We start from the raw sequence: 72,089 nt of genomic DNA, 5'->3' as shown, positions 1-72,089 counted from the left end.
AAAAAATTGACAAAGTTATGGATAATTGGAATTTTTACGAAGTTTTGGATAACTGAATAAGTTTCCGGCTTAGCGTCCTCTATCTGATACGCTTAACACACCATCTCTCTCTCTTCTCTCTTAAATATGTATCTGGCTTAGCGTCACATGTCCGAAACGTGAAAACAGTTCTTACTTAATACCCCCAGAATCGCACCAAAAGCGGGGATACAAAATATATAGTTTTTATACTGCAGTGTGTCAGGGAATGAAGACAATGTTCCACGGTATGTGTAAGTCTGTAGGTAAATCCTCGTGCAACTATTAAAGACTTCTTCCCATAGCTTCACACTAGATCAACGTAGGTCAACACTTTAAATAATCTCTTTAAACAAATAATGACTTTTTTCAAAGCCATTACTGTCCAGCTCCAGTAGTTCTTCTTAGATGTTTAACAGGCTTAGCATTTTTTGTTTTACCATTCTTGAACTGCAGCAACGGTAGTAAGGTGTATAAGCAATAGTTCATCAAATTGTTTTCCCTTGGAAGATTAACTGCTGTTAGATCATTGTTGATTACAAAGGATTTACTGAAATATTTTAATCTGTAAATGGGTTTTAAAAATCGGATGAACTACATATCATTTATTCCACAGTTAATCACTGTAATACTTGAAATAAAATTATTAAGATTGTTTTCTAAGAATTCCTAACTTAAGCTTTCAAGAATGTCTTTTCTAGGGAAAGTATTCAGATCAGAAATTATTAATAGGTGGTCAATATAAATCTTACATAAAAAGTGTAAAGACACCCTTTACGGCAATTTTCAGTCATTCAAGAAACGGATTGCGTTTGAGGAAAGGGGCATTAATGTTCGAAAAGTAGATATATGACATTATTTTATATATTTCCACACGTCTTCTTTCGGCAGTTAAGTTTGTTATATCGAGCCTATAATCTGGATGACGTTTACCCTTAAGTTTTGAATTTGTAGTGTGAGACATTTTTGAATTTGTAGTGTGAGACATTTTTGAATTTGTAGTGCTAGACATTTTTGAATAAAAAGAGTAAAAGGTATGCTGTTTGGAATTGCCTTGTGAGTCATTTGTCTTTTACCTTGGGAAGTGAATAAAATTTACTCAGACACTTATAAAGTGAGTATAGGTTTGTTTTTTTAAACTTGCAATATGAGTTATTTCTGTCTTTTACCTTGTGAAGTGAATTACATTTGCCTTTACACTTATAAAGTGAGTAAAGGTTGTTTTTTTAAGCTTGCAATACGAGTTATTTCTGTCTTTTACCTTACATTTGCCTTTACACTCATAAACGTGAGTAAAGGTTTTTTAAACTTGCCGTATTCGTAACGTCTGTCCATAAAATTGATAAGCGTGGTGTGCTTGCATGGGTTACAGTAGAAAGGAAGAATACCCAGACGATTTAAAATTGTTTTCCTCGGTTGCAATTGTATTCGAATCAGACAAGGTGTTTACTTGCTACAAAAAAGAGAAAAGGAGACAAGAAAATTACACCATTCGATAAACGAGAATGCTTTGTCTTCTGCGTGTGAGTAAATTTAAGAATCGTAGAAAGACGGTGTAAAATAATCTCACGAATATAAATAAATACCTAACTCCGGTTACATTTCTCCTCAAAGCAACAAATCAGTGACAGATAATCTACAAATATGTCGTCATGGTTGCGTATATTTGCTTAAATAGGATTTTTGGGGAGAATTTATAAATCACCGAGATGTAATATCGATACAATGGCGGATGTTAACTGATGGATTTCAGAAGTCACTGATTTCAAAATGCAAAACTGTCATGCTTATAGAATTTGACGATATAAAGGTCGTGCATGTTTTGTTGAAATGAGAAAAATACGCCCCGTAGCTTTGGCTTAAAGGGTTTCGTGGTGAGCACACTCTGGGCATACACATGATAGATAATCACTATTCCAATGGATGAATACGCCTGTAGCTTTGACTTAAAGGGTTTCGTGGTGAGCACACTCTGGGCATACACTTGATAGATAATATAATCATAACGTCACTATTCCAATGGATGAATATGCCCGTATCTTTGGCTTAAAGGGTTTCGTTGTGAGCACACTGTGGGCATACACCTGATAGATAATATATAATCATAACGTCACTATTCCAAACATCACCAATGGATGAATATAGCAACTTTATTAAAATCAGACGTTAATTGCGATTTTTCTTTTAACATTGTACTCCATTCGCTGAAATTATACTTAGGGTATTTCTTTGCGGGTATTTTTTTAGTACTTCTTCGATTATTGGGACAGCCAAGAACCCATCTCATTTTTTAACAGTCATAATTTCGTCGTACTTTACTGATCGCTTTGTTAGAATGAAATATATTTAATAATCTCAACGAATGGATTTTGTAACAGCATAATTTTAATATTATCACTAATTCTTGAGCAGAAATAGAGGAGGCATAATTATTAATCAGTTATAACCCAGAACAAAGAGGAGAATTTGCACCCTTTCGAACCTATGTCGGGAAATGACTGTCATGCTAAGCCACAGATTCGCGGTGGGAATATATTAAAACTAACTTGTCAACTATTTGACAGTATAAATAATAAATACAGTTTTCTTTTAAACTTTTCGTCCAGAATAAAGAAACCCAAGTTTTAAATTCACATGTACATATTTTTGAATTATAGTTCATGTTTAGACGACGATTATATTTAGATAGTTGACAAAAAAGACGCAAAATATTTGAATCAGGAAGGATCAAATATTGTGTTAATCGCCAAAAGTCTTATACGTATCCAGAATTTCTGGGGAAAAAATAAATTTAGACATAAATGAAAACATTAACTTTTAAAATTTGCCTTTAAAAGAAATTTACTTAAAAAATGAAATACATGTATGCATAAAAACTGTACATGGTAAACAGGAAATCATTTTAATTGCTTTATTCAAAAGGGTAAGGCAAATGGTTAACTCAGTGAAATGTTCTTATTTTACTTGATATGCAAAAGCTAACGGTTAAATGAAGCCGAAACAAGTAGAAAAGGTTTACTCCTAGAACACCTGATATGTCGGCACCTATAAGCGGAATGTGCTCTCCCGAAATTAACCATATTACTTGTTCCCAAGTTAACTTATACCAAGTACCTTCGACTTCCTAATTCACATCCAAACCAAAATGCCTACGTCAGACCGAAATTGTTGAATAACGGTTGCTGCTCGTTTACCCTGCATTACAGCATATAGGGAGTCGCGATGGCCAAGGGGGCTCCTGGTTCGTTCCCGTTGTTGGCCGAGAAAGTTCCTTGGGATGGGATGAAAAAACGAGGTTTGGGTAGACGTTGGCAAGCACGTGAAATAACAGTTGGCGAAATTTCCATTAAATACAGAAAAGAGGGATGTTAAACCTTTGCAAGGTACCGTGATGTCTTTCCCGTAATTCACAAAAACCTAATGCTGCTAGTGGGCGTATTATTGTTGCCAGATTATGTTTCAGTGGCACAACATTTTTCGTTGTGCTATCAGACAAACATTTTATTTTTATGAAAAATGTTTAAATTACCCCCACCCCCTACCCAAAAAAAAAGATAGATGACAGGAGCCATATGCAGTGAACATGCACACACAAAAAAAACCCAACAAATACTACAGACTATTTGATGATCCGGGATGACGCGAATATTTAACTCTAAACAGACGTATTCTGCGCCATACTTGTACCTGATCTGAAAGTTTGAATTCGGAAAACGAAGACAGGAACAAATGTGCACTCTAACTTGTGGTTTGCTAGTTCTGAGGTCATGTTCCTTAACGGTTCAGAGGATACTGACCCCGACTCCCCCCCCCCCACACACACAAAATCACCCCAAAACAAAATAAAATAAAAAAAATAAATTCAACAAACTTTATAGGATGGTTAACCTTAACTTGTGAATAAAGTATATACTGTCAGGAGTGATAGACAATATTACAGGTGTAAATAAATAACAGGTAAATAATGCGACAGATGAGACAGTAGTTCATTGTTGATAACAATAGAAACGTTTACAAATACAAAGGTGTCATCTAGCTAGAGTCAATCTAATGGAAGTCAATTTAAATTCGAAGTGTCAAGTGATGAGATTAACAAAAATAACATTGTTCTGGGATATTGTTTCCTGAACACTACCAGTTGAACAAATTCCCTTGGTGACTGTTTACGGGGTTTTCATATATTCTCAATATTTGACTGGCCAATATCGATTTTATTTTGGAGAATGAACCTGCTTAATTTTGTGTTAAAAACCCTTAAAATGCTCCACCTTGGGGCCGAGCCACTAACTCAATATAAGGGATACGTTTTAAAACAACTTAAAACCGTCAGTCCTCATCTGGAAATGGATACCGGTCCGGTGCCCCAGACCGTACTATACGGTGTCTATTTATGAAAATAACGTGTATGTGAAATTTACCTTTCGTGATCAAGTACAGCACGTGGCTCAGGCATAGTAAAGACCTCTAAAAGAACGGCAACAGATTATCGGGTCACCCAACGATCTTAAACCGGATAAGCCGTTTTGAGCTGAAATTTTGAGATACGGTAAAAACACCATTGCTCTATATTTTGGTGCTTAAATTTTATACGTACACAGACTTTTATATCTGAGACTCTGTTAAAATCGGGATTGTCCCTTTAAATTGACCACTTGACCTGATCATACCCAAAGGGGTAGGACATAAACTGTACACAATAAAAGAAATAGTATTCCTTGCCATGGTTTAAGAAATTAGAACCAGCGGTTGCCAGAAAAGATAACGGTGATATATTCGAACGGATTTTTAAATTGGATAATAATTGTGAAGGATCACAAGCTAAAAACAACGATTTTTCGTACAATCAGGGTACCATCCGATATGCGCGAATATCGAAAGGAACCATGATCTTTGGGTTATAAACATACATTTTAAGCTTCATCAAAATCAGACGAGAATGGTGAACTTTAGAGTGCCCATCAGCTAAAAACGTGATTTTTCGTACAATATCGAAAGGAACCGAGATCTCTGGGAGCTAGACCTATATTTCAGGTTTCGTCAAATTTTGATACAAATTGTGACCTGTAGTTTGTCCACAAACAAATTGTAGACGGACGTATGGACAGGGGCGACGGCATAATACCGTATAAAAAGGCGTATAAAAAGGAGACAAAACATTAATATGCTTTCACAAATTGTTGTTGCTTTCTACGAAATCCCTGTAATTCTCTCTATTGGACTTCAACGTTGTGTACGTATTTTCTATAGCCGCCAAATCCTGTGTTCATCATGAACAACAATACAACAGTTCCGTGTATATATTTTATGTCAAAGCAGGATACATACAAGCATAGACTACATAAAAATAACATATCTCACATCATGGCTCTCCTAAGAATCAACGGGGTTTAAAGGTGTCTAAATATTCGAGCCCTGGTTTTGATCTTTTATATGCCCAGATTTATGCAATTAATTATGTGATTGGTTACTTACGCCTAATGACACCAAGAACAACCTAAATATTGACATTGGTTTTGAAAGACCTGTACAAAGTCAATGGTTTCCATTTATTTTTCTACATAATCCCCTGCGAGGTGTACACACTTTTGCCAGCAATGTTGCAAGGCCTGACTGTCGGTCAAGGGGACAGTTTCTTCAGTCACCCTCACAAAGTCGTTCACAGCTGACATAACGTCATCATTACTAGGAAAATGACGACCGGCTAGTTCCTTTTTCATGTTTGGAAACAGGTTGAAATCTGATAGGGCCTAATCTGGCCAAAAAAGTATTAGGATCTGCTTCAAAACGGCACAGATTATCATTCCTAACTGGCTGGCGGTAATGTGTGCAACTCTCTGAATGAGATGTCCACAACAATGGCAATGTTTCGAGTGGTCAATCGTTGATCAGCCATCCCCACGGGTAATGTTTTCTTGAATGGTTGCTGTTACCTCGCAGGGCGCGGGTCATCGCTAAGACCCCCTCTGCCGTCCTTAACTTCCGCAGTCAATTTCTTTACTGTAGAAAATGAATGGACATCATCCCCTATAGTTGAGACCACGTCGGCATGTTTCTCTGTTGCTGTTTGTCATTTCAGTTGCAGGTACTTGATGACTGCCCTATAGCAAGTTTTGTCCATTTCTGGTGATTTCAATGGGTAAGTTCACAAGATGGTCCGGTACGAAGACAATAATAACACTACAGATGCAGTTCTTATGTCCACGATTCATTCAATGATTGTACTTGTTGCTGACAAAAGTTTGTTTCAATTCGATTGATCTATCCTTTTCAGGTTTAGAACTTTTCTGCCAGCCCAGCAAAAAGGGATACCTTCATAGATACTGCTCAGCTTCTGTTTATCAAGCAAGACTTGGATGGGATGCAGGAGGCGTCTACCTATCCCATACATGTGTTGTTTGGCAGATGGGATCTTATACTAACATCTGGGAGCAGTCGTGGCACGTAATAACATTTTAATGTTTTTTTAATGAAGTTTTAATATTTTTCTTTTGTTATTCGAGACGCAATTGTTTTGACGGATTCTGAAGAAATCTTTAATCGGTTCGTGCTGTTCTTCCAAGAGGTTTATGACTTTTCTTATGACATGTATTAAGTTTTCGAGAATGTATAGACCACATATTTATTTAATTGGGATTTGAATTAAACAGTTTGCAAGAATCAAACACATCATGAGTACACCGGCGCCATGTTGCTTGAAATATTTAGCAGCTGTCCGCTAACGCTAAAAGTTTGTTGTCCCATACTTTTGTCGCAAACATAAAACATAAGAAAAGCGAAATTGGAACGTAATGTTAAGTATTGCAATGACAATAAACAAGCGCCTGAAAACTGGTGTATTCTGGTAGCGTTTCGTTCGCTCGGTTTTGTTCTAAAATTTCAAGACAGAATTAAAAGCTTGTCTGAGTTTCGAAACATTCAGGACCGATGACATTGAAGGTGTTGTATAGATGTTTGGACGGGGCGAACAACCGAGGTTATTTGTGTATACATTGGGTGTGAACGTAAATTCAATTCAAAGTGACCATATTAACTTTCGTTTTAAAGTGATGGACGAAATCACACATTGTTAGTATGAACATAGCAATTCGGTCTACATATTTGTATGACATAGAGGGTTGGGTGGCAGAGTGATCAGCTAATAAAATCTTACATATATGTAATAAATAAGTGTCGACGGTCTCTCATCGATTCCTGATATCTCGTACACGACAAGAAGTGGGTTTATTTCTGACAACCAACATCCTCCCCCTGCAATAAATATAATAGAAATAATGATAGTATACCATGTATTCGTCCAGAAGTTACCCAGTTTTCGTTGAATTCCACGAAAAATTATATCTGGTCCCAGTCTCTCTCTGGTCTAAAAGTAAACAGTATAACATAAGAACACCAAAATGAACCAATATTGTTGGATAGGTAGGTTATTATCTGTTCAAATAAATATTGAGTCAATCAACTAAACATGAATCTACTTTCACGTCGTTACTGAGCAAAACTACACAAAAACTGCATTTTAAAACTGTGTTTAGCAATGTGTTGTTTAAACGGGTACCCATACAACATTTTGTAGGGTTATTTTGCTAAATCAGTAGAAATACGAAATCAAATCGAGGGTAGGACATTTTGACGTGACATGGTGTTGTCTGTAGGCTGCTACGCTTTATCGCTCCCGAACAATTTGTCAACGATACAGTGTAGGTACTTTTAATATTTATAAAATGGGGGTTAACGTCTACTTGGCACAAACTAGATCATTTTGGGACTAACATGTTTCCATTTTATTTTAATGATTCGTCTTTAGCTGTGGGAGGAAACGGAGGACCCGGAGAAAACTGACCAGGTTAGACAGGCGTCTCTACTCCTTGTCACGTACAATTGGCGGGTCGAAACCACGCAACCCGACTCAATGATATACCTTAGGACCTAAAGCGTACGGGTTAAACCATTCAGCCACCCAACCCGCCTGGCACCATGGAAATTTCGCTTTCAATAATATTCAACACAATTTTATTATTCACGCACTCTGCTCATTCGTCGATATCTAGGCTACGGCAAACCAAAGCGGTGCATACAGGCTACGGAAATGACAATACCCCTGATGAAAATAGATAGACTTTGACATGCTGTGGGTTCAATATTCAACTAAAATGGGTGAAATTATAAAGATTAGTTTAAAGTCTGAACACAATTGGAGAAGACCGGAGATCGTTTTTGGCGACGTTTTATTTGTGGATCACAGTACGACACCCTGGAAGGATATTAGAATATTCACCTGTCAACAAAGGTTAAATGTGTTTTAAACAAAAAATAAAATAATCAATGAAAGCACTGTCTGACTTTAACATTTCGTCCATTAAATAAAGGTCGTTCTTGTCATTAGACCAAGAAACTAAAAAATGCAGACAATTTTATGATCAATATCGACAAATTGGGACAGAACCGTTTCCACGTGCTGCGTTTGTTGCATTGCAAATATTCACTAAAACAACATATTTTTACGCAAAACAAGTTTGTTTTTTAAGCTTAGGACAATAAAACAGATATTCATTTCAGGTACAGGAGCGACACAGGAAGTTCATTCCTCGTGCTTCCAAAAAAGAAAACAAGCAAATACAATAACAAGATTCGTTATCTTAGACGGATGTATTATACACATCACGTTTGGAATTTGTTCGTGATGCACTGCAACGAATTTTAATTATGCAGTTTCCTCATAAAGTGTGTATTTTTATTAAAATTATTAAATGTTAACACGCAGGGCAAATATTATATTGGACAACTAAAAGATATTAAAATGCTTGCTTTCACACTAATGCATTTCGGGAGATTAAACACAAACAGGAGAAAGGAGCGAATAATGAACCAGTATCCCATTGCAGAGCTCTGTGATTCCCTCAACGAGCACATAAGATGGTCATAAGAAAACAGTGTTTGTTATGGGCACTTTGGCCAATTTTTCACCAGTCTGATTAAAATTATTCGATATGTGACCGTTTATGTGTCAGACCCTCTAAACACATCTCAATTTTTCGATTACAGCCTTAATCCAGTTGATTGGCGCGTGACGTCACGGGGACTACACATCTTCTCGGGTATACACAACTTGATGTGGATTGACAGCGTGGTTCAACTAACAGGCTGGCTGTACTAAACATTACCTCAGTTAAGAAAAGAAAAAACATCACTATATACGGACCTCTCTGGTCTAGTATTGTTATAGATTATAATATTTTAGAGTAAATTTGCTAAATGTCTGACTGAGAATTGTGTTAGTCTCACAACTGTAGATACTGCTCCTTTTTCATAAATTTATCAGGTACGACGGGATATTACGGAAAGAGTAGGTTGCTTTTGTAAATTATTCAAATCCTGATTTATCAACTTATTTTACTCACTACACTTCATTATTTTAGTGTTTTCCGAGATTATATCCGGACTATCGCCCTTATTGTTAAAATTGTTTGATGCTCTAACTCGTAACGTCAACTGGCAGACTATCGCCATTGAAGAGACGACCTCTGTCAAGATCCGTCGCATTATTTCTTTATTGTAAATCATTTATTTTGTTATTTTGAGTGGAGCCTGTACCATTACAGGCCCGGGACTGTACAGCGTAGCGGACGCTTACGGCTGGGCCCCGGACCCATTCACTTGATTTGATATTTGTTTATTTTTTGCAATGTCTATATTCTATTTTGTCCGCAGGTTTATCTTGTAGATTGTGTTTTGCGTGTAGTGCGATCCTCGTGCACTTACTATTATGGTCTACGGTATAACTTTATTGAATTTTTCGGAATACGCAAACAGAAAACAAATTCCCGAGTTCTATCCCCTCCAGTATCGACATCATATCAATTATTGTTTAAAACTTAGTTTGCAGTTAGTGAATAAATAACATAAACATGCATTCCCTTTTCATTATGAAAATCTTTCAAACAAAACAAAAAATAATTCAAAAGAGGCATATACCTGTGACTTTCTCGTCTTCTACTCACATCGGTGGTGAAATTTGTTAACTTCTGTTTATTCGGATTCGATGGAAATTATTCGATAGATATCATTATCTAGCCTATTAAACACGTAAATTCAAAGTTAATATAGAGTGAATCAAATATGACATGGGAATTCAATTCACAAAGTTCGTTTTAAAACCCTTGTCCTTTTCACAACCTTATTTTGATTCTGTCGTGTGACGAAGATAACAAAACATTCGCACAACTGTGGCGGCTTGAACAAACTGAACATTCTGAATCGCCTGACAACTAAAATGTGCTAATTAATTGGTGAGATTAATGTATAATAAACAAAATATAGATTACCAAAGTATGAAAGCTAATGTACTATTCGCATTTTGATTTGTTCTAAACCAGCCAGAGGAAATGAGAATATGCCGCATGTGTTGTGGGTGTTTCGTTGCGAAAAGAGTGCAATGCGGGAGATAAATACGGATACAAAATATATTATGGGGCTACAGGAATACTTTGTCTTGACAATTCTTGTTCGAATCACAAAATCACTCCAAATATCCTTCCTCCATTTTCTAAATGACAAATAACAAATAATACAAATGTTGGTAAGATAAATTTATATTATTATTATTATTGTTCGATTTATATAGCGCTTCATTACACATGAGTGTTTCTAAGCGCATTCACAACAAAACAGTTCAAAAACATTTTTGAAATAAGTATGTTTTTAAGTTAGTCTTAAAACTCTGGATGGAAGAGGACTCTCGAAGCGTTATTGGAAGATCATTCCACATTTTAGCTGCTCTGACGGAGAAAGCATATTCACCAGAACGCTTATTATATTTGGGGATCCTCAATATGCTGCGATCACTTGAAGAACGAAGGTTGGATCGCCGGGGAGTATAGAAATCAAAGAGATCTTTTAAATAACTAGGTGCGGTGTCAGAATAAATTGATTTAAACACATTCACAAGAGCTTTAAATTGAACCCTCGCTCGAACTGGAAGCCAATGGAGTTTCTGTAACTTAGCTGATATATGATCAAATTTTCGTGTTTTATTTATGAGACATGCAGCATTGATTTTGCGCTATTTGTAGTCTGTTTAAAGCTGTTTCTGGTGCTCCTAATAGAAGAAATGAAATGGGGTTTAACGTCCTACTGTTCTGCTCCTATACTGGGCTAATGAAGACGGGCATACGCCATACAGTGTGCTATGAGGGAAATTTTTCCCGGGCAGCGGCACTATCGCCTACTCTTATATCGAATTCCAACTGCCAAGAGATCTTTTACGTGCATTCCAATGTTTACACGGGACCTCAGTTTTTCGTCTCATCCGAAGGACTAGACAGCTGTCCTTGTCAGGCCCTCCGTCCTGCATCACTGACAATGGGAAACCACGTCGGAAAAAGAATTTGCATAGTCCATGTGGGATGTTACTAATGCTCTAATATGATTATTACTTTAAACCCATTCGTTTCGTAAAAGCCGACATATATTGGCTTCATATGTCTTCCTATATTTCACACACATCTTGTTTGAATTATAAATTATTGCCATGTATAAAACAAATTCTTAAATTAAATCACTCTTTTAAGCTATGCTAAATTTGTCTCGCCCATTTCATATATAAACAAAATCCGTAGTTAATTGTTTTATTATATTAGGGGATTAAGAAATCAGTCAGGCGTTAATGAGTACACATCCCGGCTGTGTATATGGTAATTAAAGAATTAACTGTCATGGGGGAAGTGGATGTAAAACTCCAGGAACCATCGAATTAACATTTCTAATATGCATTCGGTCACTGGCATTTGAGGGGATTAAGAGTGTTTTAGATAATTGGCAAAGTCGTTTTTATGGGAGGTCTATATTCGATATAATTATTTGGTCTATATTAATTTTAATCAGATTGGTGAGAACTTGCCGTAGAGCGTATGCATGGAATTTCGTTTGGCGATTATATGTGCCCTTTAAGCGAACTCGTAATACTTTTACTGGCCCAGATGCATTTCACTACCAGATTCTTAAAGATTTACCTTTTCCAACACTCTTAATAGTATCAAATCTTTTTAGTCGGAATTTGTTTGATGGGAAACTCTCAACTTCGTGAAGCCATGCTAATTCCTATCCCCAAACCCGGTAATAAACATCCTACAAATCCTACCAATTATCATCTGGTCGCTTTAGCTGCATTTCCAAAACCATGGAAAGAATGATCAACCGAATTCTTGTTTGGTACCCTGGGTTCAACAACCTTATTGCAGACCTCTTATGTGGATTCCCGTCCCAAAGAATCACCCTTGACGGCTTGACCGTCTCGTTAAGACTCGAGACCTTTTATCAACGATGTTATTTAGCTGTTATATGTATTGATCATAACCTCGTCCCCCGAGGTCGCTTACACGTCTTCATTTCCTGGAAAATAGATCGTTTAAGGAACAATTGGGTTTCATTTTTGCAGATTCATTTCCTCAAGAAATAGGAGTTCCATAGGGCAAAATTTTATCGCCTACCCTGTTTGCCATTAAAATAACACTAGCACTGCATACATTAAACCGGGCACAAATCGCTCTTTCTAATCGTTTGGGGTGTAACTCGAATTCCTGTAACTTGGTACAAGTTTACAGAAAGCTGATTGACCGTTTGTCCTTGATTTCGCAGGACCTGTGTACTTATGTATCGATCCTGGTCTTGTGTAGTGGCTCTAGGGTGACCTGAACGAGGTCTATCATCAACATTGTGTGTTTGTTGGTACCGGTTCCACAATCTGCTGATCACAGACTGTGACACATTAAGCACGTTGGCTACTGCTCGCTGTGTAGAACGAACCCATTTGAAGCATGCCAATAGCACGTAGACGTTCATCATGTTGAAGACGTCTCATTGCAAATTAAATGTAACACACTAAAGCAAAGATACGCTAAACAGTAAATCTTATGCAAGAACCGATATGAAAGCAAACATGGATAGCATAAACCAGCACGCGGCAGTTTTCATCAACCCTTCCTTGAAGTGTCAAATTTGACAATCAGCCCCTCCACGTGTGCAGCTCAGTGGTTCTGTTGGGGCGATAAGTTCTTCATTTGTGAACATACTCTCAAAGCATGTCAAGTGTCCATGACTATTTATCATATCACAAGCTGCATAGGTATGCATTTCAATATCCCCTACTTTTTTTGAAGAGTATATAAAGACTGGCTAAAGGCTAGGGATCTTGCAGGCACAAATCGCATAAAGCGCCCCTTGGGAGACTGGTCAAACTTCTATAGAGCCAACAGGAGAGAAGTGGTTGTTTTGTGTTGACCTCGCATTGGTCATACTTTTTTAAACTCACATTTCCATCTTGAAGAGAGAACCTGAACCAGAATGTGACAATATAACCCGTTTTGGCGCTAACGTGCCACTGCACACCATTAAAATTTATTCATTCATTTTTTTCACATTCTTATAACTAATTTTCAATGGCCATAAAGCGTATACTTTCACGAGAAGGTGATGTTATGTTTAGTAATTTAGGAACTGAATTACATGCGTATGGCCTAGGAGTTGAACGAGCCATGCTGGAATAAAATAAAACACGGTAAAGTTTGCCTGTATAGATGTATACGTGTTCTACAACATTTGATATATAATTTATTATTCAAACTGTTTTATATTAACTAAATCGTCAGCAAACGCTAAAGCATTTTTAAATAAATTGATCTTCAGAAAATGTTAAAGAATCTGGCTTTTATTAAAAAAATCAGACTACATTATGTTGGCTTATATGGAATAATATCAACAAAATAGCATACCGTTGTTTGAGCAAAATTGATCATTTTTATAGACATTACAATCAGTAGATCTAAATTCGTATTAAGTATTTCCTGCTTGGTAGAATATAGAATCTACGAATAGGTTAACGGTTTACTTTTCTGCACAGACAACGAACGGATATACGTCATGCAGTGTGCTATAAGGGGAATTTTGCCACCGGCTACTCTGTTTTCGATTTAGTCGGCAAACACCCGGATCGAACCCGGATCTTCTGGTTATAGAGCAAGCCCAATAAGCTACAAAGCTATTTCAAATGGTTTTACAATATTCAGTTGTATAAATACACATGGAATTCTACACAACGTAGGTTATTTCTTTTATTTCGAGTATTTTGAATAAAATTTGAATTAACAGTTTAAACTTTTTAAAATGTCCTTTAAAAAAACAAACAACATTACACACGAATAACAAGTGCAGGGAAATATTTAAGTAACACTCATGTACTTTTATTTATTGCGTATCTTACCCTTTTTGCCCTAGGTTAATTACGTTAGTTTGAATTAGCCGTTTCAAACTCCCAAAACTGTTGAGAATGTTTAAGAAGAACCTGTCTCTAAAATGCTAACGATGTATCCGTATTGTTCTTTATTCCCCTCTGTTGAGTTTCTTATTGTTCGTGTTGACTTGTACAGGCGACAAAAATGACGAGTATTAATAGAATGGTTAAAATATATAAAACGAATGCAGTACAACGGCCGTGGAATAAAGAAGTGCTGTTTTTTAGATGTTTATTTTGTAAGTTTGTTAGTAGTTTTCTTTTCCTGCAAAGAATCCTCTCTGTTAGTCTGTTGAATGTGCTGTGTATGTTAATTACCCGGCCAGCTGGTTGCGTGTCAGGCACAGACTGGTAAAAATTGAATATTAGCATTATTTTATCTCTTCAAGAATTTTCGAGATGAAATCGGGCATTATGGCGCCAAACTCATGGTGATTGTAACGAAACAAACAAAACAGTGTCACATAATATATTAATATATTTGAATAAAATCACGGACAATAAATGTATACTATTCAAAAAAAGTAGGGGATATTTGATTTTGGGGGCATAATACTAAAATATGCAAATGACTACGAAAAAAGTCACTATAGAACCTAACAGAAGAAACATTTCCAGTTACATGTGACGCCCAAACGCACCAATAGCTATCGCATGGAATGCAGGTGATGCTTGGGATCATCATGGGGGTCCAACCCAAGATTTGCACGACTCTGACTTTGAATGTTACAGTCATTGTGGCATTGAATTCCAGGGTGGAAACATCAGTTTAATTGTTTTAGTGACCAGAAAACAAATTTTGATATGCGTCGGCTTACCCAAAATGAAAGGTTACGTGCCCTTGGCATGCTACAGATCGGCACAACACAGGCGGTTGTGGCGCGGACGATGAATGTTTCTCAGTCTGTCATAAGCAGGTTATGGTCCAGATACCGTGATACACAATCTGTACAGGACAGTCCACGCTTAGGTCGACCAAGGGCGACAACTCAAGCCCAGGATCGATTTATCCGTACCTTGGCCTTGAGAAATCGTGTCATCACAGCAAATCAGATCAGCGCTCGTCTTCAAACAGACACTGGTGTGAGAGTGAGTGGCCAGACGATTCGGAATCGACTGCATAGCGGTCACCTTCGCGCCCGACGTCCTCGCGTGATCCCTTGTTTGAGAGATCATCACATTCAGGCAAGACGTCGTTGGTGTAGGGATCGTCAACACTGGGATAATCGACGCTGGAGCAATGTGATGTTTTCAGATGAGTCAAGGTTCACTGTTGATTTTTTGGACAGACGTAGGAGGGTGTGGCGTCGTCGAAACGAGCGCTTCCAAGACGTTAACGTCATCAGACATGATCGATTTGGGGGTGGTTCTGTTATGGTGCGGGGAGGCACCACTGTTGCTGGAAGAACGGCTTTACATGTTGTTGCAGGGCGTGTTACAGGTCAGTACTACCGGGACAACATCTTGGCAGTCCATGTTGTGCCGTTCGCACGTCGTCATGGCCGCCGTTTCATCTTCCAGGATGACAACGTAAGATGTCACAGGGCCAGGATCGTTACATGTTACCTCCAACAACAGAACATCACCACATTACCTTTGCCAGCACTGAGTCCCGACCTCTCCCCCATCGAACATGTCTGGGACATGCTTGGACAGAGGTTACGTCAACGTCAACAACGTCCTGCCAATGTCCAAGAACTTGCTGCTGCGTTGCAACAGGAATGGGACAATCTGGACCAAAATGACCTTAGACGTCTCATTAGGAGTATGCCACGTCGGATCAATGCTTGTTTGGCAAACAGAGGAGGATTTACCCGTTACTGACTTGGTTGTGATGCTGTGGTAACTTTGCTGTTTGACCCCGGGTATCATTTTACCCTTATAATGGTCAGTCTGTGACTTACTTAGTCTAACGATCATTTGGAATAAATCGATGAATGTGAACTTCATTTCATTTTGTCATTTGTTTCTTCGTCAGTTTCATTAGGTGACTTTAATAACACTTAAAAATCAAATATCCCCTACTTTTTTTGAATAGTATAATTAAAAACTAGAACTGCGATGCAGTAATGATGGGTTTCATCGGTGCCACGTTACCCTTGAACTTATGTCACTTCCGGTGCCAAGTTACCCTTGAACTTATGTCACTTCCGGTACCAATGAAACCGTTAAACAGGTTTCCACATAAGCACTGCACACATGAAATAAAATGGACGCAGAATCAACCAAATCCAGCAATCAATTCATTTTATACATGTAAGTGATCCTGGCAAAATTACATTACTTCCGGTGATAATGAAAATGTTAAATTATTTTATGAAATCAGAAATGGCATCATCACATGGTGAAACGTTTATGTAAATCGAATAATAATTGTCCCTTTTATAGACCAAAAACCTTGAAAAGTAACTTGTAGAAAATTGCCTATTTCTCTGCAACCGTACAAGTTAGAAGCCATTTTGTGGTATCGTAATGATCGTATGGGTTCATTCTATTTGGAATCAAATATCATAATTTTAAAAACATTACAAATCAGACTCATTTGAATAAAATATCTGTTTTAAAGGCTAAAAATACTGTTTTTGCCAAAATAACATTACTTCCGGTGATACTAAAAATGTTAAATTAGTTTTATAACATCGTCTATGACATTAGGCATCACATATTGAAAATTTTATGAAAATCGAATAATAATTGACACTTATATGAACCAAAAACCTTCAAAAGTGACTTGTAGAAAACCGTCTATTTCTCCGCAACCGAACAAGTTAGAAACAATTTTATGATATCTATATGACCGTAGGAATACTATTAATATGTGAATTTAACCCAAAAGTTAAAATTATTAATACATATCAAATAATTCTTGGTTGAAAAATATATTGATTTTAAAAGTTAAAAATGCAGTTTTTGACAAAATTGCACCACTCCCGATGTTAATTTCAAATTGTAATCAATTTGATATGACGCATACTTGCCTTTTGAATCAAATGGTGTCACTTTTGTGAAAATCCAATAATAATTGACTATTTTACAGGCAAACAACGAAAACAGTGACTTATGCAAAATTGCCCATTTCTAGGTAACTGCTATATTACAAACTAATTTTAACATACATTTTCTTGTATGGATTATAGCTACAATTTTATAAAAGTTACGTAGAAATATTTTAAAATCTGCGAAGATTTACAGAAAATCAAAAGTAGCTTAGCTATGTGCCCTGTCTCCGGCTATGCCAAAATGTATCAAAAGTTAAAATCCAGCGATTATTGTTAAAATGACTGTAATATTTTTAAAAACGATACCTTCGGTGATTTCGGACATTTGACATTGTCACAGAACGTTCAAAATAGCTTTATCCTCTAAGTCACACCCACTTTACCAGTAAAACCGAAGAAATCGAAACGATGCGACAAGCAGTTGCCCAGATCTAATCAAAATGGAATTTGAATAATAATAATAAGAATAATAATCTTAACAAAAACAATAGTATTTCACACAAGCTACGCAGTGTGAAACCCTAATTAATAAAGACAAGCCAAGTATGCATTTAAATAGTTAAAATGAAAATACAGGTTATATATACATACAATTAAAATTTATAATAAATGTTTGTCCCTTTTAAAACGTTTAACCATTTTCCATATATATACGGATGAGCATATAATTTACGTTGTGGTTGGCAGCAGTAATAATTTGATCTTACATTTTTGTGATGATTGCCCTCAATCAAAATGAGACGAAATCGAAATATGACCTTATTCGCCAAGTAACAATTAAGAAAGAAAAACGAGTGAGTATTTCTTCAAAAATAGATCTACCTAACCACTGTCCAGTGCATTAAGCTGATCTAGAGTTGTTATAAAAATTCAAGATTATTCAGTACTCAGCATAGAAGTGTAGAATTTTGACCAATGTGAAGACGTTGTGGTGCTAAGGAGATATTCATTGGCAGCCAGTCGCCCATTAAATTTTCCAGTCAAGATCACTTTTCGATCAATCGGTATGTACAAAACACAAATTATAAGCTTTCGAACAACCGATTCAAAATCAGTGGGATGGTATGAAAAATACTGTGCTTATAGATAGCAAAATTATTTATCCGAAATAGAGCAAGGTTTATGTCTGATATTATTCACTGTTCGATGAAAGTATTATGTTTCCTTTGTAGATCGATTTTTATTGATTTCTAGAAGTTTGTAATGTATTTGTTAAATACAAAACCGATGTGACTGTTGACAATTGTTTTTACCATGTTAATCAGCTAAAGTGAATGATGAAAATATTTATTCCCACTTTTAACTTCAGTCTATGTGGGAAAGAAATCTTAGCGCTGTATTCACGACAATTATTTTCTCAGCTAATTTTCACACTGTATAGGGTTAGCATTATTTGTAAAAAAAAAAAAAAAAAAAAAAAATGAACTAATGTTGTTTTGTTCTAGGTGCACCATACACTGACCTTTGCCAATACGATGAGCACTGTTTTTCTGTATATGTTACCTGATGCCACTATCTACCCCGTGATATCTAATGTCTAAATACACATGTGGCGCACCATTATTTCAAATAATGTACTGGCAACGGAACGTACATTATGTTATACTAGATTAAATATTAGACTCGCGTGACGATTTCATTGAAATGCACATGCGGGATAGTGTCTATTTTTGATGTTGTTTAATGGTCTCGAGCCATTCTCCACACAAGTCTCGCTATCCGGCATTCGACTGCAAGGGAAGACAACTCTGTTTGGGAGATTGGTCTCGAGCGACACATTGCGTAATATTTTTGCGTGCGAGGGGCGGCCATTTTGTGTGGCAATTTTGGTCCAATATTCATGAAACTCAACCTCAGACAAAATTACGGCGTAACGGTGATATATCCGAACGTTTTTTTTAAATTAAATAATAATTGTGATCTCTAGAGAGACCACAAGCTAAAAACGTGATCTTTCGTACAATAAAGGGACATAATCCAGAAAGTTATGATTCGATATGCACGATAATAGAAATGAATCAAGATGTTTGGGTTATAAACATGCATGTCAAATTTCATCAAACTCAGATGACCTCCAGAGGATCTACAACCCTGATACACAATATTTTGACATTATTTGCGAACGAGGGGCGGCCATTTTGTCCGTCAGTTTCGGTCCAAATTTTACGAACTCAACCATCCTTAGGGTGTAACGGTGATATATCCAAACGGTTTTGTAAATCGGATAAAAAATTGTGACCTCTATGGGATCCACAAGCTAAAAACACGACCAGGGGCCATAATTCAGGAAGTTATGGTCCGATATGCGCGAATATCCAAAGGAACCGAGATCTGTGGTTTATAAACATACATTTCAAGTTTCATCAAAATCAGATGAAAATTGTGACCTCCAGAGGGCCCACAACCCTGATACGCAATATTTTGACACTATTTGCGAACGAGCAGCGACCATTTTGTCCGTCAGTTTCAAGTTTTATTGAAATCGGATGACAATTGTAACCTGTAGAGTGTTCACAAAGCCACTATACGAGGGTTTCCAATAATAGACATGGATCCAGCCAACCTTAGCAATGTTTACTCAACCCCAACATTTATTACCGATGATTGTTATCGTCATGGTTGCACACTTTCGACCAACCATTATGATTGACGCGTTCTGTATGATGCATTCTTTACTTTGTAAATTGGTAAAACTCTTTAGCATTGTATTGTTCCAAGAAATACAGGAATCTGAGTTCGACGCGCCTAAAACTCGAGACCTAAATGCTACACGGTCTTTCTTTGGATTTGAAGCATGTCTAGTCCCAGCCTCTAATCCCGATGTGGCTAGTGAGAACACCTACTCCAAGATCCCCGTTAATAAATTGGAAGCAGGTGTCTTAGAATGCCCCCCCGGTTATTAAGAGGTATCAACGACCATCTACTTATATAGATCTGCATGCATAGTTTCCTAAAAAAAAAAGCTCTCTGCGAAAAGGAGTCAAAGAGCTATTTCGTGAGTATTGGTTGGATATCAAAAACAACGACCAGAATATCTGATAATTCAGCAAATAATTTTATGTTATTGACCGAGTTTATTTGCAAGGTACCGACAATTGTCCAAAATCTAACTGTCAATCGTTTGTAGGTAACGACTTCAATACACTGAACAGAACAACATTCAGCGAACTAAATACCCCCCCCCCCCATCGATACATATAAAGTCTTACATTATGAATAATAAAATAGTTTTGTGTACAAAAAACCGAAATTTTCGAATGGTTTTAGCTGTGTGTGTGTGTGTGTGTGTGTGTGTTTGTACAAGTATAATCAGTAAAAATCTTAGTGTTTGTAATACTAAAGGTGCATTATGTAAGACTGGATAAAGAGCCGACAGTTAATAGTTAGAAATAGATAAAGAAAAGGGAATATGTTGAAAATTACAGTGTAACCTTGTTTGTCATTGCTACCGTTGTTACGATATTAACCAAAGTCTCGATTATCCATTTTTACTTTAAATCGTCTACCGCAAATCGTATTTAAATCTATTGAAAATCTAGAATTTCCGATGGCATCGAGAGTTAAATTGATTATGGTCTTCCTAAGTTAATTTATGTCAAATTAATAATTTATATAACATTTAAGGTATAAAGAAAGACCTGCAATAGGGAGATTTAGCTCTTGCCTAATGCCCGTTTAATGAAGACAATTTATAAGAAGACGGTTTTTGGGTTTATTTTTTATCACGAAAATCTTTACTCATTATTATATATTGATATAAACGCAATGAATTGACTTATATAATTCAAACGTAAATTGGAAGTGGTTTAGTGAAAAATACATTAAAGCAAGGATAAGTCTATGTAAGCCAGGATCATTTGTCATTATAATCAATTTTAATCATACAAATAGTTGAATTTTTAAATAATTTAGAAATTCCAAACACTTAGGCTGCAATACTTGCATTATTCTTAAAAATAAATACCCATTGTACATCTCTCTTTAATTGTCACTTAATTTAAACAAATGCTAATTTGGTAGTCTACCAATTGCAGAATTAAGTTTTCAATTGTTGTAGTTTAGAAATGTTTAGTTTTGTAGATTCAGTATTTGTTCAGACGACTTTAATATAGTTAGTATGTTTTAGGTTCACGCAAAGGCTGGACTTTGTCGGTGTTTATAGATTAATAATAACAAAACAGATACTTTAATATTTGTGGTCTACAATGTTGATTCCTTTAAACAGATCACCTGCCGATTTTCATTTTCTTTTCTCTTTATTTCTTTTTCCTGTATATACTATTATCAAAATTTAGTGTCACGTACCAGGTCAACACGAATACCATCTTAAACAATGATCTTACAGCAAATAATCTCTAAAGCCAAAGTCGGTTGATATTTTAAATGTTTTACAATGTGACAATGTTATTCAATGATTTAAATTCTCGTTTGATTCCAAAACTTAATCTCTTTATCCATAAAACACGCGCAGAATTTGTTTCTTCTCCGTTTGATTTATTATGTGTGATAACCTGTGGTATTTGGGGGAATTTATTTCAGAGAAAGAAGAACACAGTGAAGTGGGGAATTTATTTCAGAGAAAGAAGAACACGGTGAAGTGGGGAATTTATTTCAGAGAAAGAAGAACACAGTGAGAATGCGGGCGTGTGTTTAAAACGTACCGAACACCCAAGCCACACAAACGAGGACCATCATCTCCTCACACACCCGACCTTTATGCACAGTCATCGATATATCAAGCAATATCTAAAACAAGGTGATTACGCTTTGGTTTCCGGAATGATATTTAATCATATAACTGTGCATACACGTAGAGATAGATATAGTGAGTGCAACAGGTAGGTTCCAACAGATTAATAAAATATGCGGAGTTGGAACTCATGTCTGGGATCCGTCTAGAGACTCTTATTTTGAAGATATTCCATAGTTTTGTTTATACAGTTGTTTATACAGACTCAACCATTTAGATCGCAGTAGACTAATAAATATCCACATATGGAATTGGGGCTATAATTCATGTGAGAGAATAATAAAGTTATAATTTCAAAATTGGCCAAACTCAGTCAACTATATTAGAAGAACAGTTCTTGCAATACGGGATTATTAAGTCTACGTCAACAGGTCATCGGTTAACTTTTGTTTTTTAGGAAACTACAATAATACATGTCTTATTAGGAATCATAATTGTTTGTCTATCTAATCGAAACGAAGACCCATATTGATTTTCAACAATCACCGTTTTAGATTTTGATTTATACGTATATAAGGAAGACCCGCATTACTTTAGGGCACACCAATACAGTCTCTTTTACTAAACAAAGCATGATCGGACACAGGGTGTCATTTCAACTGAAGTTTATGGATCAAAAGGAAAGATGTCATCAAACATTTTAACTTATTATTTATTTGTCCAACAAAAAGGGTTACCCGTTGTTATGTGAGCTTCCTGTTTATAGCAATTTTACACAAAACCAATTTGAGTGTTTAATTAGTATTTGTTTTAAAATACGTTTAACGGGTGATTTTGTTCCAAGTATTTTACAAAAATGCAAGAATTTTGAAAACTGTTTAAGTGTTTTACCTTCAAAATATTTACACCATGTGTTTCCATTAAAATGTTTCATTCCATGCGATTTTGATGAGATATATTAAGTTGGTTTGAGGATGGTTGCCAAAATAAAATCCATATTTTCAAAAAAAAAGGTCAGATAATTTACTGTCTCCCAAGGAAGCTAGACAGGAATAAATAGCGTTATTTTGTAGACAAAAGCATCAGAGAAGAGTAAAGCCCAAAATTAAAAATTTCGGAAGCCTATGAAAATTGTGTGTTGTCTTCAACAAAGCGTCTATTGAGCCAATGACAAACTTAAGAAAAAAATGCGATATTTAACAGTGTTGAAATTTTTTTTTTATATTATAGGTAGAAACAAATCTGAAGGCACTCTTGACTATACAGTGGTGTCTTTAAAAATGTAAACAAAATTCCTCGAGTTTAAACTAAACAATACACATTTTGGTAACTGACCTCAGATTGAAGCGTCGGTGGGCGAATAATTTTTTCTATAATTATTTGTGTTTACAAAGCTAACTGATTTTGCACTTTCGTATTTTTAAAAAACAAAACAAAAACAGCAATGATTAGAAGCTGTCTTTGCTTTTCAAGGTCACAAACTGGTTAATTCAATGTTTTCATATACAATAGAATTCAATCAATCCCAAGACTTGTCTTAGCGGTGTAATAGCACAAAGTTTGAGTGCCTTTGTTTCGATGTTTCGATTTTTTTTGCATTCTTCCAGACTTAACAGTACGCGGAATGGATTTTTAATAACTACATCCGCTTGCAGCATGCAGTTGGTTTAAACGATGCATTGAAATTCGAAACTACAACCCTGAACCAACCGGTCACAGCCACCCGCCATACATTAATTTCCTGGGAGGATTCCTATTAATACAAATATAATCGACTGTATTTTTAACTGAAATTTTCTGCCTCTAAAGTAAATAAAACTAAACCTCAGTCGGTTTAACACAAGGCCAAAACAACACGTTTAATTATAGAAATTAGATAACTCAACAGAGAAATTTAACGAAAATGTTCTCCTGAAAATCAACAATATGGAAATCCTTTTCAAGATGATATAAACACAGATGATACAGAACGTGATCAATTTGTGTGCGTAGAGGAGAATCTCTTCGTTTATGCCGTCAAAAATATTCACCATAACGATTTAACAATGCAATAACCTCTCTAGTGTCAATTCAAGAGACCAAAATCATTATGTAAATTTTAGGAATGTCCCAAAAAGTTTCAATTTTTCACTTCGGTACAAGCCCTGATATGCTCTCAAGTTTTAGGAATGTTTAAAAAAAGACAAGTTTCAAATGACATATGCTTTCACTTCAGTACAAACCATGACATGCTCTCCTTTTTTTTTAAAAATCTATTTATTTTTATATGTCTACAAGGCAAAAGGGGATCCGGGATTAGCCGGACCTATACTTCTAAAAAGCCTTACTCAAAATTTAAACAAGCTAACAATAATGGAAAAAAGGGAGAATATTTCCCAAAGGTTGTGTAAGATACGGAACCGTGGTTTAAAGGGTTAGTTTAGTGCCAGTTTTCAGCGGTTGTCATTGTGCAAGTGCCCGAGTAATACACAAGTTTAACCAGGCACAAGGTGATTGCTAACTAGTTCATAGGCACGTCTCCAGCTTCACCAGAAACTGGAAGTTGGTATTTCCTTGAAAGTAATGTATCAAAGATGTCCAGGTACAGGTAGTTGCTTGCAATATAATCAGGGGTTAAACTTAATCAGAATTAATATGTTTTATGAATTGAAAAAGATCCTCTAATTCGCTTTTAACACATTATACACTCGCGGCTAGATGTCCTAGGTTCCTGTCCAGGTAACCAAAATTAAAAAAACACGAAATAAATAATGTAGTAAGCTCTTCTCAGCCGAAGCGTAGATTTGAATTTACAATATATACGTTAGACAAAGTTGTGGTCCATTTCATTAGTCGGTCAGCAGGTTTCCCCAATTTCCATAGGGCCTGTGATGATAATTTGGAAATAAAATAATTAATAATATGATTAATAAAAGGGATTTAAAGTGTATTGTTTATACGAACTGAATAAGGAAATAGTTTGGATGGTGATTTTTATAAATATGTGATATCAATGGAATACTTGCATGTGGCCTCTATTGAAAATATAGAATAAAAAATCCCTCAAGTGCTGCAAAATTCTGGAAAATGTTTTCGGCGCAGGCAGGTTTTTTTAATTTCTAGAGGATATTTAATATCCCCTTTAATATTCCTTAATGTGTGTCCTTTATTAAGAGCTATCGGTTCATCTAATTTAATGAAGAAAAAACTGAATCACATGCGCAATTGTGTTTCAACGTGTAAAAGAAATACATAATGAAGACACAAAATCCAATTACACAGCAAACAGAATTAGATGTTTTCAAATTCTATTGAGAAACACTTCTATCATAATATTGAATTTATCTCCTCGCTTTAACTTGTTAAAATAAAAAAAAAGTATACAAAAAAGAGTTTCTAAGGCAGTGTTTGAAATCATGGATTTTTGCGTTTTCTTAACTTTAGGCAAATCCTTGAGTCCACAAAACGAATTGACAGGGTTACTCCAGTCAACTGGAGGAAGCCACATCTTGGTGGCTGAAACAATGACAAACATGACGAGAGAATGTTTACATCGTTTGTTTATCAACGACAAAGGGGTAAACAAAAAGTTTAAAGCAAATAAGATATCTATTTGTCACCATTTTACTGGGGTTGCCTTATGGTTGATCGGGTATGATAATGACGGAGGCGGGAACCTTTATAACCGAGGAACTTCTGGAGGTAGTATCATTCTGTTCTTTGGTAGTGGATTGTATCACATAAGCTCTGGCAACCTGTATCATTAGACGTGACTTCTTATACTTAAGCAGAAGGGGTTGGATTGCGCCAGAACTTGTATCCCATACCGGAGTTTTGAGAAGCTACTTATAAAATCTTCGTTGACTGCTTAAAGATATTTTTCCCGGTGATTTGAGATACATTCTACTTGTATTAGTGAAACGTCATCAATCCACATTTCCAAAAAGATTTACTTATTGGACGAAAGGTAAGACGATTAATATTTTTTCTTTATTTTCAATACATATTTACAAAATGAAATACACATTTAACAACTTTCATCGATTCATTGATTTTTTGGAAAAGAATTGGATCTGCTATTTCTCTTTTACACATCTGGAACTTCTGCTGGTTTACAGTTTTACAATAATAATTTTCATAATTTATAAAACATTATTTTTATTTCGCACTTTCGGTAATGGTATTGTTTTTAAGATACATGTTCCCTTTCTAATCTAGTAACAATGTCCGATAAGATTGTCAGCGCGTGCGTCTACAACGATTGTTTCTGGAACATTGAATATCAAACAGATATAGGCAATTATCAGCTTTTTTAAAATCATACACAAAAAAGGTATACCTTAAGACCTACAAAACACTTCATATTGTATTTTGGCTATGTTCGGTTTTATCAAAGCTGATAAATTGTTATCTTTCTCCTCAAAACCAAACGGCGGCTAAAATAAAAGATTGATAGTAGCTAAGCTACCAAGAGTTTGCTTGATAGTTGCGGGAATCATGTATGAATTCCAATTGACGAATTATAGTACTATCTGAGTTATTTTAAATGCGAATATTTAGGAATATGGGAACCTAAATTGACAATTTTCTGTTCTTATGAAACTCCACAAAAATGATTTTATTAGATTACTGTATCTCCGAACTTAACTGAGAGACTCTAATGGCTAATAGATAATTCCGATTCTAATTTATTGCTAAGTTTCAGAATGCAATTAAAGTAACCCCACCCCATCTGATATGAGTAGACAATGGGTTTTGGAGAATAAAATTGCCTTTACTACTATCATATAAATTTTGTAACTAGCGGGTCTGTCACTATACTGTTGGTGTGAAGCCGTGCCGGTTCAGTGAGAAATGCACAAGCTCGCTAAACAGGAGGTCCCGTGTTTGATCACGGTGTTAGCCGAGACAGTTCTTCGGGATTTAAAGGAGTAGTTTCCCCGTGTGAATGATGCTGGGCCGAGGGCTGGACATGGAACAGCGTTTAGTAATTTAAATGGGATTAAAAACCGAGGTTCCATGTACACGTAAAATAAAAGCCGTTGCAGTAGACCACTACCAAGGCAAACATTCCATATACCCGTCTTCATTAGCCCATTTTGCGCTGAAAAGTAAGCCGTTAAACACCATTTCACTTTGCTCCAATAGATTCTACTTCTGAAATCAAAGGATAGACTATTAAGAATTTCGTCGCCCTTTTTTTAAAAAGATTGGATCTCCCAACTACCTTCGGCTCCTAGAATCCAAAGTTATCTCGCCATGTATCCGTGGGTGATGCACTAGGCAAGACATGCTTACCCTGTATTGAACACTTCATTCCAATTCTTATTGACTTTCAAATTCTCACTATCTTATATAATAAATTAGCACGCAAATCTGTTCCACCTCTCGGAAATGATGTGCTTCGATTTATTAAAGGAATTAACCCTCACTGTAGGTGTTTACATAGGGCTTGGGCATGAATTGTAATTTCTACCTAATATTTTTGTACACTTTCAAATAAACCAAAAGCTACTTGTCAAAACGGTATACGTGATTATTTTATGAATATAGTCTGCTCGTTGTTTATTTAGACTAATATTGTCTAAACAAGAACTTGTATATGACAAGTCGTTCCATGTGTGACAACATTTGAGCAGGTTTTACCATAATTTGTCATGGGATCAGAATCTAACCCTGGAGAGTGATTCGGTGTCGCGTTTGGTTAGTGCATCATCGTCTGGTGATTCAACCGAAAGAAAATAAAGTCGAGATTTCCAGCCACGACACTGTTATATTTTTAAAATAATACCGCGTTACTTTTAAGGGCTAAAACAAAAAGAAAAACATGAGACTGGGATAGTTTAATGTCAACTAGCTAATCTCAGAACTTACACGGTGCTTTATGTTTAGTCAGTAATTCGTTTGTGCACACAGTTCGTCAGGGTAGGAGTATGCAAGGATGATAAGACCCCCCGCCCCTCCCTTTCCCACATATTCCTCTTCATCAGAACCATGTCTCGCACAGGTAACCGACTTTATAATGTAAACACAGCGCAACAGTACACCGTATAAGGACCAACAGTTTAACACTCTTTTTGGAACAATTTGCGTTTAACACTCTTTTTGAAACAATTTGCTCTTTTTGGAACAATTTGCGTTTAACACTCTTTTTGAAACAATTTGCGCTTATAATTAATTAAGACAAAAGACATTTTTCTAGATGGGTAAGTAGAACGTGCCTCATGTACTTCACCCTCCGTTACTTATAGCAAACGTTTAACGATTTTGTTTTTGGTAGAAGTGAACTTTAAGGTGACGGCACCTGCCCGGGTATTGATATCTTTAACAAGCTGCTTTTGTTACTAGGTGCTAGATCTGGGCACAAATAAAATCATTTAGGTACCGAATGCTGTGCTCAAGTCTGGATATGATTTGTCCTTTAAGAAGACTTGGTGTCACTTATTTGTAAAGTTAAAATATAAAATACCTGACAGAAGGTTTCTGTAGTTTATGCATAGTTTTGGAGATGTGTGGGAGGGGGGATATAAGAGAGGATTAAGGAGGAAAATCACAGACATGGCGAATGACCTGGACTTAAAAACAACTGATGCCACATTTATATAGGAAATTATACACTTCGACAGGTTTCCGTGGATAAAAATCCTTACCCTATTACTCTAATTCGTTAATTTGTAATTTGAATTCATGGACTATTTCAAATCTGAAGGTGCAATATAAGTTATTGCCCAGAATGAAAATTCCAATGGTGCGAAGGTTCGTATGACACGCCAATGCGCACTGAATTTTCCCGTTAAAAGTTCCTTTTAGAAAAACATAGAGCAAAGACGTTGTAAAAGAAAGCCCTAATATTTGAGTTCCTTTCAATACCTATATGCATAATAAATTTGAAAGGAAAGGTAAATGTTTTTTTGTGGGCTTTTTTTTAGACTATCTACAAATACATATAATCTGAAGAGTTTGATGAGCTAAAAGTAAAGTTTGTTTCTTGTCTCAGTTTACAGTTAAAATATACACAATGAACAACATATTTGTAATGCGATTGTTACCTAAATATCCAAATAAAGTTGTGATGTTTTTAACGCTAAAGCTTCATATAAAGCATTCTTTTAAACTTGGAACAGACCATGTAAAAAAAGAAATGGTTTAGATATCAGCAATGTCTTAAGAAAAATAACGTTCTTCCTTATCAGGGAGGTTCGATGTTAATATGAATGGTTTCACTTGTAGATAAAAGTATATCACTTGTGTTGCGATTTTTAGATCTGGATGATTTCCCGTAATTAATCGTGTTACTTCGACATAGATCGGGGCATGGACGTTCTAAGGACAGTCCCCAATTGGATATTTCATATAAGCACTACATTTGACGATATATTGCTTCATGTAGGCAATAATTATTATTGTTATATAATGATGATCAAGCGTCGTTGTTTGGAAAACTATTCGCTTCAGGTTGATCAAACAGATGTTTATGAATTGTTTTTGTTTAAAATTTCAGATGTCAGATAGGATGTCGACGCAACTATTAATGGCTATCTGGCTAGCTATTATCTGTATGGTGACGTGTAAACCTCTACATACAGAGACCAATTTATCAGATTTATTAGGTGATAAAATATCTCCTAATCTCCAAGGTAGCAATATATTTAACTAATCTTCTAACAAAAATCAAGCGCATTCGATCAGTCAGAGCACTAAGCCCAAATGACGAATTCGGCAAATCGAAATAGTAGAAATTTTATTTGTACAGGAGTTAAACCAGTTCGAACTTGTGGCAGTCCTTCCATGCCATCTTATGTACATAGACCTACCTACTTGATCGTAATTTTTAGTTTATCTGTGATCTTGTGTCTAGAGAGCTGGGATTGCAATCTGAAAGCTCTGGCCTGATCTAAAATAACACGCAATATCCCAGCTGTAGACGGTATTATGATGCATTGATTACGTAACCAACAAAAGGAAAGCCGTCTGCTTAGGTGTAAAGATCGCAGAAGTATAATGTAATGTTTCTTGAATTGTTGATACTTAATGGCGTTCATATCGAGAATTAGGGACTATAATATAAATCATAATATGATCATTCGATAAGTACTTGTTTTGCCAACCGAATATTCGATATAAATATATAAATAATGCGATATAATATGGTTATTGCTATATATTTATTTTATATGTCATCTTTGCAGATAAAGCTGAAGCTATTGACACATTACTCCAACTTTTATCCGAGATTGACCTACCTTCCATATGTGACGCCATATCCGCCCAGAAGAAGAACCCACAAATGCAGACAGTAGACGCCATCTTGGCTGAGGTCGCTAAGTCGCAAGCTATGACCTTTATTCCGACCAATTTGCCGGAAACAGTCGACGTGACCCGCCCCGGTACTATTTCCGATCTTTTCCTTCTGGAGATTGCTGGTAGCTGAACTCGCTTCTCAAGACCAGTCGGCGCGGCTGTTTTTGTTTCTTTTTCGTGGTCTATTTTAAGCATGATAGCATGGTCGGTAAAAGATCTGTTCTATCTTTCAGACTTTTCTAAAAGGCATGTCTATTTAAGAAATATTTTTAAAACATTATTTCTCTCGGTTTTTAGATGTTGTAAATTACGTTGCTTTTTCAACCTTCTATAGTCCACCAAACTTGATACTTCTTTCTGTACACAAAACATAAATGGAATTCGTTCCGAGCACTATTTTATGATTTGCTTGATAAAACTAATTTTCTGTTCGTTTTATTGTTTCTCAAGAAATAATTTATTCTGAACTAGTTGATTTAAATCTAAAAACCAATTTAGAAGTGCTATTTAATATATCCACACAGCAATACTAATAGTTCTATAATATCTGTGTTTGTTTTTTTTTCTAAAACTTCAAGACGTATGTAAGTGTAATATTCATGGTTGATAGTTTCGCTAACACCTTTGTTAAGTGTAAATCGCTATAAACAATGAGGCGAACATTCCTTTGACAACCAGTTTGTGTTGAGAATACCTATTTAACTAATTTAGCCTTCCTGTATTTCGAATCAGAATACATTCGTCTTGAAGTTACAGCAAAATGCATGTTTTAGTTGTTACATGTACGATGACATTGTTTCATTTTCTGGCAGTTCTAAATATATATTAAATCGCATGTAGCGTAGCAAATCAAAACCATAACAACGAAGACATAATTTGAAAAAATTATTCCATTGGAAAATATGTTATCCGTAATTCCAGAAAGAGTTAGCCCAATCGCCACCACATACGTCGCAGTATTTCGTCTGCTTTATAAATGCACATAGCCGTGTTAACTAAATATATTTGTGACTGGTTAATCTCGTTTTCATTCGTCATTCGATAATTTACTGACCCTCTATGAATTCCTCTATTATGAAAAAATCAAAAGTGATAAGAAAAAGGAACATTAGAAATGACCCGAAAATGAAGCAGTAATGTCAGAAATTAATTCCTCTGATATTTTCATATCTTTTATTTTTCATTATAGCATGAAACTCGGCATTGGTTCCGGATATCGAATCTGTTCTATATTGCTCTCAGCTCCACGTCGCAGCTTCTGCATTTCTTTTTTTAATAATGCATTTTCACTATTAACTTATATTAAAAAAAATAACGACTTGGCATATTATATGTTATTGTTGAAAGATTGGTAAAAGTTGGATATTTTTGATTCGAATGTATATATGATTGTATTTTTTCAGATGATTGTTTTATTAACTATAATTTATTGTTGTAATTTGGTCGGTCGGTTGGGTAGATGTTTTTATTTACAATTTTCTAGTTTTTGTGTGTGCATTTATCTATATATCTATTTAAACAACTGGTGTGAATAAGCATTTATCTGGGTGTAAAGAAATTATTTCATAGTCCAAAAAAGAATAGCATAGATTCAATTTGTTTTCGAAAATTTCCCGTATTTTATCGAGTAATGAAATGAAGATAATGAATTATGACACATACTTATGGAAAACAGCTACTTATGTGTTTGGGCGACGTTTTGGAGAGTATTCCCTGAATGTTATCAAACTAATATTTTGGGAAACGTCGACCAAATAGATTAGTTTAGCTATCAGCTTGATAATGATAACGTTGTGAGCTGTTTTCTATGAGTATTGTCGGGTTAAAAGAAAGCATAGATTCAGTTTTTTCAAAAATTCAAGTATATTTTCCAGTAATAAAATCAAAATAGTTAATGATTAACCAATCGAAACAGTATATCACACATGACAAAATATAGCTTCAATAAATACAAATACGGGCTCTTTTGGTTGTAATGCAGTTTGTTTAGTTGTTTGAACGATCGTAATACCGTGAAATAATTTCTTGCTAATTGCTCATAAGGCGATACTACCGTATTGATTACAAGGTAATGTTGGTGATATTTTGATGAGATTAAGGTAACCTACAAATAAGTTGGTCAGTTTATTGATTTTGGTCTATGTTATTTAGCAAAGTTACGGTAAGTTGTCGGAAGCCAAGCTGCCAAAAGTATGTAAATGATTGAACGACTGGGGGAATATAAGATATACCCGCCGTGTGCTGAAAATGTGAGGAATACCCTTGAAGTAATTTGTTATTATAAGCAGAAACAAAATCTATCCAGATGTCATGCCAGTTCTTATCTTAATTAAGGACATTTAGGGCCATATTCTAATAACGTCTAAGCTTAGGCAAATATTGTAACTCCACAAATTTTGTTCAACAATCAGATCTTAAAATGTATCGTATCCCACTTTTCTGTAACCTTATATTCTGCACACTTGGTTGTAATGCGAACTCTAAATTAAGGGTATCACAGAAACAACAATTTTAAATTCAATTGCGTCAGTGAACCGCCGGTGGTTAATATAGATTTATTTATATTAAAACACAATAAACCAATAATGTACAAATATTAAAGCAGTACGTTGTTTATGGTACGTGTCCATTTTTCAATTGTCGATTTCTCTTCATGTTGCATTAAAATATTTGGTTGTTTCTTCCGCGAGGACCATACGATTAATACAAATATTGAAAACAAATGACCAATATTGGTCTGGTTAATTCGTAAATTTAGGATTATAACTGTATTTAGATCAAGTAATATGAACAGTAGGGACAAGTGTTGGGACGATTTCAAATATTTAAAAAGATTTACATTACACGAAGGAAGCAAATATGGTTTAGACAGGTAACTCAATGAGTCATCGCTCCTTATGTTGCACTTGATCTAAAGTTTATCAAACATTAACATGTTACTTCCTATGGCGCTGTGTTGAGACACAAATCGAAAGGGCGCAAATAACATGAAAATTGAAAATTATAACGGATGTCTTTGAACATCCATGGGAAATGTTTCTAATACGATGTAATATCCAAAAATAATTACTTTAAATAACATGTGTTGTAAAGGTTAAATCCAGAGTGTAAAATCATATCTAAAGTACTATTATGTAAACACGGATGTCTTTGAACATCCATGGGAAATGTTTCTAATACGATGTAATATCCAAAAATAATTACTTTAAATAACATGTGTTGTAAAGGTTAAATCCAGAGTGTAAAATCATATCTAAAGTACTATTATGTAAACATATACTGGTCCAAATATAATTCAACTCGGACATTCAAAGTTTATAAGTATTTATATTATCATTGATTTTACACCCTTAACTTTACTTTGAAACTTAAAGCAATAATATTTCTCTTATCTCTTGGAAGGTCTTGTGTCATGCGCGGATGTGCTTAATTACAAAATAGCAAGTTTCTACAATCGAATAGTACATATTTATGACTTTTGAGATCTGGCTTGTATCTGTATCAAAGCATTGTTTACGATTAAATTTACATAAAGGTGTTTTATGCAAAATCCCATTTGGAAAGATTTACAGTCAAGTCCAAAATAACGATAGATGTGTGAAACCCTAATAGCTATATACCTGTCTTTGTTTACTGTTACCTTTTTAACAGTACATAATTGTAACATAGCCCATTAGAATAATAATAAATAAAAAGCGTCTCATTTCTGGTCTTGAAAAACTGTGACTCAATTGACTTATTGAAGTTTTTTTTTTCCAAACCATGTTTACCCGCTCTACCTTTAAATATACAAGAGATAAGCCCAAAATAAAGAGTCGTTCGCTCTCTTTCCTTTTAGTTGATCTGAAATTATACACTTGTAAAGCTTATTTGAAAACGAATTTATGGGTCTTCTTATTTGAACGGAGAATCCTAAATCTAAAGACAGGTTTTTTTTTGTTTAGCAAGACAGGATTACTCTAAACGTTTACTAAATATTTACTTGGCTTTGGATTTGTAAAATAATACGAGGATGACTCATTCAAGATAGATTATGTCAAGTGTTTGGACCCAAATAATGAAAATCTTTTTTGTAAATAACTAACAAAAGGGCGGATGAACTGGTTGAATGAAATATCAAGTAATAGATCAAATAAAAGGGATATAAAATTTGATTTTGTAATTTATCACATCAAGCTCATATCAATTATATGTATCCAAGTTCAGATGAATTTAGAAGGTAAGCAAAAGAAGACATATTATTAAATTTTAATTTAAATAGATGTGAACCTCTACTAGTCACGTGATGTGTTGGGGCTAATTTGCATATGAGATGATCTAAGGTATTTTTGATATTGTTCCTTTGTTGTTGTGGCTTGTTTCTTTCTACGTTTTTTTTATCTTTGAATTGTTTTGATTTTACTCTATTTATGGTTGGTGAGTAAGATTTCGATGTGCTTGTGTTTTTCCTTTTTGGCCAGATTTTCTAAAAACCTGTTGCTTTCTGTCATGTTAATCGTTTAGACAGTTCTGACATGTATATATATAATGACGTATTTTACATGTACGTATTTAATTAATATTTGCTGCGAATCTGCGTTACGTCATAACAAATCTTGCTTTTCAGAATAATCTTGGTTCGGTCAGTTTTTTTTATGTTTTAACTCATGTTTTATCTAACTTCTTAACATCTCAACATAGCTTGATTATCTGGCCGATTGGTTTGGCACAAAGCGTTGTGATAATATAACTGATACAATTATTTTTGGCTGTCAAAATTTTATAACCAGCTATCGTCCTGTAGCATGATACAGTTCTTCTACATGGAATTGTTTTCATTAATTTCGCACCTTTGTAATCAGGATTGGATTCTTGTTTATTTTTCTTGCTACCATATTTAGTTACCATAATAAATCAGTTGTTCTGAGGTCTGTTATTTTAACTATATTTTGTCTTTTTGAGGATTGTTCATAAATTGTCTCTTAATTGGTTTATATTGATTGTTGGAAACATTGATTCAAATCGCATATTAATGCATTTTTAATGCATAAATGATATTTAATAATAATTTTTTTTTCAATCTTGATAAAGCATTTATTAGATTTCTTTGAAACCTATTTTTCAACAGGTGCCATCTTTTTTCTTTGATAAATTAGGTGATGCTCCAGTTGCTTTTCTTGATAACACAAAGAAACCCAAGGTAATCAGACCAAGAATTAACGGCAAAGTAAAGAGTATATTCCTTGGACGTGATGCTAAACAAGCCAGCCAAGAGGTAACTATTTCTCGAGCAGAAGGCGGTATGGGACTTTCCTTAGATAAAGCAGCTGCTCTTAAATCCCGAAAACAGCAAATCAACAAAACGAATCTTGACTCATCTGATATTACTGTCGATGTTTCTGTACGAGCTCCAGCTAGCAAGAATTTACCATCAAAGAACCATCATGTACCAACAACCCCTCGTCCCCCGCATACCACATTCAAACTTTCAGCTCTTACGACCATTTCAACTCCAGTAACCACTCCAACCACCGACAAATCTGTCAAGAAAGACACAACCATCCCCACACTATCAAGTGACATGATGCTCCCCGATGGCTCATTCGAATCTGGAGATGGCGAAATTATCATGGAAACCTTTACAACTGAAAAATATACCACGAGCAAACTAGAAGATGAAGCCTACACCAAAACGGATATGTTTGAGTCAACATTTGACAACATTTTAAAGAATATCTTTAAATATCAGGATGAGAAAGATCTTGATTTGAAGAAGGCTTCTCCGGATACAGACAAACCCATTCTAGCGTTAAACCAACTGACAAAAGAAGCGAGTTTTGAACCATCCAATAGCTCAAATTATACCAAAGAGGCTCTAGTACACAGCCTTCCAACAACAGTAGATCACACACCATTAATAAATGAATCCAATTCCTTGACAACTGTGGATAAATTACCAAACTCCGATTATTCAGATGAAACAATCTTGCCAACACCATCAGCTGATGACGATTTGAGTTTTACCCTTCCCTCAAACACAACTCTTGCTCAATATATCTTTGGAAATACAACCCTCGACGACAACTACTCCAACGATCTGGCTTTCATCTTGAACAGTACGCTCCCATTAGACTACCTTATCAGCAATGACACATTATACAACGAATTCATGAGCATCATCAACGAGACTCTTTCATATGATGAAATCATAAAGCAGGCTAATATGTCTATAGACATGGCATTACACGAAACAGGCGATTACCAGAATTTGATTGACTACATTTCTAACATGACTGCAGTCTTAGATACGGAAGCCAACTATACCAGCCCACCTGAAATAACTGCCTACCATACAACCCATGGTATCAAAATCAACACAGATGATGGAAATGCTACCACGACTCAGACCACCAAGACTTCAGCAAAGAAAGTAGCTAAAAATACTTCTACGACATTTGCTGCAAAGATCAATACTAAACCTGCCAGATCCAGCACAGTTAATACCCGAGCAAGAGTTACCGACCCTGCTAGATTTGAGTACGCTGATTCTAGTGCCCCTCAATATTCAGCAGTCCAAGAAAAAGAACGCGAACACGAAGGACACCGCCATAACTACCCACAAAAGACCGATTTTGCCGCTGGAGATTATTACAGCAATGAAGATCAAGATATTGAAAGAAACTCTAATAATAACCAGGTCACCAAACCATTCAAACACTCTGGCTTCGCTCCTGTAAACTTAGATGACAGTTATAAAAAGAACGCCCGCCACGCCGGTCTATCCTATCTCGGATTCGATTTCAAACACATCAACCGAAGCCCTTACACCCCTAAATCAGAGAACTCCGAGGTAGCTCAACTGGTTAATCAGAAAACTATTTGGTCTGAATCAACACAAAAACACGTTACATCTCCCGCAGGTGGGTAACATTTTATTAGAAAAACCTTCTGGTAGATTTCTGCTGAGGGTCATCTGCAATCCCAACATTGTATTATTGATGTTAATGGCCAGCGTGGCGGCCATCTTAACACCTCGATGTTTTCATAAATAGGATAGTTTCTTATAATGAAATTGTTTTGAATCGGTGTTGACAATTGTATTTTAAATTGGTCATATTTTGGCCAGAACAGTGGTTGTGATTCTCTTTTTAAAAACTATATGGCCTATATTTCTTTTACTTTCAGGATATTCATGTCCCGGTTTATTTGGTTACTATGGTGACGCACACAACTGTAAAGCATTCTTCATCTGCAGTTGGGGTGTGCCTTACCGATTTCACTGTCCCACGGGAACCATGTGGAGTAGTAAAGAAAGTGTTTGTGACTGGAACCGAAATGTTATTTGTCATGAGAGCAAGTAAAGCTTGAATACTTCTGCAATATGTATCGAACATTAGCAATGAATCGTTTATTCGAAGAAAAGACTTCAGTATAATCGACTTACCTCCCTTTATATGTTACCATTCACGATTGAAATACCAGAGTAACAGACTTATTATTTGAAGGAAGGTCAAATATCAAAAACTATGATGATATATAAATAGTGTATATAATAGACAAAAGACTATTTATAAGTCTGTCACGAACGACAACTCATATAGAAGTTCGAATTTAGAGACGGGCACGTGACTGTAGGAAGGTGGAGTGTAAGTTTCACGTGTCCCTCCGGTGATAAAGTGATATATAATTATATATTATGTAAATAGGAATATATTTATAATTAATCGATGTATTCATAACCGTTTTTCACTGCATCACCTGCAGCAACACACCAGCTAATCACTTCACTATTGACTTTATTTTTATTACCAGAAAAATAAGAAGTATGGCAGCCTTGGTCCAATGTGTTACTTCGACATAGCCAAGTTCCAATGCGGTACTTTAGCACAGCGAAATTACAGTGCGGTACTTTCATACAGCAACATTAGTCGCATACATTACTGAACATTTTTGTTTCAACTAACAATTTGATATTGTAATTCAAATCATTGCATACGACCTTGAAAATATCGGGTCCAATGTGTTCATCGTTTGTTTTAGATATGGGCAAGGCTCCTAGAAAAATCACAAGTCGTCTCATAATATGTCATTTGTTTGTGCTGCAATAACCCGCAGGGTTTTCGTAAGGTCAAATTTAATATTATGAAATACTGATTTCATGTAGACTTTATCGCCAACTTTTAAATGTATATTCAAAACTCGAAATATTGGGAATATTTATATTTTAAAAAGCTGCACTCAAACTGACTATGATTTTTTTAGGATCCAAGCTGTTGTTTTTGTTTTATGATTTCGTCCTGTGTTCGTCTTATTGTTGGGAATAATATTTCTTATTCCTTTCTTGTGAATTAATCAACACGGGTCTTAATATAATATTTAGGAATAGTAACAATTTGAACGTTTTTGTTAATTTTTGTTCAGTGTCTGATCATCATTCTAGTAATAGCTTGTCTCTTTAAAGTGCACGTGGCTTCTCTAGCTTTATGTTTTTCCACGTTTTATAAGCACATGAATGCACCATTTATATAGAGAGTATATCATTATGTACATAGAACACCTGCTTTATCTCATTTGAAACCAGTTGTTATTTTTCCATTTAAATCAGACAATGCTTTAGTTTTTCATGTGTAACGTGTTCTTTATTATTATGTTAAAACTTCATGTTTCAATTCCTTGGGATTTTCTTTCCTATTAGAAGTTCGAATTTATGTGTCCATTAGGATTTGTGTTACTATTAGGAATAATTCAAGTTTATGTTAGGAATTCAAGTATGTATTAGGATTAAATGATTCGAGTTTCGGTGCGGATTTCATTCGGAAATTCACGTTTAATGATTTATGTTAAAATATCATATTTCAATTCCATTCTGGTTTCTTTCCTATTAAATGTTTGAATTTATTTCACCATTAGGATTCATGTTACTATTAGGAATTCGCGTTTGTGTTAAGATTAAATGCTTCTGTTATGATTCGCGTTTCGGTTCGGATTTCTTTCGGGAGTTCATGTTTAATCTTTTACGTTAAAACTTCATATTTCAATTCCATTCTGGTTTCCTTCCTATTAAAAGTTCGAATTTATTTTTCCATTAAGATTCATGTTTTATGTTAAAATTTCGTGTTTCAATTCTGTGGGGTTTTCTTTCCTATTAGAAGTTTGAATTTATGTTTCCATTAAGAATCGTGTTACTAAAGAATTCAAGTTTATTTTATAAATTCACGTTTGTGTTAAAATCTCATGCTTCTGTTAGGATTCGCGTTTCGGATAGGATTTCTGTCGGAAATTCATGTTTAAGCTTTTATGTTAAACTTCATATTTCAATTCCGTTCTGGTTTCCTTCCTATTAAAAGTTTGAATTTATTTAGGATTCATGATACTATTATCAATTCAAATTTATGCTAGGAATTCGTGTTTGTGTTAAGATTAAATGGTTCTGTTATGGTTCGCGTTTCGGTTCGGATTTCTGTCGGAAATTCATGTTTTATGTTAAAATTTCGTATTTCAATTCCGTGAGGTTTTCTTTCCTATTAGAGGTTCGAATTTATGTTTACATTCGTTTATGTCATGGATTCATGTTTGTGTTCAGATTACATGTGTCTGTTAGGTTTCTGTCATGACTATCATAGCTTTATTTTACTATTATAAATTTTAATTTCTCTAGGGAATTGCGTAGGCTGGCTCATTCGCGTTAAGGTGTGGACGTTTCTGTTAGGATTATGACTCCACGTTAGAAGAACAAACGAAATTGTTACTTGGCTCACCAATCCCCACACACAAAAAACGAAAAGTGGTATGAGGGGTTTTAGTTATTACACCCTGGCTTGCTTAGAGCTAAATTTGACATTAGGCCCCACTTTTTAAGATTTTTATGTGTGTTTTATGTGTGTTGTGTTTCGGTTTATACAGGTATTGATCTTCTGGATTCGTTTTACTGCTACATGTATTTCATATCCTCCCCAATAAGTAGATAATTAAAGTATATAGGTAGAAAACTATATTTAATCAAAATTCAAATTAAAATAAGAGTAGTAATATTTTTGAAATTTGATTTATGTTTTCTGTTCTTTGAAATTGAGAATTTCTTATCTTGCACTTTTGTCTCCTTTATGTGTTTATTCGAAGTTTGTATTTTCTTCCTCTTTGTTCGTTAACATGGTTTATTGTGTTCTGTAGTAGATATGGAAAACCAGTCGTTTAAGATTATGTACGCAAAACGGATCAAGTTGTTTCTTCTTTCTGTACAATGTAGATTAGATTTACCAGACATTTTGTTGTTAGTATTTAAAAGTTAATTTTGTGTATCAGCGTACTTGGTAGATAACTTTAACCAGACACACATTATATTGTTGCTGGCATTATGGTATTTATGCATATGTAAATATAATATATTATAACGTTGTATATAAGAAAAGTGTATATCACAACTCGTTTTTTACGTTTGTATAGTTATTTTTATACGAAACTTGTAATAATTATGTATATTAATCACTTGTTTATCTTGTTGCTTTGTATAAACACCGTTTCTTTATACTGGCTGTTGTATAGACACCGTTTCTTTATACTGGCTCTTGTTTATTCTATATAAATTCATGTAAAAATAATCCAATTTGTTGTTTGTTGTTCTTTGGCATATTTGATGGATGAGATGAAGATGATCGGGGGTCATAAACATTTAATTTAATTTAAAGGGGAATCGTACATTTATTAATAGATATGGTAAAGGTTCATATAATACCATTTATGTCGACTGTGCGCATTAAAGAGGGGGAGAAACTAGGTCATTTCGGGACTAAGATATGGTTCAATTTCATTTCCATAAGTCGCTTGCGCACAGGAGTCTTTAGTAGTGAGAGGAAACCAGAGGACCCGGAGAAAACCCACGATGTTGGACTGGCGACCCTACCCTTGTCACGTACAACCCGGGAATCGAAATGACAGACCTAATGATACAACGCACACGCGCATTAAAAGATGTATATCTCTAATTAAATAAAATAGAATTTAACGTCTTGCTGTTCTGTACAACCCGGGCCAATGAATATGGGCATACGCTATGAGGGAAGCGTTGATGTGACATCGGCGCTACGGCTTACTCTTATTCCTTATTCCTCTTGTCAGGGATATTTGACCGACTGCCAATAGTATACGTGGGATATCGTTTTGAGATTTGACTAAACTGCAATTATTTGCTATTGGAATAGCTCAAATAAAGGGAGACAAATCACTTATAGTTTAGAAATGGATGCGGACCACCATTAAATTTCACCATTGTAGTTCGTCTATTTATAGCAATTCTCTCTCTGTCTCTTTTCACCCCTTTGCATGCCCATTTTTGTTGATTTTTGGTCTAGAATGGACGAAGAGGGTTTGAATTAACATTTTTTGCCAGGTTTTAGTAAATAGCACCTTTTAAAGCATTTCGTTGGAAACATATTTTGAATCACAGCCACTACGCACAAAAGGCTTTATTAATTACATATCTATTCAAACGTACTGTGATTTCCATTTGTTGTTTACTCGGTTAAAAATGAGGCTTAGTGATCAATAAAATATCATACTCCTCTTTTTTTAAAATATTATCAACTCTCAGTCCTGATCTCCTCGAGATCTGAACATAATCTACTTTAAAAAGAATCCTGCAGGATGACTATAAATCTGTTTTTAGAATTGAACATTCTAGTTATAGTTAAACATGTGATATATGTATGTTTGTATCTGGCAAAATTATAATTAGCTACATTCCATGAGTAGACATAATAATTGTACAAGTTTTAGGAAATTCGAAACATAATTAACCATTCTACAGACATTAAACATTAAAAGTTCTATGCCTGTCCAAATGTTCAATTTATTTAACGTGGGCTATTCAAATATAAAAGATATATTTTCGACCCCAAATGTATTCAGTGGAAGTCTCAACGATATGTCGAGGTTGACACAGGAACACCCAGAAAGCGCTTTTGTGGTGGGGGGGGGATGGATGGCCCAATGGTTAGCACGTGCTCGCTGTATCATAAGGTCTGTCATTGAGTCAACTGGCGTGGTTTCGAATCCCCGGTTGTACGTGACAAGGAGTAGGGTCGCCTGTCCAACCTCGTAGGTTTCTCCGGGTCCTCCGGTTTCCTCTAACTGCTAAAGACCCCTGTGCGCAAGCGAATTATGGAAATGAAATTGAACCATATCTTAGTCCTGAAATAACCTAGTTTCTCCCTCTCTTTAATGCGCACAGTCGACACAAATGACATTATATGAACCTTTACCATACCCTCCCATTGCTAAAGACCCCTACGCACAAGCGAATTATTGAAATAAAATTAAACCATATGTTAGTCCCGAAATGGCCTAGTTTGTGTCGAGTGGACGTTAAACTCTCTCTCTCTCTCTCTCTCTCTCTCTCTCTCTCTCTCTCGCGCGCGCTTTTGTGGGAATTCAAGAGGCCATTAGATTCTCATTCGTAACAGGGAAGTAACTTGGGGCGCGATAGCGAAAAATATTGGCACCTGAATTGTATTAACTAATGTGAATGTACATGTTTAGCACGTGTTGCCCTTTAGTACATTTTTAATATTATTAATATCGAATAGCATGTGTTTATATGCATATATTATTATTGAATTTTGACACCTGCTACCTCGTAGTTATAGTTAGTTTATAGTATTGTTCTTATACACTGTATTCTAGTTTACATTATATACATCTTCGATAATTTTAGACAATGATGAGAATACCACTCATACACCCTTAACATTACCATTGTATTAGAAAATGTCGGAATTCTAACAAAAATTTAAAATATCAAAAACAGATAAAGGGTAGATCTCATCAGAGAAATACTAATTATCCATAGATATATTGAATTGGGTGTAACTAGGCTTGCGAAGATACCGTGTCTAAACAACAAAATTTGCATAAATTGGACTGTGTCCTTATTTGCTCCGATGTCAAAGCTTGTGTAGATCAAATTAAATCATGGTGTGTGAAATATTGTTTTCGAAAATATTGAAAAACAATGTAATCCAATTGGAGTGATGTCTGTAAATTAAGGTTAGGCCGAAAAAAACAACAATTTATTGAAAGTGGATTCAACATGGGACGTGTAACGTCATTTTGGAAATATAGTATTGTTATGGTCGGTTTCATTTTAATCAACATTTATTTACATATATTTGTCATCTCTAATGAACACAGTGGTCGTTTAAACAAACTGATGAATTTTGATGAACGGACAATGCTTAATTTTGTGTCAAAGAAATGCAATAATAGTGGTGGAAATTTGAACACTCATTTAAAATATGAAACAATTGTTAGTGGTCCAAAGTCAATACGTGCAGTCATACCTGTAGCAACCACAAATCTTATTAATATATCACGGGCTAACGACAACACAATTTGGATGGATAATCACATTCCCCAACATGTGAAAAGAACTAACTTTATAGAGAAGATTAAACTTTCGTTTGCTAATAATAGAACAGTAGTAAACACACTATATCTCAAAAAAATATCTGGTATTACTAACGAGAAAAATGAAGAAGAGGATAGACCCATTCATCAAGTCTCGGAACCTGGAATGGGAAAATTTCAGGAGATCGATGAACAAAGGGATTATGTTTATTCTTCGTTTTATGATGATATTGGAGATCCGATTATACGAGTTATTGCTTTAATGCAACGTAAGCATTTAAAACAGCATCTCCTATGTCTTCTGTGGTACAATAATACAATTTCTGAAAAGGTGGTCTCCAGGGTATACGTTATTCCTGAAAGTCATTATGGATATAGGTATGTGGTTTGATTTTATATATTATACTGTTCTGTTCTGCCCCGACTAGGCTAATGGAGACAGGTTGCATTTAATATGAATATAATGTATAAACATGAACACCAAGATGACAAATGATGATTCTGTAACACAAAATATCTTAAGTGTGAAATATAGATAAAGGAGGTCAGATTCAGTCGCGATCCTATCAGACACATCTTAAAGTCACATTTTTCTATTGCATCGTACGCGTGTTTACAACAATATGAAAGGAAAGTAAAAACTTCTTCCAAACTCCAAATCATAAATATTGATGATTTTCCTTCCTATTTATAGTAATATAATACAACTCGCACTTAATAATGACTTAATTTTGGGTATGCTCTCCAAGCCTAATCGTATAAATATAGGTTTTATCCCAATATGTCGTCGCTATGTACTAGTGCCATAACATGCGCCCTAACAATCTATTGTTGTCGATATACAAAACAGGGCTGGTACCATTTCTCTCAACACAGCGTAGTGTGTGGTTTTATAGATTTCATATATTTGATCGTTGGCGCATGAACTTATTAATCTCACTCCCTTGTCATTTGACTACAGTTACCCGAATCATTATGAAGTGAGATGCGAAAGTTACCAGGTATGACTTTTTCCTTCGTGTGTCGTTTTGATTTGGGGTTTTGATTATGACTATACCTACATGTATTTATCATTTTAGGTATAGATCGGCTTTAATTCTCTGTCCGCTCAAGGCTGAACAGAAACCAGAATACATTACAATAACACGTGATGTCACGTTCACGCTAACTAATAAATTGAAAGTGGTATATCCGGGCGTAAGGATTTATAATATAACAAAATGTTACCCAGCATTACACCCCAACTTTGGCGACAAGCAGCAAATACTGGAGAACATAGAAACATCATCAGCCATTGAAGATAAACATTTTGTCTTCTATATACAGACAGTCAACATTGATGTAGAAACACTGCTTGGTAAATATGAAGAAATTGGAGTAGTCAATGTGTATAAATGGCAACTTCCGGTGGATTCGCACGACATACATTACTATGGACAGTTAGCCTGTATTCATGATTGTTTATATAGGTATCTGAATTCATCAAGGTGGATTTTATTTGCGGATTTGGATGAAATTGTTGTTCCTATTTTGACGAAAATCTTTCCAAACCCAGTATCAGACGTCATCTTTCGTCAAGGAAATATTTCGACAAACTGCCGATCTTTTATGTTCCTGAATGCCTTCATACCTACTTTTTTTCCCGATACAAATTTAGTGTTTCCCTGGAAGGCTGTGGCCAAATCTATAGGACTCAAATATATTTTGAAAACCAAACGTGGTGCGATCCTGGGATCTGGACAAAGATCAAAGGTCTTGGTCAATCCCAGAGGTGTAGAAATTATGTCGATTCATGTGGTATCAGTATTTCGTTACAATTATACCGGATGTGTCATTCCGCCTACTAAAGCATTGCTGCACCATTACCGTTCATCGGATCCAAACGATTTGACATTACGTGGCCCTTTCAAAGAAATACTGGACTTGCAATTGTTTGCTGACCTTATAATATCAAAATATTTAAAAGCCAAGAAAAAGTACTAATTGGGAGGGTGGGGTGGGGATGCCCTACAGAAAGCGTACATGCGTACGTAGGAGACAATTTGACCATGGTTTATTATGATTAACGCGCATCTGCATTGCCATGCCACAGACATGGACATAATAGATTCCAATCAGGATCTATAGTGGGCTCAGCTGAATCTGACATAATGTACCAAATCATTTCTAAATTCCATCAAAGAAAACACTTAATAAATTTTAATTCCCGTTTATTAACAGATTGTAGGGATAATACATGGTTGAATACAAAATGTTTGAATATACAATATTTACAAACATGATAAAATACATCAGTTGGTGCAAAACCACAACACCCCATAATTACATGCATGAATTAAAGTTTTGACAATTGACAAATTGTTCTATTGCTTTATAATTTAATAAAATTAATGTTTGAAATTACGCGCAAAATTGGTTACATTAACCATTGATCATTAGCTGTACATAATTACTTCAAAAGGTGAATCTGTGAACACAATAATATATACCTGCTCTTCCTGAGCATTTGGAGTAAATATCAGTTTCATATATCCTTAAATTTCCAATCGATAATATAAATTTTAAAATATATGAAAACAAAAAGTGGTGATTTTTTTTCAAATTAAAAAATGAGTAAAATGCAATTGAGAGAAGATATATCATGATCATAGGGCCTGGGCTATTAAAGTCTACTACAAAAGCTAGAGATGTTTACAGATTAGTAGGTCTGGCATTATTAGGTCTATTTGGGTGGGGGGGGGGGGGTTATTAAAATATTTCAAAAGTCTGTAAAGCATAAACAGTTTCAGTTACATATCAAGTAACTAACATGATCTAGTTGTGTAATCATGTGGGAATGGCGAAAATTGTCTAAATATCGATATGACAGAAGCGTATAATTTACACCCACCAGCAGCTTTGTTAACGGAAACAAGAATGTCATTGCCTGATTCAAATGAGCAATCAATCAATTTCAGAAGAATTGATGTTAAGACTATTTATAAGATTCGGTGACAGGGGCAATTACTCTGCGAAAATTGATCCATTACTTTGCTCTTCCCTAGAGTCTCTCCATATTCACTGGAAAACTCTTAAAAATAAATTCGCTGACTTATTAAGCGTTTACTCGACTGCGGGGACAAGGTTTTGGTATGTCGAGCGACACTGAATTTAGATAGGGGTCATCCTGACTAGCCAAACGGTTCCAGCAAGTTTGAAAACAAATTTTAAGAACTCTGACCTGTAAGGTGATTAAAGCTTTTAAATAACAGAGGCAATAAACCCTCCACAAACAAATTGCACGAATCTTAATTATACCGTAGGACTAGCCAAACAAAACCTACAAGTTCGAAAAACACTGCTGTGCTTAGTGTTTACAAGAATTACGAAAAGCCATAAGAGCGGACCAACACACAGAGGTGACAGCAATCAATAAGTGTGAAAGTACGAGACCATAAGTTTCGGTAGGAGGGGGGGGGGGGAGGGGTATGGTTTCTTTTTAAATAAGACCCAAAATGACAGCTAGGTTTTACACCCTTTTCACAGTCTTGAAATTTAAAAAAAAGAGATTATGCTATAAACAAATAACTATGAAAAGGGGTGTATTCCCTTTTTTTAAAATCTTAGTTTTTGTCAACTATTTCTGGCTTTTGTACTAAGCTATACTAATCCAATATTTGTACAAATGAACAGCGAATATAAAAGAGTATAAAACATTATAAATAATAATACTAAAACGAGATAATCTATATATACACCGTTTTCCCGTACAATGTTTTTTGTTTAAATTCATTATCCTCAGTCACCCTTGATTTTTTTTTTATCCAGCATTGGTTCTTGATTGAAACTTACACGGGGACTTCCTTATTTATATCACCTTGTGAAGTTCCGGTATATGCGGAAAGGGGAGATGACTGTAGTAATTGTGTTGTGTGTTATTACGTCATATTTACAGACGTTTGTCCAGGACATAAAGTTTCATTGTTATCACATCTGTGAGCACCTGTTATTTGCTGTTTATGACGTAATAGATTATAATAATAAACATCAATTCTTGTCTACGTTGAACAGGAGTTTGCTCCAGGCCAATCACATATTTTCAAGTTATCATTCCATACCGTACCATGACCACATGTATGATGGAAGGAAACAAACCAAACACACTGATAGAATCGGTGACAATCATCATCATCAGCAAATATACCAAATACAGTTGGACACTGGAAATCTGAAATGTAACAAAGATACACGTGTTAGTTCCTAAACAAATACCGAACATCAGCTGTGCGACAAATCAAAGGAGTGAAAGATAAACACGATTTTTTTAAAATTCCACCCAAAATCAAAACCAGTTTGGTGATAAAAAAAAGGATAAAAAAAAAAAATAAATAAATGGACAAGTGCAAACCATCGATCCTTTTTGGGGATTCAACAAAGGATTGTAACTAAACCCAAATAACTAAAATGTTAACGAATTCAAACTTTTTATAGATAAAACCAGCGAAAATTATTTTTATAGACCTATTTGGAAGTTAAAAGTGAACACACACGAACCTACCTTCAACAAATATACTTCATAAAACAAAACAAAAAAAAAATTAAAAGAATAAAAAATATATAGAATATATATTATCCACCGATATATTGGTGCAAAAAATCTAAACTAAACCGGAAAGAGGTTAACTCACAAACCTCGCTCAAAAACAAAAACTGATTTAAAAAAAAGGAAAAATCGAAAAACGACATCAACCCATCACCACCACGGCACACTATAAAACTTACCCTGTTCCTGCTACAATGTAGAAGCGGTCCTTAACCAAAGCCACAACCATGCCTAGTAATTTAGCTTACAACCTGATGAGTAGAGAGTTTAATCATAGTCTGCCCTCAACATTTTTTAAAAAAAAATTTAGTACAGATTTGCTCATTTAAGAGGATATCGGTTCCACATAATCCGAATGTTTCTTAATACTTTAGTAGTAAATGGAAAATGCTACATTCCTCTTAAATGCACAATCCCCGTAAACTAAATTTTTAAATAAATAGAATAAACACGAGAACGGACTATTTTCTCTCCAGGTGTTCTATATATTTGACCTATAACCTCTTTAGTTCAAAATACTACCTGTATTCAGCCGCCATATCTACCATTCGCTGTTCATTCCGAATCGCATGCTGCAAACCCATCACGATCTTGTTACAATTCCACAGCCCCTCCTTCTCCGTTTTCACAGACGTTGACGCAAACGTAGATGTTTACAGAGCCTCACTATATATTTACTATAAATGTTTCCAATTATTTTTAACAAATTCTCATGTTCTCGACAAAATATTTGTCATTTTCCACGTAAAATTCGATAAAAAAAAATGATATTATTGTTAAGGACAATTTCATTTTTAAACATTAGATTTGATTCTTTATTTTTTTTTCTACCATATCTAAATCGATATGGATGTTAATTTGGTATAAAAATAGACGAAGTGAGAATTTGTTGTACAACATGCAATTGAAACGGGAAGGATTACTTTGTATAAAACTGAAGTATGGATTTGGTTATAAAATCTGGTGTTTGATTTGTACCCGGGGATCACAACACTCGACCAATAATGGTGTTGTCCCTAACTCCTAAAATGTTATCATTGTTTCTAAAGCAATGGCTATATCGGACCATATTGAATAGAAATAATCATTGGTGTATGATTTTGTATTGACAATTTAGAAGTAGAAGGTTTGATCCGATTGCTTAAATTTTAACCACTGAGGCAGTCTAAAAAAGGGTTCAATTTAGTTCAGTGTTTACGAAGATATAAACAAGCCAACATCGACATTAAGTTTGGTAAAATTCACGACGCGAGATTATCTACGGCTGATTATTTTTAAAAAATGTTTAGTAATCAATCGGAATTCATTATAGCTGGATCAAGCCATCAAAAATAAGATATTGGCAGAGAAGTGCACGATCGGTATCTGGGAGTTCAAAGTTTTGTTGTAAACATACCCTGTCGGCGTTTGACTATGTCTCAGTGGCAGATAAATCCAAATAATTAAATTGACACACCAGAACTTACCAAATTCACACTTTTATGTTTCATTAAAATCAAAAAGGTCCTTCCCTTCGTAGCGTTACATAAACGAGCTTATCAATGTGATCAGGAGGGGAACCTTGGGTATTTATCATTTACTTGGTCAAAATAAAAATAATATCTTTTAAAGATGCATAATGTAAGAACTAAATCTGCTTATTGTGGGTCAGTTTTCAGTTTTCAAATGTTATATAAATTATTATTTAGACATGTATTTATGTGACGAGCTCATAATCCCCTCTCTAGTCATCCGGTGGTTGAGATATTGAATGCATTAGACCATAATCGGTTAACGTTAAAATGGACAACCCAGACAATGGTACTTGACAATCAAGACTATTTAGGCTAAATCTTGTCATAACTTCAAACATTCATAACTTCGCTCATAATAAAGTAATTTGACTGAAATTTTCAATATATTCATTATTTATTATTCAGTCTTTAAATATTATAGCAAGAACGGTCAGGTATGTATCTAAATTTTACATTATGCATCTTTAATAAAAGTGAGTAGTAAAATTTTGACCAAGCCAGTGACTCTTTTCAACAGTTACCTTTATTACTATACCCCAAGCAGAATTCCATTAAGGGGCAATATCGAAGCAGATATCTATGGAATACCCAAAAAGACATGGAAAGGGAAAGGGTACCATCAAACAGCTCAAGCCCTCTAAGTATACCTATATTGAAACATTGAGTTCATTGTTTTTTGGCAGTACTGGAACTCACCTTATGACCAGCCCGTTTTAAGCACATATTTTGTTTTGTTTTGATAATGAACATTATTGACTTTCACGATTCAATCACAATTATCATGCATTGGTTGACTGAAGTTGTAAATTTAAGAACCTTCGAAGGGACATTTTATGCATGGAAACAATGTGATTATTTTTTGAAAATGATTGTTTAAGAACCACTTGAATCTCATTGCACTGAAATTCTTGTTGGTATAAGCCTATTATTGGTTTGGTTTTATTCAGTAAAATATCCCTTCAATGTGTAATTCTACAACTTCAAAATTAGTTCATTTTAACGATAGATGAAGGTAATCAAACTGGCACAAGCCTTGTGCGATTCCGGGCGATAATCAATCTGTTTATTGTTACTTTTTTATATTCTGGCGCTAATAATTCATTAATGTCGCCTCGGCATCTCAATAATAACTTTGCTTTTTTATTATGCGATGCTCGTTAAAAACATATGGCCATCTTTTTTTCAATATGTTACCCTTCCTCCATCTATCCTTAATGTTATTTGAATTAGAATTAAGTATCACACAGGTAAGTATTGCACGTGCTTTAAACATGCAAATTAAGTGTCGTTTTTTTTAAAGTAATTCACAAAGATACCAAGTGCTCTTGAAATCTAAACATCAACTTAGCCAAGAAAACTACTTCAAACTCAGAAAACATATTCCAGACCTAGGATTAATTTTCCCAGAAAAACTTCTAACATGACCAAAAATAAGTATGATGGATCATTCCGTCCAGCTTTTATTTCATGCACGAGTTTTTCACACACTTTTAAGTTATTGTAGAAAATAGAATAATAATAAGATCAAAAGAAAAAATAAAGCACACTCAAAAAATAAAATCTAAAAAAATAAATAAATATCTAGAACAAACTTGTATTAAGGTTTTGCCTTTCCTCTTAGTTTTTACCCAGTAGCGCAACTGAAACCAAAGTCCTCACACTTTTTAATGGGAGATGCTTATCCATAAATATCTCCAAATTAAAAAAAACGTCATCAAAAATCAAAGGCCCCCGAAAAAACACTATACTATTATGCATCTATTACTCAAATAAGCAAAACCCCAAATTAGTTTTGAAGGTAAATATTCATGACGGGGTTTTCTTGCTGTAATAAATAAAAACTTGGTTAATGTTGTTTTACAAATCTGGAATAAAACAATTTAGTTAACGAAGTATAAACAATGTGATATAAATAAAATGTAGTTCATTGTTTTTTGGTTTTTTTTAGAATGATTTCCAATAAAATGCTTTGATTGCGTCTAGCATAATGCGGTTATTATATACATAATTTATTTGGTGGGGGGGGGGGAAACAAATTTTAAATTGTGGAATCATTTCAAGTGATGGAATATAAATAATGTAAATAATCCAAAAATATAAATAGTAAATTCTCAAGAAATATAAATAACAAATATCAGTCATCTCAAGGCTGAATATAAATAATCCTCTCAGCTGCAAAAATAAAAAAATATCAGTCGTCATCACATTGCTAAAATATAAATATTAAATAATACTCTAGGCTGTAAGTATAAAAAAAAATATCAGTCATCTCAAGGCTGAAATGTCAATAGTAAATAATCCTCTCAGCTGTAAAATATAAATGATTAAAAATTATATTCCATTCCTTGACTCTGAAATAAACAATAATTATTTCTCTCATCTCTACAAATAAATAATTGATAATTCTATCTGGTGTTAAATACAATAATTAATAATCATCTCAGCTCAGGGACATAATAATTAATAATCCTATGATTTCATAATTAATAATCCACTCAGCTATAAAAGTAAAATATATATAGACTTAATCCCAAAATAATTAGATGCCCATTATTAATTACTTGCACATTTATCTTTTTATTGTGCTTACCCTAAGAAATCGATAAATGTCTAACTTAGTCAAGCTAGGGCTTATTGATTTAATGAAACTATACACCAAGTTTAATCACTTTCGTGAACTTTCAGAGTTGTTGACAGACCGACGTACGAACTCATTTTAATAGTCCCCCACTTTCTTCGAAAGCCGGGAAAAGTTAATAACAACCTTTGGCTCTGAAATAAAATAATTGATAATTCAATCAGATATAGAAAATTAATAAAAAAAACAACTCTAAAGTAATACACGATTCTCTGGAATCCTAAATTCAAAATAGATGGAAAAGAATTAATCGGCAAAATAATTTCTCTGATTAAATATCTATTTGGAAGAAAAGGCCAGATAGTTATATTGTACCCCCTTTGTTTATTGTCATGAACATTTAATAGGGTACTAAGGTTTGATATATTTCTGCGTTGGGATCGCAAGGACAGAATTATAAAATATCTACTTCGTAATTTTTAAACCAATATGGCAATTTACTTTGGTTACTGCTGAAATAAGAGACATATTATGATTAGCGTAGATTAAAATCATGGTAATTTTTTTAGAGCAATGTCAATTCTTAATATAATAAATTTGAGGAAAAACCTATGGTGGTCATGAAAATAGTAAATATATCGATATAGCGAGATCCCCATAATATTAGATGCACATTCAGATGGTCTATACAAAATGTAACGGCATGGCAGACTGTCAAGAATGGACGTTTCAGAAAGTCTTAACCAATTTGTTTCCCTCAGTGAAAGTTCACAGAGAATCTTAAATAAACGAAAAAATATTGAGATATTATAATACAATTTATACCCAAGTATCGAATGTTGTCTTAACCAGAGATATCTGTGCAATAACTGTACTCTTAGTCCAATTTGGAAATACACGTTTAAAAGGCCTTTCTTGCACTTCGGATCAATCTGATCAAAGTTAGATTAGTTTCGGTTACTTTATCTAGGTCTTACAAGATCAAACAAATGAAATGAATCTGTCATTCATGGGTTTCTAGTGAGAGCAGTTATGACATTCACACATTCATCGATAGACCGTTTAAACTTGACAAAAATCAGCGTTAATCAAAGGGAAGATTTTGCATGTCAATCGCACTGCTCGTTTCCAAGTCAAAATAGGACCATCAGATCTGTGCATCCAATATCAAGGCAATTTGATTAAGTCATACCTCTTTCTCGTAGTAGTGTATTTGTGTTTTGTCTGGCTATCACTTGAGGTGCTTCTACTTCATAATTTACATCAGTTCTTAATCTTATATTATTAATTTTACTTGATTTAAATTGGTCATCTATTTTATATAAAGCTGTCTCCAATGGTATCTTCGTCTTCGTAGGTATCATCGTCGATGGTTTGAAATTCTGCGTAGATGCTAATGATTTTATTATTTTCCACTTATTTTGTATTTTTGGTGGCTTGAAAAATTGTGAAGGTCTTGTATATTGAGAATGTGGAGGTCTTGAAAATCGGCTTTTTAATTTCAAACGTAATTTCTGCAATTTCTTTTCGTTGTTCCTCCTCTTCGGCAGGTCCCATGGCATGGTTATAGGTGATTTGGTGGTGTGGAATACGTATTGGTAAATCTTTTCATTGCCCTTTCTAATGATGATATCACCCTCTGTCATTGGCGTCTGTGTGCCCTTTTCCTTTACAGTCATCAATCGATAAATCATTGGTGGCGATTGTGTGAGTACTTTTTTGCTTAACCTTGGTATCTTCAGTAAACCAAATCTAGGATCCTTTTCTACAGGATGTCCAATTTCAGTATATGCAAATTTATTTAATGGATTGGTAAACGGTTTGTAGTCTTTCGTAGTTCCTTTTTTGTCCTTTACATCATTAGCAATAAATCCTAAGTTCATATCTTTCAAACTGTTTCCTTTCAGAGACGTTACTCCAACTTTATGATCAAGTACGTTAATGTGAAATCCGGGAATATTCGAAGTAGATGAAGTACCGATTGGGGTTGTTACCATAGGTGTCCAGCTGACTGCTTGAAAACTGGGAGTTACGACAGTGATTTTTGGGGGAACAGAGGTTGAATTCTTGGTTTTCATTTCTTGTGTAGTTTTGTTTCTTGAATTGAGATTCCTTGCAAGTACTTCTATTGGGATGGTAACGGTTGTCGTTGGTCTACTAGAATACGTAGTTGGTGGGGACCAAGATCGCGTGGTATTTCCGATTGTAGTACCAGAGGATTTCAGTGTCGCCACTGTTACCCGACTCGTAGAAGCCGTTGATTTGGTAGTAATTTTGGCAGGTCTTTTTGTGATCTTTGGTCGGTTTCCCATTGTTTTATGTCGCCTTAGGGTAATGTAGCCCATTCTACTGCCAGTTGTTCTACGCGGAATCGTTGCATCATATTTGGGTGTCGTTGTATCACTCTTTTGCCGTTTCGTTGTCCAGTACTTCTTGCTTTTCTTGTATTTGGCCTGCATGTCTTGGAAAATACCCACAGCAAAGTTATTCGTCATCGGGGTTCTTGTTTGTGTCATTATTTGTAATGTTGGTGTCGAGGAATTCATTTCAATTGAAGAAGTTGGTGAATCTTTGGAGGGTATTAATTGAGACCGAACATTGCCTTCATCCGGTTTAACTGTAGAGGTTTTTAAATGTTTGCTAGGTGTCACCCACTTCTTAAGTTTGGTGCTAGATATCGTCGTTACTTTAGTTGTTTCAAGTGGCGTTAGAATCTTTCTAGAATCAAATTCTGGTCCGACGGTTTTCATTACAGATTTGCTAGAAACCTTTATTGCTTGTTCAGTTTTATTCAGTTTGTATTTGTCAGGTTGCTGCCTAGCTTGATAATCTTTCTTAGAGAAAGGAGAACGACTTTCTTTTTTCATGTTTGTATTAAATTTTGATGGTGCAGCATTCTTGGTTGTAATTGTTCCTGGTGTTGTTGTTTTTATGGATGGGTTCTTAGCACTGACCGTGGTATTTCTAGATGATGGTCTCTTTCGAGTGGACATGTGCATTTGCGGTATATGTGAATCTGTATATGTTGTTCGTGTTCGTGGGGTAGTCGAAACAATTGTTGATTCCCTTTTCAGAGTCCATTTGATGTTTGGTTTATGAATAAATGGAAATAGAATTTCGGATTTCATCTTTTTCGGTTCTCGTGATGGGAATAATAGTTTCTTTTTGTATGATTTGAAAACATTCTTAAAGCGCTTCTGGGTTGTTGAAGGGTTTGGTACGATGCCACGATTCTTGTTTGTTGTGGTAAGAACGGGTGCTTGAGTGGCCTTACTGATCCTTGGTGTTGCATCAGCAATACTAGATGATCCAAACGGCAGCGTGGTTTTGTCTGTGACGATTGATGAAGATGCCAATAACGTGGTTTTTATTCTAGGTGATGATACTAAACTTGATTCAGCCTGGTCATCTTTTGGCGAGGGATTAGTTATGGTCGCTCTTGTTGATGCCTCTTGGGTTGATGGCGTTGTGCTGGTTGATCTGTACTTGGCCACAGCATCTTTTGTGATCTTGATTGATGGGTCTGTTTTCATTGTCTGCCATAAATATCGTCTGGTGGGACTGACGGTGTATCTGGGGGCTGCTGTTATTCGTTGGGTTGTCCTTGATTTTGGCACTGCTACTTTCTGTGATGGAGTAGTTGTAACGGTTGTGGTTTTAGTAGTTGACTTGGATGTTGTATATTTGCTAGTCATCTTGGGTGTTGTATATTTTCTAGTTGCGGTTGTTCTCCAAGAAGATGGTGCTGTTTTGGTTTTGTCTGTACCGGTGCTCTCTGACGGTTTCGTGGTTGTTGACATAGAGGTCGACGATACACGAATATGAGTAATTGCCGTAAATTTAGGAGCGTTTGTACTTATATCTGGTCTGGAAGGGGTCGTGTCCAGAACATTATCTGTATCATGAACGGTGTGGACAAGAATGGATGGATGGGTTACAATTCCGTCACCAACTTTATTTTCTTTAAATGTTGATGAGGTTATTTCCTTATCTTTTTTCTTGTCTTTTGGTTTGTATGGTTTACTTTTCGCGGAAACAATTTTATTTTTTCGCAGTCTTCGGCGCTGCGTTGGTTTATGCTAAAAGAAAAAGGGGGACAATTGTACAAATAAGCACGAAAATAATTATTACAGCCATAAATTTCAATCAAACAAATATACGTAGTTGCATTTATATTCAATGTTATGTGTGATACTTTATACGTTTGGACACTAGCTGTTACGTAATTATCCGAATATAACAAATTACATTTAATCGTTTTGATATCAATGTAGATATTATATGCTCACCGTTTTGGGCTTAGGGGGTGGATTGAAATCCGGAAATCGGACGTTGCCTTCAAGGGTTGACCTTATGGCTCGACATAATGGGTACACTTCACCCTGTAGAGCAGCGAAATCATCTAAATCAACAGCCCAAACCATAGCACCAGCCAACTGCTTCTTTTTAATGTATTCGGTCTTAAAACACAAAAAAACTCGTTTATAGGTTGATATATGAACAATGATTTTCAAAAAGCATACACGAATTTGTTATGGAAAATATAAAAATAGTATTTCTAATCCTAAGTAAGTGCAAAATCTATTTGATTAAGAATTACATTGTTTCGTAATAACTATAACCACTTTTGCAAATTTGCAAATACTTATATAACAATTCGTGACCATGTATTTAGAAAACAAATACGTCATAATACCTTAATTATAACACTCTCTACGTCATCATAGCCAACCCACTGTTTCTCCTGGATGTTATAGGCTATGGGTACTTGTTGGTCATCCAGCCATTTCCTAGTCCAGCCTTGCTTAAGTTTCTCTTTAACCTATTAACACAAAAGCCCAAGATTTTAGAAATATATACTAATACTTATATAATCACGATGAATAAGGGAGAAAGTGAGCTATGAGTAAGTATTGTTCTGTAATATTGGAAAAATATATGGTTACTCCTATTGTACATTTAGCCTTTAAATGTTTTCTTAGTAATAATAATCACGTGGCATTCTCTCTGGTCAGCTCACAGAAAAACAGTTGAACAATCTAATCAAGGGCACTGCAAGAATAACAGACATGACCATTGCAATGAGGAACTGGTAGATTGTCGTTGGCTGTCTATGACTATTTAAGCGCCAATAACCATAGTCCATATAAATTATCATACGTCACAGAAATTGTCTCGCGCAAAACCTTACTTGTGTCACCTTCACATGAACGACCCATTAATCTAGGAATAAAGTCTATGTGCAATATTCGAAGAGAAAAAAGAAGTCATTTCCAAGCTGGTGTACCAGATAAATAGATGTCTACACTAACACCAAATCTTACCTCGTAATAAGCCATGAATCCCTTTTCTCTGGTATAAGGCGCCGGTTTGCCCACACCGCAATTTTTATCACCAACGTTTATTTTTTCGCCATCACAGAGGGTAAATGATCTACCATATAGGGGAATCCCCATCACCAACTTAGACGGATCTGCTCCTAAATCTAACCAGAGTTGTACGACACCATCCTGCAATATAAACGCATTAATCCTTATATGTACTAAGCAAGTTGAAACTACTTTACAATCATATTTTACAAGTAAGTATCGCTCTATATATTATACATTCATTGTCAGGCCTGAAACAGTTATTCTGTTTTGATCTTTTGTAACTTCTTCCTTGGTTTGTAAAGTTTCGATAAAACAAACATAGTGAAATAAAAGCAGAATACATTATGTTAGGATATTAACTCCGTAAATGATGGCATAGTTTGTGAATGCTAGACGATAACCTGAGGACCACCATGGGTACCTCAACTGATAACTGGTTTTATATTAACAGTAATCATACCCTGTTCCCTGCCCACTACACGTTAGTTGCTATTTAACAACGTGAAAGGTACCTTACGTCGCGTATTATTCCAATACTTACCACACTGTCCGAAGGTTTGGGTTTACCATCTATGTTACTTGACGGATAAAGACCAGCATTAGTACCAATAATTTTACTCCAACCACCATTTAAATCATAACTCATCAAATTTATGAAATCCAAATATCTGCAACAAAAAGAAACAATAAGAGTAAAGATCTAACAAATTAGTAATATTAAGAAAACCAGGGTATTTACTGCAAAGTGATGACTTACTTGGATATCGTTGGTACTTCGTAGGCTGATTCCACAATTTTCTCACCACCTCCAACAGCGGCTGTCAACAGTAATCTCTCTTTACCAGTACGTTCTGATTCTTGATCAAAAGCTTGTCTAAGTTCCTGAAAATCAAAGCGGGGTGTGTTATGCATCAATATAATGGCAGGTGGAAGTTGTAGCTGAAAAAAATAATTTTAGCGAATGATAAAACATCTGCACAGTCCCATTATCCATACTACTGGGTGTTAAAATGGATACCAGCAGCCAGTAAGTGGAGCATAACGGATACATGATGGATATTAGATGTATATGAATCAAATTGTTTCTGGTCACCTATGGTTATTTTACTTACTTTTACTAGCAGTGAAAATCTCTGCTTGTCCTCCACGGGACTTCCTCTATTTGCTGGGTATTCCCAATCTAGGTCTAAGCCGTCAAAATTATGAGTTCTGAGATATTGGACGGAATGATCTATAAACGACTGTCGGCCTTCGTCTGTTTTCACCATATCCGTGAAAGGTTTAGATCCGTGAGTCCAACCACCAACAGCTAGTAAAGTTCTAAGTACGGGATTCTTCTTCTTTAAACCGTTGAATTGTCGGTACAAATCTGAAATTAGAAAGTTTCATTAATAATTACATTATTAACAGCAAGGCAGACTAATTTCAATCAGGCTCATAAATATATTATTCTTTTATTCATCTATAACCTCCCCACTATTACTACCGATAGGTTTGCAATCTCAGACCTGGGTAAAATGCGTGCTTTATCCCCAGTACCATAAGACAAGCTCACTGAAGGAGTCGCTCTGGATTCCCCCGGTAGTATTATTAGGAACAGTATTTGTAATGAATAGGTGTATGTTTGTTTTGTTCTACAACATGAACATTTTCTGGATCTTCAATACAACGAAGCAATAAATAAAGTAACTCTTCAGAGAACTTACGTGGATATTGTATATCGTTCCATTCATAAGGAGCTAAATGTCCATTGTAATCTATCTTGGAGAATGAGAAGATTAAATGTGTACACAGGAAAGGGTCAATGTTAAAGGGTAAAAATCTGGAAGGTTGTTTTCTATACTGTGACCAGTTGGTATAATAGCACACGCGTTTATAACTTGGTTCTGGAACAAAAGTACATAAAATAGTGTTATCATCAGACATGAACTAATATAAATCATTAGAAATGTTCTACAGAAATAAGTCTTTTTTTTCCTTACGCAGATCTTAAGCTTTAATATTAAGCAAGGGTATTTAGTCAGTGTAATTGGGGTACAGATAAAGAAGCAGCGAGGGGAAGGGAGAGCTTGGGCTGTTTGTCAGATTTAAAGACAGATAGGCTACACATTCACATGCCTAATCATGAAAAACAGCCAGGAAAGGAGAGATCAATTAATCGACGTAAAATATGTTGTCCGTCAGATAAATTCTGTCAAAAACCTAAAAATTCTTTAAGCAGACTTCTTTACTGGTGAAATTGATTTTCGGCCATTATAGCTAAATTTTAACGTGAATACTCAAACACGAGGGGGATGTCAACTTTTATTGACAGTTGACTAAACATTGTTAATCAATGTTCCCATGTTTATATTTGATGTCAAAGATTTAAACCTGTCAAAAACATGTATTCACACTTTTCTGGTGTAACCAATGTCGGATCATTTGTCGAACAATAAAAAATGTACATAGGGTCATTGATTATTTAAATGTTCATAAAGTATAATCTAACGCCTATAAGTTAGCTACTCTGAAGTAACTCTGCTAGGGCCTTTAACTTCGCAGCATTTATTCTCCGATAACATCTAGCGATAGGCGCGTTTCATACTCCCAGCCTAGGACATGACTAAATCGTTTCTCCTATTTTTATTTTCTTTGTACTGATATCCATTGAACAATGAATGGTAAGCTATATTAGGTCAAATAATAATACCTGATAACACATTTGTCATACAGGATATGTGTTCATAGTTAGTGTCAGCAATAATCGAACTGAATCTCTTACCTTGTATGTCAATGCAGGATAATAAAACAGACATAACAAACATTCGAGGAATCGGTATGGCATAGAGATATTGCAATAAGATAAACATTGACAAAGAAAACATCCGTAATTACAAAACATTCAGATTGTTTGGAGAGATGTTACTCTTTGCTCTTGCCATACGTCTTACTTTTCTGTGCAAATCGAGCTAATAGACAGGGGCCTGGAGAAGGGGGAAGGGGGGAGGGGGGCAAGTTAGCTGAAAAGCGTACCAATTTCCACCTATATGGTATCAATGCATGCATGTCTGGTATCATCAGAATGTAAGTATGTCGGTATCTGGCAGTGGTTGTGGCTGTGAGGGCTGGGATTCTGGGCACGAATTCTCGAGCTAGATTAGCTCGAAAGTGTATCACACGAAATGGTACAGCATGGTACAAAAACACTCAGACACAGACATTTCTAGTGGTGGGGTACCCCTGGCAGAGTTATGCAATATTGCCAGGCCACAGCTAGGCTAGATTTGCCGAAATCTAAAACTGCTCGGAATCAAGCATGATCACTGCCAAACAGTTTGTGTGGAGACTTACCCCGACCAAAATACTACGCCCCCCCCCCCCCCAACGAGGCTAGAATAGTCTGTACCGCATAAAATTGCGTTGAAGTTGTCCAGCACCAATACAAGGATCATGAATTACCACTGCCAGATAGATTGTGCGGTGGAGTACCCCTGACAGAAGGGTCCAAAATGCTCCGCCCCGCAACTAGGCTACATTAGCTGAAGTCTGTACGACCTTAAACTGCTTGGAAGTTGTTCAGCAGCACAACGGGAATCATGAATGACTACTACAAAACAGTTTATGCGGTGGTGTACCCCTGACAGACACGCCCAAAATACCACCCTGGCACCATTGAGAAAATTTAAATATTCAAGATGGCCGACATGAGATATTTCTTGTTATTTACTTTAATTTAGTGGGGTAAAATTCGGAATTAAAACCGACACATTCAGGAGGAATACCCAAGGTTATTGGATTCGGTGGGTCGAATTCTTATAGAAACCATCCTAAAACCGAGGTCCGGGAGAATCTATCACATATTTTACCCCTCTAAATAACAAGAAAATGCCTCAGGGCGGCCATCTTGCATATTTTAACTTCCCCAAGGATGCCAGAGTGGCATCATCCAGATTCTGAATCTACACATAGTGAAGATATATAATCCATCAAAAACATTAGGTGGGCCTTATTTTCAGGTTTGTCGACCTGATGTCGGACTAGGTAGATAGTCTTAGCCAGCCATACTGCAGTGCTTGGGCAACCGATACTGATGACTAATAAAACACGACCGATTAATTATTCTTCACACGATTACATAATGTTTAATTGACATTTCATACTCCTCAAAATATGTAATACCCCTAATTTCTCAATAAGGCTGACCTAGCTGAAAAAGCCTAATTATTGGGACGTGGGGGGGGGGGGGGTATCGTGTGATCCCTGGGGTGCTGAACAATTTCCAAGCAGTTTTAGGTGGTACACACTTCAGCTAATCTACCCTAGTTTGGGGACATTTTGAGCGTGTCTGTCAGGGGTACACCACCGCACAAACTTTTATATAAACAAGCAGTTTTAAGCGATACGTACTTCCGCTAATCTAGCCATATTGCGGGCGTGGCATATTGGGTATGTCTGTTAGGGGTAACCCACCGCACAAACTGCCTGGCAGTGGTACATATTTAAGCTAATCTAGCTAGCTGTGGTCTGGCAATTACATAAATCTACCGAGGGTACCCCACCACTAGATATGTCTGTCGGAGTGTTTTTGTAATACTTAAAGATGTAAGGTATACTGCTATACCATTTTCATATGGTACACTTTTGAGCTAATCTAGCCCAATAACTCATGCCCAGAATCCCAGCCAGATACTTGGCAGACTTACATTCTGATGATACCAGATATGCATGCATTGATACCATATAGGTGAAAATTGGTACACTTTTCAGCTAGGCTGACACCCCACCCCCACCCCCTGGGTTCCCAGTCTATAATGAAGACGGGCTTAGAAGACAATTGTGCCGGACAACGGCGTCGATTTAAAATTATCAGGTGTCCTTGAACGCGCTCCTTATTGTATATACTGGGCCCCGGCTTTTGTTCCTCTGGGTTAGTATGCCAAGGATATCGATCCATCGTGGTTCCGCTTGGAATACGGACATTTATTTTAGAAATTACGCTTCAATGATTTGGAACAGAGCACCAGACAAGATATTACCACATCGAAAATATACAGTTCCTTCCTTTCTAATAATAACTCATTCCTCGCGCAACATCTAGACAACACACAACATTATTATTATGCTTACCCTCTAATTACAGTTAGCGTCGTTACGTCACATATAAGCTTAGACACGTTACATTACATATATATCTAGCGTCGGCGCGGTACCTTTCAGTTACAGATAGCGTCAGATATTTACAAGACACATCAGCCCATCCATCCCAAAGTTTAGCAGCAGATTACCAATAGCGCCATTAGCATTTCATAATTTATAACATAGAAATTGAAATGCAATAGATGGGAGGTGGAAAAACACCACAACCACAATCCCTACAAGCTAATGTATCTCTTATAACCGCAAGGTTCCTATCGACCTATTAGTAGTATGCCTAATTTAAATTCTAAATTAGAAATTTATACAATTTCTAACGTTCAACGTTTCATGACCACACTTCAAATAAAAGTAGTTACTCACCTGAATCTGTCCAACGGTTCCTGATACATAGTCCATGAGTTTTATCGAGAATTTGAAAAACTCAAAATTTGAGTAATAACTCTGATACTGACCCATGACACTTTTTTAAATATGTCTAATCATAAATAAGACTATGTGTATTATGCGTATTAATAATGATCATTTTTTATTTGGCTTTGCAGAAAACAATGTTGTGTTCTCGCGCCATGATTGCTTTAGATGATTTTATTGTATTTTAACGACGACAGAATGATGTTCTCAATTTGGACAATAAATGATATGTATCCGTACTCTGTGGTGAACGTTGAAATAGATTTAATGTAAAAAAATTACCTATGGTATCATTGTCCAATTGTAGTTGTTTAGTTATGGTACCGGATTGGACTGATAAAATTAACAGGAAGAGGCAGAAATAAAATAGCCTCAACTCCATTACCTGAAAAATACGAAATAAACTGAACGTAATATATAAAAATATTTCACAGGACATTGTATATCATAATACTTACTATCCATGTTTAGTTTCTAAAACATTCTTCGAGCTGAAAACCCGTTATCCATTCTGTACATGTTTTAATATGTCAATATCATTTACATAATTTATGAATAACAACGCACCTAATGTTGATCCTTGGGGAAAATCAAGATATTTAAATATTCGTATAACTTTCTTATCAAGTTATAAAATGCAAGATTTTACTAAATTTGGAAAAGGTTATTATTCCAAATCATCAAAACTTTTTGTTCAACTTAATATTTTGTCATCGCAAAGCAAATGCGTGTTGTTATCTTACTAACAAAAAGTAACATCTTTCAAAAAAGAACTGGTTGGTCAAGCCCTGACCATAAAATATGTCGAACAAACCATATAACACGGAGTATTTGTATGATAAGAAAATATTTTTATTGACCAAAGACAATGATCAAACCAAAAGCTAACATCAAGATGAAGAAACAATGGCATATGACGTGTATGGCACCTCAGGAAAATAATACCAAGGCTAACTCATGGTCACATTTATGTAATTAACCCAAGTAAGAGGTCATTTAATGTTTACTTTCGTTTTGATGATAAATATTTAGATTCAAAAAGATTACATTAAACCGTTATAGTTCTTCCAAATACACATTATAGTTCTATTATAAATATAGCGGCCATTTAACGTTTACTTTCGTTTGGTGATAAATATTGAGATTCAACCAGATTACATTAAATCTTTATAGTTCTTACAAATACACATTATAGTTCTAATATAAATAAAGAAAATTCCATGGGTTGAAACGAACTGTTTGATTTAGAAGTTACAAGACATATCAGCTCATCCATCCCCAAGTTTAGAAGCATTTCATATACCATTGGCACCATTAGTTTTTTGTAATTTATAACATAAAAACGCCCAATTAACTGTATCTACTGACTATTGAGGTGCACGTGGTAGCGTATATGTCACCTTTGTGTGAGAGAGAGAGAGAGGGAGAGAGAGAGAGAGGGTGTGTGTGGCGTTGGGCATCAGTCCCCGAGTTCACACAACACTCTCAGACTTAAGAATTTACTCGAAATTGTTCGTCTTATTTTAAGTAAAGTATAGCCCTTTATAACACTTTTCTTGTTTAAACGTATCAAATACATCACTAAGAAAGTATGTGCACAGTTTTTTTGTTTCTGGATCAAAGATATTTCTCATAAACAGTGATTGAAAACTGAGTAAATTCTTAACTTAAACATACATTATGCAAGAGCTAAATCTGCCTATTGATGGTCTTTCTTTGGGCCTGAAATGTTATCTAAAGTAAACATTAGACATTAATTAACTTAATTAAATTCTCAGTTCAGCAAATTCTCGTTAGTCTTTAACTGGTGAGCAGTACAAACGTCTTTTTTTATTTAAAGGCAAAAGCTACTAGCCTAATGGTATTGTAATGTATTTATGTGTATATCTTTATTGGATGCACATCGATTCTGCTATGAATTGTCACTTAAATGCTTCTGTAGACGTCAATCCAACCCCGACATGCTAACTCTGAAGAAATCATTTCAAACATCTTCTTTCTTAGCACGGTTCGACAACACATGTATTTCAAAGGCGGTCTACCGATACCATATGGATATGTGAAATTTTAACAAAAAAACAAAGGTCTATTGTTTTCCTGTAATGTATAGACCGCTAAAATCCTTTGAACTTTTCGATATCAGATAGCAAGAAATAAAAACATGTGGAAGCGACTTAAGGTATTTTTCACGGTGTTTAACTAAGCCGAATTCTTGATCTGTTATCTAATCGTTACGAAGAACGTGTGCTTAAACCGGCATTTTGCTGCGTGTAACAGCAGGATCTGTCCGGGAGAAATGGGTACATGCACAAATCTTGTGAATGTATTTACTGCCGCTAGTCTTACCCTCAAAAAGGTGAATGGGGATATTTCCTGTGCTGTTTACTTAACTGGTACTAGAATATGTATTTTGTAAATCAGGTCTAGAAATGGTTAAAGTGAGATTAATAGTACACATGTACTATTGGAATGCCAACACCGGGATCAACCCGGGACATCGTCTACACTTTTGTACGACGCCCCTTTTACACTTAAGCGTTTGACTTTTGTTGGATTCCAAACACATTTTCTGGGTGGTCTTTAGTCGGGTTTGTTCGAAGGAATTCAACTCGAGGACATTATAACTATGTAGTTCCAACCGTCACAATTGTTTTTAGTATTCCGAATTATATATTTGATGCTTTTTAATCTCATAACTTCACGCAAGCACCATAAATACATAGAATGGTTGCACATATCTCACATTGAAATCTTCTTTTAGAATTTTGTTCTTGAATATTGTTTTATATCGTCTGTATTTATTTAAACTACGAATATGCGGGGATTTCATCCTTAAAAACCTTTTGTACTTTCATTTCATTCCTTGGTTATCGATCGTTTGCGCAGGTGGTCTATAGCAAAACCGAGGTAGTGGTAGCTTCAGTTTTAAGAAATTTTAAATCCGAAAGTGAGAAATTTAAAGTCTTTTCTGTTATATTAGGTATACAAATGGGTTACAAATTATTTTGTAATGATAGCTGCATTTTTCGCTTCTGGCTGTTACAGCACATAACAATAAAAAACGTTCTCTTAATAGTGGTAAAAGTTGAAGGACAACTGCACAGTTAACGGATTATACACGTGTACAATTTCCGGATGTTACGTGTGAATAGGAATCATTGATTGTTATTGGCTGCAAGAAAACCCCGTGACATTTGCGCAGACAATTTTTAGCTGTCTGAAGATGAAGAATTATGGGACTGGCTGGAGTTGACGGATCAGTTCGGTCCTGAAGAATTGCTTACAACAATTCAACTTGTGCTCGAAAAGTGTACGCTGCGTAACACTGTTTAGTTACGGGGATTGGTAACGAACAGTTATAAACCTTCTTGTCGTTTGTTTCGATTTGTTCCCTGCATTCATCTATTCATTTCGGAACATTTTGAATAAATATTCTGTTTACTTCTTTGTTTTCCATAAATTTGTTATTTTTTCGTATTCTTCCGTAATTTGAAAACCATGTTTTCTTATAAAAATCTCACGCCAAATCGGTCGGTATTTAAACATTGTCTTTGTCTTGTGACTTGTGTTCTCGGGTTTGTGGGTTTAAGGTTTTAGATGTGAATGACTTTAAATCCAGTCTCAACAAAAGATGCAAATCTTCTAAAACAGAGAAAATCCTAGCAAGGATTTTAAAAAGGTGGGGAAGAGATGAACGCATTGTTGATTAAACGATTTATTTATCTCACCTGCAGTGAAACAGGTAAACAGTCGCGTTTGAAAAAATGGATTGGAGCAAAACGTGCGAAAATATTGATAAAACAATGGGAATAAGAAAAAATAAGAGAATTGTCACCGACCGGGATTATCTAGACGGGCATATGCCACGCAGTGTGCTAAGCGGGAAATATGTCCGATTATCGGAGTTTCCGCCTCAGCCTACTCCTCATCAAATATCAACTGCCAAGAGCTCGTTTACGTACACAGCAACGGGTGTCCGGGTGGACTTAGGGTTTTCATCTCGTCTGCCAGACTCCTCGTCGACAATAAACGGCAGCAACCCATTCTGAGCAATGAATAGTGCAAATCGAAAGTGGTAAACTCACTAAAAATGAAAATTTCACCTCTATTTACTATTTTTCGAGTTCAGACAAAATCTATGTTTTTATATACGCATACAGTATTAATATTGTCGTACAGCGTCGTCATCCATGTCCAGTTTTCCTAGGTCTGTTTACGTTTTCATGGAAAAACAATAGAGAGAAACATTGTCGATGAATCTGTCTAAACTTGCTAAAAGCTTCTTTGATTGGCATTTAGTAATTGAACATATTAACACAAGGTACAATTTTATGGATACACAATTACTGAGTTTGATACAAAGCGACGTTTCGACGAGGATACTCTCATCTTTATCAAGCAAATGTTACAGGTATGTGAATAGTAGGCAAATATATATAGAATATGCAACAAAAATAACAATCAAATACAATTAAAACTTAACACCTGTATCATTTGCTTGATAAAGAGTATCCACGTCGAAACGTCGCTTAGTAGCAAACTCAGTAATTGTGTATCCATAAAATTGTACCCTGTGTTGCTAAAACTTGTTGATGAGAACAGTTATTGACGATCCTCATTTAATCATTATACACGTTTCATCCCAAGGGCGAGCCCTGTCGCAAATTCACGCGTCGAACTATAGGCCCTATCTCCAAAACTCTATAAATGCGTAATAAAGGAATACCATATATGATTTGTTTTATTTATTTATTTTTCTTTTTATTACGAAATTTGTGAATGTTCAAATGTTATAAGATTGCACGCAATCGAAATTCAACGCACATGAACGATTATTTACAGCGTTATTAACCATTTTACGTAAAAGAAAACTGTAAACGTCAAATCATGTCTCTCGTTTACGGGCAAGGTCAGTAACGCTGTAAATAATCATTAATATACGTTGCTGGCTTGGTTTTCTTTAAATTATAAGTAGGCTGTTAAGACCTGCCGAACATCGATTACTGCTTGTCGGAAATTAACACATTTATGCGAATATTTACATAGTTGTTTCACTTTTGTCGAAATTTGTATTATTTATTGTACATGTATTTATTATAAGGATGAACCAGCGCGTATTCGTGATAACAAATAGAGTCTTTAACCCTGTGAACGCGCTACAATGAACATTTATTCGAACTGGGAGTGATCAGATGTGATTAGATTATTTCATTTGATCCATGTGTAACTTTTATACACCCACATTTTCATGGGGACGTATTATGTCGTCGCTACTTTGTTTGGGGACACTCTGCAGGTCACAATTTTTATCCGATTATGATGAAAATTAAATTATAGTTTATATTCCAAAGATCTCGAATGGGTTTTCCGAAAGCATTCTGAAAGCGACAGAGGCTACAGTTTTTGAAAGATTTTTTTTCTCCAAAAATTATATTTGAAACATTGTGGTCATGAGAGACCTAACATATCGATAATTAGGATTCCGTGATCGATACGATAGATGCAACAGATGTTTTTCAAATTTGGTGTAAGCATTGAGTTCATGAGAGGAAGAATCCTATTGTTATCCAGAGTTCTGCAACCTTCTGGGGGGTTGGATGGCCGAATGGTTAGCACGTGCGCGCTGTATCATAAGGTCTGTCATTGAGTCAACTGGCAGGGTTTCGATACCCGGTTGTACGTGGCAAGGAGTAGGGTCGCTTGTCCAACCTCGTGGCTTTTCCCCGGGTCTTCCGGTTTCCTCGCACTGCCAAAGACCCCTACGCACAAGCGAATTACTGAAACAAAATTGAACACATGTGTTAGTCCCGAAATGACCTAGCTTGTGTCGAGTGGACGTTAAACCCCATTTCTCTCCCTCTCTCTGCAACCTTCTGCTCAGAACTCGATAGAGGCTACAGTTTTAAACTGATTTTGTTTCTAAAAATTTGATGTGAAGCATTGGGGCAATAAGAGGGCAAGCCCTATCGATTTTCCCAGTTCTCCTTCAATATCTTGTAAAATGTGGACATATCTTGCATGACAATCGCTTGGTCATCAGGGATTTGCCCTTACGTGACTCCGCGGACGATTTGATGCTTTAATCTTTGTGTTATTATTTTAGTCGATTATATGAATCATGCCTGCTCTAAATTCTAGGGAAATCAGGGGATATCGTGGCTAAGTGGGTAAGACGCTAGCTCGCTAGCCTGGGGGTCGTGTGTTCGATCCCTGCATTGGCCGAGAAAGTTCATCCAGATTTTCCGGCGTGGTTCTCCCTTGTCAGTGATGCAGGACGGAGGGACTGACAAGGAAAGCTGTCTAGTCGTTCGGATGGGACGAAAAACCGAGGTTCCGTGTACACATTGGCATGCACGGAAAAGATCCCTTGGCAGTTGGAATTCGATATAAGAGTAGGCCGTAGTGCCGCTGTCCGGGCAAAATGTCCCTCATAGCACACTGTATGGCGTATGCCCGCCTTCATTAGTCCAGGTTAGAAGCAGAACAGTAGGACGTTAAACTCCATTTCATGTCATTTCATTTCTAGGGAAATCATGACAAAACCAACTGGGCGGAATTTCATGAAAATATGGGTTTCGATTATGTTTCAATTTTAAACTAACGTTTAAGGCTTTCTTCACCGTTTGCTGCAACATCTTCTTTCACAAAAATGAAGAACTTAGCGCCTAGTATCTCAGACAGTGTGATTGCCGAGCTCGGTCAAAAGCCCAGTAGTTTAATGCGTTACACGAACAAGAATATAGCTGCATTCAACCTATAAATCAAACTAGATTTATTTACACATATGATTTCTGCGTCTTGCTTTACGAATCTCCTAATAATTACGCCATTATCATTTGTATTCATATTGCAAGTTTGTTCACCGGATACATAGAATGCAAATGCATTGGGGTTTAACGTCCCATAGAATTATGTTCTATTCTGGACAGGCAGGTGGCTCAAATGTCATAAATGGCTATACGAAGGTTCATTTAAAATAGGATCGAAGTTCCAGATTGTGTCTTGTAGCAATACAAGTACCAATACTCCATTTTATTTTATTTGAGTCCATGCAGTAGAAATTCATAATTTTGCTTTCATGGAAGTCGCACTTGTCCTTTCCCAAAATAGCCAGACAACTGTTTATTGTGTAACGCGTGATCTTGTCATTCACTTGTCTTTAGTGTGTTATTAGGCATGTTATTACGTGATAACCGTCATGTCTTGAGAGTTAGATCTGGTATCTTAAGGAGATTTAGAGATTAGGTACGCAGTAGCTCTTAAAATTTAAAGGTCTTAACACGGTATAGGGGTCGAGAAATGGAATTTATTTCTGAAGCACGATCCTTCCGTGGACAATTTTCATTTTTTTTTATATTTTCAACAGTAGACGCAATGTTCATTAATGCCATTATAAAGTTAACTACAACGCTTCAGATAATTCCGTCGTTCTAACAGCCAAGATGTCATAATCTCAAACTAAGCAGCACCTACGATTTATGGAAGGCGCTATATGTCAAAAGATAATGAATCACCAAATAAGATTTTTAAATTTCACCATTTCAAAACCAATCACAGTTATTGAAACAAAAAAGGAATCACAAAATTATTCAACGGGGTTCAAAGTACATTTTATAGCCTGAAAAGTGAGGAAAGTAACCCCGATTTTAATCGAAACTACTATTTACAAGGATATGATCGATTGATTAATGATCCGACAAAACGAGAACATTGATCCCAACTGGGTTAAAATGCTTTCAGTTCATGCATTTAAAAAAAGCTTAATATTCATATAGGAACATATCTGTGCTATAATTATGTAAAGGCTTATTATCAATTTTGCAAACGAATCCTTAGATGCAATTAAGAAAGTTAACGTAACAGGTTAAAAACTTTAACAAAGATGCTGATTAGATCAAAAAGCAATTTCAGACAAAATATGTTAACTTTTAACAGTATACCTATTTTTGCAAGATTATAGATCACTTTCATGTATGTTTTATTTTTACCATTTTGTAAATTAAAAAAAAAACAAGTTAAAACTTACCCTTTTATAAGGGTGGCTACTGCCTCCACGAAATATGTCTATATATATAAAAACTGTTTTCGAACTTCCGGAGTATGAGATAAAGAAATGAGCTTCCTCTATAGTCCGTAAAGTGATGCCACACTCGGTAACAAAACAATTAAAAAGCAATTCTTGAACGACTGTAAAATTTTTCTCTATCCTGGATTTAGTTCTTAATGTGATTAATTCTGTCACTCTCGTTCATCATCTGCACTTTTCCGTCGTTAGTTTGCCAGAATTCAAAAATAAAATAATATTGTTTCTAAAAAATTATTCTCCTGGGATTTGTAAATAGAGCGAAGCACAAATTAACGAATTTCCTTCCCGATTTTATGACAATTTTCTCTTTATGGCACCAAGGTATCGGTATCAAAACATATAATATCTTGTTCTCCTCAAATTTAATTCACCGCTTCTTGGTCCCGAGTCTTTTTGGATACTGAGGTTGAGAGATGGAAGAATTGGAATGACACCCCGATGTTTGTCCAACGAAATTTTTTAGTTTTGCCCCTGTGTTTGTTCCCTACGCCACGTGAAACATTCAAGATACGTGATTCGTGTTTGGTCTCTGACGAGGTGGAGGCATCGGTGAGCTGAGTTTTATTTGTCGTGTATTAAATCAACAAGTGACGGAATAACCGTGTTTGAATTAACTAGAAAAGAGTGTGTCCACGTCGAATATCCCCGTCGCGCCTTCTTCAATCTTTGTTGATCGACATTGATCTCCAAGTCTGTATTAAGGACAACCTCCCAGCAAACAAATGTTCTTTTTACCTCTCCTCCATTTCTGAAGAAACA

The 72,089-nt window shown here is 35.4% G+C and overlaps 3 protein-coding genes across 5 annotated transcripts; 2 read left to right on the top strand and 1 right to left on the bottom strand.

Annotated features, from left to right (window-relative positions):
- Positions 1–25,670: 25,670 nt before the first annotated feature.
- On the top strand, positions 25,671–40,850 carry LOC126821401 (uncharacterized). 2 transcript variants are annotated; one of them, XM_050549820.1, is made up of 5 exons: positions 25,671–25,934; positions 29,469–29,604; positions 30,157–30,354; positions 35,404–37,167; positions 37,433–40,850. In XM_050549820.1, the coding sequence occupies exons 2-5, from the start codon at positions 29,469–29,471 to the stop codon at positions 37,606–37,608; spliced, it is 2,274 nt and encodes a 757-aa protein (XP_050405777.1). In that variant the 5' UTR covers positions 25,671–25,934; the 3' UTR covers positions 37,609–40,850. The 2 variants fall into 2 exon arrangements, with proteins under 2 accessions (XP_050405777.1, XP_050405778.1); XM_050549821.2 differs by lacking the exons at positions 25,671–25,934; positions 29,469–29,604; positions 30,157–30,354 and having other exon boundaries at positions 33,420–37,167.
- Positions 40,851–43,700: 2,850 nt separating this feature from the next.
- Positions 43,701–45,631, top strand: LOC126821528 (beta-1,4-galactosyltransferase galt-1-like). Its single transcript, XM_050549975.2, has 2 exons — positions 43,701–44,026; positions 44,728–45,631. Exons 1-2 carry the CDS (start codon positions 43,815–43,817, stop codon positions 45,629–45,631), a joined length of 1,116 nt encoding a protein of 371 aa, XP_050405932.1. The 5' UTR covers positions 43,701–43,814.
- Positions 45,632–45,841: 210 nt separating this feature from the next.
- On the bottom strand, positions 45,842–71,753 carry LOC126821399 (uncharacterized). 2 transcript variants are annotated; one of them, XM_050549811.2, is made up of 11 exons: positions 71,271–71,752; positions 63,527–63,629; positions 59,401–59,580; positions 58,807–59,063; positions 58,452–58,576; positions 58,236–58,362; positions 57,647–57,832; positions 57,019–57,144; positions 56,612–56,782; positions 53,515–56,401; positions 45,842–47,855 (listed from the first exon to the last, which is right to left on the bottom strand). In XM_050549811.2, the coding sequence occupies exons 2-11, from the start codon at positions 63,624–63,626 to the stop codon at positions 47,686–47,688; spliced, it is 4,329 nt and encodes a 1,442-aa protein (XP_050405768.1). In that variant the 5' UTR covers positions 63,627–63,629; positions 71,271–71,752; the 3' UTR covers positions 45,842–47,685. The 2 variants fall into 2 exon arrangements, with proteins under 2 accessions (XP_050405768.1, XP_055957167.1); XM_056101192.1 differs by lacking the exon at positions 45,842–47,855 and having other exon boundaries at positions 48,533–56,401; positions 71,271–71,753.
- Positions 71,754–72,089: the final 336 nt, after the last annotated feature.

The sequence above is a fragment of the Patella vulgata genome, chromosome 5 (assembly GCF_932274485.2).
Source record: "Patella vulgata chromosome 5, xgPatVulg1.2, whole genome shotgun sequence".
Lineage (NCBI taxonomy): Eukaryota > Metazoa > Mollusca > Gastropoda > Patellidae > Patella > Patella vulgata.
This window is presented reverse-complemented; position numbering and strand designations above follow the sequence as displayed.

What these genes read in the sequence shown, in the direction of transcription:
- LOC126821528 (XM_050549975.2), top strand. Translation starts at nt 43,815, where the DNA reads ATGGGAAAATTTCAGGAGATCGATGAACAAAGGGATTATGTTTATTCT. An exon ending in GAAAGTCATTATGGATATAG is followed by an intron (nt 44,027 to 44,727) that starts GTATGTGGTTTG and finishes TTATCATTTTAG; the next exon opens with GTATAGATCGGCTTTAATTC.
- LOC126821399 (XM_050549811.2), bottom strand. Translation starts at nt 63,626, where the DNA reads ATGGAGTTGAGGCTATTTTATTTCTGCCTCTTCCTGTTAATTTTATCA. An exon ending in GATTTTCACTGCTAGTAAAA is followed by an intron (nt 58,577 to 58,806) that starts GTAAGTAAAATA and finishes TTTGATTTTCAG; the next exon opens with GAACTTAGACAAGCTTTTGA. An exon ending in CCAAACCTTCGGACAGTGTG is followed by an intron (nt 57,833 to 58,235) that starts GTAAGTATTGGA and finishes TTTATATTGCAG; the next exon opens with GATGGTGTCGTACAACTCTG.
- LOC126821401 (XM_050549820.1), top strand. Translation starts at nt 29,469, where the DNA reads ATGTCAGATAGGATGTCGACGCAACTATTAATGGCTATCTGGCTAGCT. An exon ending in AATATCTCCTAATCTCCAAG is followed by an intron (nt 29,605 to 30,156) that starts GTAGCAATATAT and finishes TCATCTTTGCAG; the next exon opens with ATAAAGCTGAAGCTATTGAC. An exon ending in AGTCGACGTGACCCGCCCCG is followed by an intron (nt 30,355 to 35,403) that starts GTACTATTTCCG and finishes TTGATAAATTAG; the next exon opens with GTGATGCTCCAGTTGCTTTT.